This window comes from Emys orbicularis, chromosome 19 (assembly GCF_028017835.1).
Source record: "Emys orbicularis isolate rEmyOrb1 chromosome 19, rEmyOrb1.hap1, whole genome shotgun sequence".
NCBI classification, from domain to species: domain Eukaryota; kingdom Metazoa; phylum Chordata; order Testudines; family Emydidae; genus Emys; species Emys orbicularis.
This window is the reverse complement of record NC_088701.1, coordinates 6,781,005-6,852,176: the sequence shown is the minus strand read 5'-3', so window position 1 is coordinate 6,852,176 and position 71,172 is coordinate 6,781,005. Positions and strand designations below refer to the sequence as shown.

The window sequence follows — 71,172 nt, the reverse complement described above, 5'->3', positions numbered from 1 at the left end:
CCTGAGTGATTCACCTTAAATGCCCCTATTTAACTATTTTTGGTTCTTGGAGGATCTGTAATAATCTTCCCCCTTGGAGTTGCATGCAATTTCTGGCCCATAGTGATAAATAAGCTTAATATAAGGGAAAGTAAAATATCTCTAGGTTTTTCCAGAAGGAAGCACCTGGGCTAAATTGTCCAAACAATGAACTGTCTGACAGCAAAAAACAAGAGAAGGACTGAATCCATCCCCTGTATCAGCCCAGTGAGGTGTGAGCTCTCCCCTCACAGGCTCTCGGTTTGCCTCCCTGAGGTTGTAAATATGACAAAGTGGGAATTTTGGTAATATGTTTATGATTCTTATGCATGCCTCACTTTCCCTCTGTGCTTTGCATTGCTATGCATGGAACATAAAGGGTTAAAAAGCTGCTCTTGAGGCAGAGGGGGACATGAGGCATTGTGTCACATATCTGTCTGGAGTGGTATAGGTAGTTAAGAAACTGACCCATATCAATGGAGGATCTGGAAAGACAATGGGAACCACAGTGGCTGGGACATTCACATCTAGCAGTCAACAACAAGGAGATTTCCCCCACCTCCCTACAGGTAATCAGAACAAAGTCTCCAGCTAGAGAATGAAGAGGAAAGGTGTAAGGTGGCGGGGTTAAGAACTGGCCTTTGGAGAGACACTCACACACACTTAGGACTAGGGAGCCCAGGCCTAGGGTTGGCCAGGCTGAACTCTATCTTAACCTTTGCTTTTCTTTGTTAACCTAAAGACTTTCAGATTCTTTAGGCCAGGTGACTAATAAATTGTTACCTTGTTTTGGAAAGACTGCCTGTGTCACTGCAAATACTCTCTGAGAGCATTGTGCCCTGAAGGGGTGTAGTAATAAACCTCCCACAGGAGTCTGACTGGCTGTGTTCACTGCAGGGAGCAATGGAGGGAGACAGGGTTTGCTGGGGCCTGAAGGCCCAGTTTCAGAGTCTTGGAGGCTGCGGACCTGCCCTTGTGTAACTGTGAGGGTCTTTGGGGACTGTCACACTGAAGGGGTCACTCCCAAGGGACTGCTTACAGGCTGGGGCATAGACCAAACCCTATGGATCCGTGACAGTACTCAGAGGATGAAAACAAACGGTATACTTTCTATGCATATTCTGAACCTGCTGGTCTGCCTAGGGTATTTAGAAGCTTTTGCCAGGCTCCGTTGCTATCACCACAATACCACATGACATACACTTATTGGAATCTGCCAACTCTACCTGTTCCAGTTTTAGGTTTGTCTAGATTAGGAAACAAGGTTGGTATTAGCATGGGACCTCAACTTCTTTCTTAATCTAAGCAAACATTAGACAACCTTAGGCCGAAAGGATGCTGATAACTGAGGAACACACTCTGCAAGGGCAAAGAATGAGTGGTTGGCAGCATGTGAGCCACAATTTCTGTTATTTAATCTGTCTGTCTGGGGTTTACACTGCATGTATCATCATGGTGTCTGAGCACCTGTCTGGACAATGGCAGTGGTCCTTGTCCATAATCCCCTCCAGCCAGGACAGACCCTAGGAGATGGTATCACTGGCCCCAGTAAGAGCTCCCCCCAACCAGGGCTATCGCTGGAATGCATGTATTCGGCAGGTAGATCACTTCACTCCTTTGCATTTCTATTTATAGCTCTGTGTTCATGCTGGCTAAGGAGGAAAGAGATTAACTGAATACTCATAGTCTCCCAGGGAAAAACCTCCAACCACAATGTTTATCAACATGGGTCTGATTTCCCAGACAGGACTGATTCACTTTCTGGACTGTACCAGCTCCTTCCCACTTGACTAGCTGACCTGACACAGCTCACAATTGCTCCTTTGTTTGCTAGGAAAATGATCCTAAGGAAACTTCATGTGGATTCCCACTGCACTGCAGCAAGTGGGGGTTCTCTTCACCAAATGCAGCCCTAGATGCACATTCTACCCAGTGGGTTGGCCAGTTCCACCTGACATCTCTGACCCAGGGGTACTATTTTCAGGGTCAAGACGGACACATGACCAGAAGTAAAGGGTATCATGTGACCCCTCTAAGAACTCCTCCAATCACGATGGGTTTCACACACCCCCATAGGACCACCCCGAGAGGAGATTTGACCAATCTGGGGGTGTTCCGGGGTGGAGTGATCAGGCCGGAAGAGGGTCATGTGACCCCTCTAAAAACTCCACCCATTGCCCTCTACCAATCAGGATGGGTTTCAGCCACAGAGGACTTTCCCAAGAGTGGATTTGACCAATCGGGGGGGAAGGGAGTTCCGGGGCAGGATGACCCGCACAGAAGAGGATCGTGTGACCCCTCTAAGAGCTCCCCCTATTGCCCTCTACACATTGAAATGCAGCATCACCCCCAGAAGTCCCAGCACCGCATGGAAGAGGCCATTTTGTTCCAAGAATGCATGTTTTAGAAATCATGGAAACACTGAGAGGAAAGATGGAGTCCTTCACCACCTCTGTGAGAATTTAGGACTTTGTTTAAACCTCAAACGAGACAGGACTGAAAAAGTTCTAGCGGAGAAAGGAAAAGGGAGAAAAAAAGCAGCTACTGGTGAAATGGTTGGGGTGGGCCGATAAGTTTAACAGCTGGGTCAAAGCTTCTCAACTCTGTGACATTTAGAGGTGAATGAAAACAATTCCTTCTGCAAAGAGAGAGAGGAAGAGAGAGAGAAATGAGCGACGGCAGGTTTTACATTACTTTGCCCAGCAATGCCAGCTCTGGGTTTTTTCCCCGAAAACATCAGCTCGAACTTTACAATACAGCTAATTAAGCCCTTGGATCTCCCGGGTGCCTGGGAGGTGGGGTTAGTGGAAATACAATACCCGCACAGCTGGAACACTATCTAAGGATCATTGAAATAGGATAGAAAAGTTAGACTTAGACTAAAGTCATGCTCCAATAATGGGTATAGTGCAGAGATAATTGAAAGCAGCCTGTTTGCTGGAGCATGCTACTCTTTCTATATGGCAAAACTGCTTCACATTCCCAGTGAACTTTGCCCAATATTGTTTTTAAAAATGAGTACCTATTGGGAATTTCTTAGCACTCAGTGCTAGTACAAATCAAGCCATTTATTTGGGGACCTAGATGTGAACTCAATAGCCTAACCTAAGGCAATCTTTTTTTTTTTTTAAATCAAACTTGGCTTGTATTCATGTGTTACCTATTTCCATGGTGGCATCAGCAAGAGGCACATATGCAATGAAATTCACTGTACATAAAGTTGCCGTAAGAGTCTGAAGCTAATACTTGTTGCCTCACTGCACTTTGGGGGAGAGCTGATCAGTTAAAGAAAACACCTGCCTTTCCAGACATAATCCATTCTCCAAAATTCCTCTTCATCCAAATGAACGTCACCTCCTATTTCTTCTCCAGGTCCATATACATGACCCTGCACACCACAAGACTCATCAAATGGGAAAAAAGTCTCCAGGCTGTGGCAAAGTACACATAAAGGTTTTAGCTGACAGTTGATGGAACCAAGTAATCAACTCAACTTCAAACTACCATAATTTGAGCAAAGATAAAAACATGGTCCTCAGACTTTCCATCTCATTTAACTTCTCTTTGTTGCTAATGTTTCAAGCCACAGAGGCATGTGTTAGGTCAACAACTCAGAGCTACACCCCCAGATTTTCCAGAGCTCTGCTTCACGTTCTGGGGAAATAGAGGATCACAGGTAGGTTCAAGCCACCTTTCTCCTGACCCACCCAACCTCTTAAGCTGCCTGGGCCAAGTTCTAACTTTCTGTGCCAGGTAGCTACTCCCATGATGCTGCTGGCCAAGATTGCAAGAGCGCATCATGCTCCAGTCCCACCTCTCATACCTTTGCCATGCCCCCTCCTGGTCCTTAGCCTGCCCCAGAATGCCTCCTAGTATTTACAGGGGAATCTTCAGCTGCTGCTTTAAAGCAACGTTTAGTTCCTTTTTGCCTCTGAGCCAATGCAGTGGCTCAAAGGGGACATACAAGGAAATAAGGATCTGGGCCATCCAATTTCAACATTGTGAATATTTCTTTCACATCTGTCCTGCACACATGTATTTCTAAATATTAAAGACTGTTTCCGTGTGAGTTCCCAGATTTTTCTTAACAAATTTAAATGATACCTATTAAAGTAATCAATTTTATGAAGAGACTGATATCTACCGTACAGGGCAGATTTACACTATGGCCCCAATCCTGAAATCTTTTGAGTAGTAATTCCTTTCAAAGCCTAAATTGTGCCCTCAGTTACAGCCATGCTATTCCCACTGCATTCAGCGGAAGTTTAACATGTGTATCTGAGGGCAGAATCAGGCCTTATACTCAGTCTCCAATTTGTGCTTTCTGCTGAGCTGCACTCTGTGCGGGACGTGACAGGAAAGGAGAAAAGTATCTGTACGCCACCTTTCTATTCTCCCCATCCCCTGGGCTGCCATAAAGTAGAGCAGCCTTAAGGCAGCTCAGCTTACACTGGCTTGTAATAGTCACCACGTAGGAAGGATGGTCTAGTGGCTGATGCACTAGACTGAGACTCAGTTGTGCTCCAACACTACAGTGATGGTCAGCTGTATAAAACCCTAGGATAGATGGAACCTGGGATCAATTCCTGGCTTAACGCCAGACTTCCAGTGTGTGACCTTGAATAAATCATTTAATCTACCCTGTGCCTCAGTTCCCGCTCTGTAACATAGGAATAATGTTTCTCTACCTCATGGGGCCCTGTGAGGACAAAGTCCATTTCTGACTGTAAGCTGCTCAGATATTATGGGGATGAGGGCCAGATACTGTACATCAATAGGAGGAGTAGCCTGGGACTTGATATGAGAAGATAAGCAGCACTGAAATTCATGTTGTTTACTTTCCTCAAAAGGAAACCTTAGCACTTCAAAATGTCTTTTGGAAATACTCTTTAAGGAAGCACCACCAAAGAAACCAGGCAGCTTTTAGAAGCAAATGTAATCATGATATTAGCATTGCCATTGTCTACTGTCACAAAATGTAGTGGTGTGATATCACTCCAGACATTTACAGTCATCTCTACTGCTTGGTCCACTTCCTCATGCCTCAGTTTGTTGGTATAATTCACCATCCTACATGCAAGAAAAGTGCAGGACATACATGTTAATATGCAGTGTTGTCATAGCCGAGTTGGTCCCAGGATATTAGAAAGATAAGGGGCGTAAGGTAATATTTTTTATTTGACTAACTTTCAAGTTGCTTCCAACTTCCCACTTCCAAGCTGGTCCAATAAAAGCGATGATCTCACCCACCTTGTCTCTTTAATAAATGATAATAGACATATTCAGAGTTGTGGTTTGTGAGCTCAGAGGGCTGTATTCTCTGGCCCACCAAGTTCATTTTGCACCATGTAAGTAGCACTCAGTGAACTTAAACCAGCTGCAGCTTGATGTGAGAGAATTCTTTCTGTATAAGGGAATCACCGCAGGTATATGGCTGGTGATGGTAGTATAGCTGCCTCCCATGCCAGTGTAGATCCTGGAGCAGTGTTGTAATCTACATTGTTTTATATGTAAACTGCAGCTAATTACACCCATGTTCAAACTGTCTCTCTTTGGATTAATCGCTCCCTCTCATTATTTTAGTGCTGTGTTGTAAATCAGCGGTTCTCAACTGCGGGCCCACGGCCCACTGGACCCCGATCCCCCTGCTCTGTGGGGCAAGTCTTGAGCCCCCCCACATCCCGTGGAGCTCCCAAGCCCCCCACTCCTAGCCCCATAGGGCAGAATCCTGCCCGTGGCTGAAGCCCAGAGCCCCCCCCCCCCCAGTCTGAATCCTGGAGGGCCCTCCATCGCTGGGTCATGGAGTTTCTATAGCATGTTGGGGGGCGGGGCCTTCAAAAGAAAAAGATTGAGAACCTCATTGTAAATAACTCTAAAAAGTCCATCTGGGCACCACAAAATAGTTATTAGCACTTCTGTGATGTGCAGCAGCCAATCTCAATCTGCAACATCAATCAACATCTTGTCCCAGTGAGGTTAGATTTGGGATTTAATAGCATCTCTGATGAAATACAGCATTTCATGATCATGTCAGTAGACATTGTCAAGTGTATGCCACCCCCAACACAAGACAAGCTCTCAGAGATTTATTACTACTGTGACTTACTCCCCTTTTTCTTCCCAAAGCCACATACTGCAGAGCTCTCTCTGGGCTCAGGCTGTATTCTGACACAACAAAATGCCAACTGGAGCGGAGCCAGTTTGGAGGATACCAAGGGGTGCATGGAATGCAGGACAGACCCTTCAATCCTCATTCAGGTAAATTCCTTCTGACTTCTATTCCGCTTAACTAAGGACTGGACTGCAGCCATTAGCTCATAGGACTGGGTCCCTCTGCCCTTATTCACATTGAACAGATCTCCTGGAAGTTGTAAACAAGTTCCAGTCAGAACCAGTTTTCCTAAGGGGTTTCCCAGCAGGGGCTCCCTGCCTTTCCTAAGGGGTTTCCCAGGAGGAGCTTCCCGCCTTTTCTAAGGGGTTTCCTGGGCAAGCTTATAAAAGGCTGCCCTGGACACAGCCTCGGGGCTGTCCATCTGAGTGGCAGCCAGGGACGGTCATGGGTCACAGGTCTTATCTGCAGCCTCATCTGTAAAGAGAAGAGAGAGAAGGAGAAGAAACAACACTTACCTTTCTCATCATCCATCATGGTTCTCCTGTGCGTTCAGACAGTGTGTATTGAGCAGAAAGAACACTCAGTGCAGGAGACGAGGGGACTGAGTTAAACTGCAGATGTCAAGTTCACATACTTCCATTTTCAATGACTAATCTCTTAAGCCAGTGGGGATGGCCACGGTACAAAAGTATTTCTGTAGATCAGCATGTGATTATTTGTATTGCAATACTGCCTCATAGTCCCAGTCACAGACCAGGATCCCATTGTGCTAGAACCTGTACAAACATAGAACAAGATGGTCCTTAACTGTCATTAATCAACACACTAACAGCACAAACAGACAAGAGGATAATAAAGCAAGAAAAAAAAGCCCCCTTTGACCAGGTACCAGCATATAACTAATAGAATGCTACATATTTAGGGAACTTTCTCCCTGATTCAGGGTCTGATGTGACTAAGCCCCTGTTCCATACCATTGTGTAAACTGGGGACTTGTACAATTGCACAAGATGGAAAGTATACAGCGGCACACAGTTGAGGCCTACTCCATTTGTAGTACATAAACAGGAGGCTACTCTGCAAGAAGCTAAGGGCATGGTCAGCAGAGAGTTTGCCTGTCTCTGTGCTGGTGTTATGCACCCCTCACTGTCTACACCTGGCTCCCTAAAGTCGGGCCTTTCAAAAATGCAACATTGTGTAGGAGCACAGGTAATTGTAATAATGCTTGTCCGTCATAGGACAGACAAATAGGAGGGTGAAGGGATAGCTCAGTGGTTTGTGCATTGGCCTGCTAAACCCAGGGTTGTGAATTCAATCCTTGAGGGAGCCACTTAGGGATCTGGGGCAAAATCAGTACTTGGTCCTGCTAGTGAAGGCAGGGGGCTGGACTTGATGATCTTTCAAGGTCCCTTCCAGTTCTAGGAGATAGGATATCTCCATTTAAAAAAAAGATAACATAATTTATTAAAGGGATTTTAAGCAGGTTCTTGTATGGAAAAAAAAAATTAAAGATCCAGCACTCTATAGATGACTCTGCTTAGCTGTGAGCCTTATGGCTTAAAGCAGAATTCCAAGAACATTACTTTGCTTTTTGAAATAGTTTCTCAATAAATGACAACTCAAAATATCTGCTTCCACCTAGTGGTGTGGATTTGCATAACATGTGTTATTTATATTCCCTTTTTTAGGTATCTTTGCCTAAAGGATAGAATACATCTACTGAGACAATTCACACTTCTGCACAAAGCCACAACAGCACTAAGAATGTATATATTTGTTAGCAAATAGGATCATTAGGGAGAAGGAAAAGGATAATCTCAGCAAGAGGCTCTCTCTTTCTCCTTCACTTTATTCTATATAGGTTTTTATCCTGTTATAATCAATGCAGTATCTGAGCAGCTTCCCCTAGTACATTAATAATATGACTAACATCTGTCATGGTAATAACTTTTATTGGACTAACTTCTGTTGGTGAAAGAACTGCACAGAGTTCTTCTTCAGGTCCTTGAAAGATTATTTCTTTCACCAACAGAAGTTGGTCCAACAGAAGATATTACCTCAGCTAGGGTGACCAGATGTCCTAATTTTATAGGGACAGTCCAGATATTTGGGGTTTAGGTGCCCAGCAACCCCACCCCACCCCCATCACAATTTTTCATACTTACTATCTGGTCACCCTATACCTCACCCACCTTGTCTCTCTAATATCCTGGGAATGACATGGCTACAACACGGTTGCAAATAACATTTGTCATGTCCAGTTCATTCTCTCTCATCCTCTTCTCATGGGGAGAATTGTGTGTGCAGTTTTGTTTTGGTAGGGCTTTGATTTTTGGTTTGTTTGGGCGTGAGGTTATGTGTACAGATTGCTCTGTATTTATATTAGAGAAGCCAGGTTGAAGAAATGCACCTTGCACTGGGAAAGGTGGGAAGGTTTGTGATGGTCCTTAGTTCCTTTGGGAGTTTGTTCCACTGTCACAGACTGTCCCCTGAGAAAGCTCCACCACTAGAGGCCCTGATGCAGCAAGCCACCCCTATTCAGCAACGCATATGCTTAACAAGCTTTTGCTTGAATCCCATGAAAGTCAATGGGATGTAAGCACATGCTGAAAGTTAAACATGTGATTATGCAATGTAGTTGTAGCTGTGTCAGCCCTAGGATATTAGAGGGTATGTCTACACTACGAGAGTAGTTTGATTTTACTTAAATCGAATATGTGGAATCGATATTACAAAGTCGAACGTGTGTGTCCACACTAAGGACAGTAATTCGACTTTGTGAGTCCACACTAACGGGACAAGCGTCGACATTGGAAGCGGTGCACTGTGGGCAGCTATCCCACAGTTCCCGCAGTCCCCGCTGCCCATTGGAATTCTGGGTCGAGCCCCCAATGCCTTCTGGGGGAAAAAATGTGTCGAGGGTGGTTTTGGGTAACTGTCGTCATCCAACCGTCACTCCCGCCCTCCCTCCCTGAAAGCGCCGGCGGGAAATCAGTTTGCGCACTTTTCTAGTCAGTGACAGCGCGGACGCCACAGCACTGCGAGCATGGAGCCCGCTGCGACCATCGCTGCAGTTATGGCCGTTGTCAACACCTCGCACCTTATCATCCACCTTTCCCAGAGGCAGATGCTGAGAAATCGGGCGAGGAGGCTACGGCAGCGCGGTGAGGACCTGAAGTCTGAGAGTGGCACAGACCTGTCACAAAGCACGGGACCCCGCGCCGAGGACATCATGGTGGCAATGGGTCATGTTGATGTTGTGGAACGGCGATTCTGGGCCCGGGAAACAAGCACGGACTGGTGGGACCGCATAGTGCTGCAGGTCTGGGATGAATCACAGTGGCTGCGAAACTTTCGCATGCGGAAGGGGACTTTCCTGGAACTTTGTGAGTTGCTGTCCCCTGCCCTGAAGCGCAAGGACACCTGGATGCGTGCAGCCCTGAGTGTCCAGAAGCGAGTGGCCATAGCCCTCTGGAAGCTTGCAACGCCGGACAGCTACCGGTCAGTCGCGAACCACTTTGGCGTGGGCAAATCTACCGTGGGGGTTGTTGTGATGCAAGTAGCCAACGCAATCGTTGAGCTACTGCTCTCAAAGGTAGTGACCCTGGGAAACGTGGAGGTCATCATAGATGGCTTCGCCGCGATGGGATTCCCAAACTGCGGTGGGGCTATAGATGGAACTCACATCCCTATCCTGGGACCGGACCACCAGGCCAGCCAGTACATTAACCGAAAGGGCTACTTTTCAATGGTGCTGCAAGCACTGGTGGACCATAGGGGACGTTTTACAAACATCAACGTCGGATGGCCGGGCAAGGTTCATGACGCTCGTGTTTTCAGGAACTCTGGTCTGTTTAGACGGCTGCAGGAAGGTATTTACTTCCCGGACCACAAAATAACTCTTGGGGATGTGGAGATGCCTATAGTCATCCTCGGGGACCCAGCCTACCCGCTAATGCCCTGGCTCATGAAGCCCTATACAGGCGCCCTGGACACTGAAAAAGAACTCTTCAACTACCGGCTGAGCAAGTGCAGAATGGTGGTGGAGTGTGCTTTTGGACGTCTCAAGGGGAGATGGAGAAGCTTACTGACTCGCTCTGATCTCAGCGAAACCAATATCCCCATTGTTATTGCAGCTTGCTGTGTGCTCCACAATCTGTGTGAGAGCAAGGGGGAGACCTTTATGGCGGGGTGGGAGGTTGAGGCAAATAGCCTGGCTGCTGATTACGCCCAGCCAGACAGCCGGGCGATTAGAAGAGCCCAGCTGGATGCGCTGTGCATCCGGGAGGCTTTGAAAGCTAGGTTCCTGAGTGAGCAGGGTAACCTGTGACTATTAAGTTTGTTTACAGAGAAGCTGAACCTGGCCCCGTTTCTTTACCCAGTAAATGTTCACTATCCTCTCCAGTTACATACCCCGTTCACCCCGTTCCCCCCCTTCCAACACACGTTTAAAAATAAAATCACTTGAAATTTGTTAATGAACACCGTTTTCTTTATTACTGTTTTTGCGGTAAAGTGTTGAACCTGGGACGCAGACTGTGGTGGGGAGCGGGTGTAGTGTAGTGATGCAAAGGACGCTTCTAAACTCGAGGAATGACAGGCTCCGCACTGGTGGACTGGTTGTTTCAATGGAGCCTGCCACCCCTCCTGTTCGGGACTCTGTGTGTGGGGGCTATGTGACTTTGTGGCAGGGGGAGGACGGTTACAGATCCCCTGCTGCGTGGCTCTGTGATCCAGGATAAGGACCGCTGCATAAGATCTCTAACCGCCCTCCCCCGCCACAAAGTCACATAGTCCCTCCTTCCCCCCCCCACAGAACATGAAAACCACCTCCCAGACTGACCAGGGTAACTAGTGACTGCAATGTGTGTGTGCCCTGCTGCTGAACCTGCCCCCGCGTCTGTACCCTGGTAAAGGTGACTGTCCTGTCCAATTACCAACCTCCTTCCCCCCCTTCAAACAGACTCTCCTCTAAAAGAACATGATGGAAACAGTAATTAACAGAAACGTATTTTTTATTAGCAACTACACATGAAACTGGGGGATGAAACTGGGACGGGGGCTTGGGTGAGGCGGGAAGGAAAGGACTTATCAAATTTTGGGGAATGAGAGCCTTCTGGTACTTGAGCAGTCTGCAGGGGTGGAGTGAGAGTTTTCATGGACTCTGCCGCCCCTCCTTCTTGGGACTTTGGGTGAGGGGGGTATGGGACTTTGTGGTGGGGGAGGGCGGTTAGAGATAGACTGCAGCGGGGCTCTGTCCTCCTGCCTCCGGTCCTGCAGAACATCCACAAGGCGCCGGAGCGTGTCCGTTTGCTCCGTCATTAGTCCAAGCAGCGTTTGAGTCGCCTGCTGGTCTTCCTGCCGCCACCTCTCCTCCCGTTCCATGTGTGATTGGTGGATTTGGGACAAGTTCCCCCTCCACTGGGTCTGCTGGGCTGCCTGGGCTCGGGAGCAGCCCATAAGTTCCGAGAACATGTCGTCCCGTGTCCTCTTCTTCCTACGCCTAATCTGCGCTAGCCTCTGGGAGTGTGATGCCAGGGTAGGTCGGGAGACAGTCGCAGCTGTGGGATGGGAAAAAGGGAGTGAATTCCTCAGAAAGATAAATTTTTGGGTGAACAAAGAACATAGTCTTTCTCTGTGAACAAGACCATGCACAGCACCTATCACATGCGCACTCAGGACAAGGTCGAATTTTCGGCCTTCGCATTCAGTGCCTGGGGTCTTGCAGTGCAGATCAGACAAGCGGGACAGGACAGCGGAATTTGGGTAACAGGCTGACATGGTAAGCCGTAGACTTGTGGCTGCTTAAAACTTTAATAATAGCACTGGCCTCCTTTCACGTTCAAAGCAATGCCAGTCCCTGCTGCCAGCAATCCGGCAAGCATGAACTCTGCCCCTGTCCCACCCCCTCGCGGCTGTCCCAGGGAAAGATCCCTGTATGCTGCTCCTCTCCCGCCTCCACCGCATGGCTCTAAACCGCCGGTTACAGTTCTGTAAAGGAACAGGCAAGCAGTCCCAATACTAACATTCCCCTACCTAATTCAAAGCAGGTCACCATGAGCGACATCACTCTGATGAGGATTTCAGAGACAGAGAAAGAACGGATGCTTCGGGAAAGCCTGCAAAGACCAGGGCCGTATGCCGCCATGCTCTACAAGGCAATGATACCCGAGTACTTGATTGTCTCCTGGCGCGGAAACGTTTCCTACCACGGAGGACCCAATAAGGCCGCTCTCCCCAGGAACCTGATGCAAAGGCTTTCCAATTACCTCCAGGAGAGCTTCGTGGAGAGGTCCCAGGAGGATTTCTGCTCTATCCCCGGACATATAGACCGGATTTTACTGTAGCTGCACTGGCAGGGACTAAACAGTAGAGCGCCTAGGGCAAAACAATCATGCTAAACCGGACATTGTTAGATTTTTTTTTCAGTACTTGCACTGCCAAGGACTGAAACGTTAAGCGCCTAGGGCAAACTAATCATGAAAAACCCATTGTTAATATTGTTAATATTCCTGTTCTGTTAAAAATAAATGTTTACATGTTTAAAACACTTACTGACTGATCCTTCCCCTGATTCTGTGTCCGGGTTAACGCCTGGGGACGGTTGGTAGGGGATCTCTGTAAGGGTGATGAAGAGATCCTGGCTGTCGGGGAAATCAGCGTTGTAAGCGCTGTCGACTGCCTCGTCCTCCTCATCTCCTTCCTCATCTTCCCCGTCCGCTAACATGTCCGAGGAACCGGCCGTCGACAATATCCCATCCTCAGAGTCCACGGTCAGTGGTGGGGTAGTGGTGGCGGCCGCACCTAGGATGGAATGCAGTGCCTCGTAGAAACGGGATGTCTGGGGCTGGGATCCGGAGCATCCGTTTGCCTCTTTGGTCTTCTGGTAGCCTTGTCTCAGCTCCTTGATTTTCACGCGGCACTGCGTTGCATCCTGGCTGTATCCTCTCTCTGCCATGGCTTTAGAGATCTTCTCGTAGATCTTTGCATTCCGTCTTTTCGATCGCAGCTCGGAAAGCACGGACTCATCGCCCCACACAGCGATCAGATCCAAGACTTCCCGATCAGTCTATGCTGGGGCCCTCTTTCTATTCTGAGATTGCATGGCCATCTCTGCTGGAGAGCTCTGCATCGTTGCCAGTGCTGCTGAGCTCGCCACGATGTCCAAACAGGAAATGAGATTCAAACTGCCCAGACAGGAAAAGGAATTCAAATTTTCCCGGGGTTTTTCCTGTGTGGCTGGTCAGAGCATCCGAGCTCGGACTGCTGTCCAGAGCGTCAACAGAGTGGTGCACTGTGGGATAGCTCCCGGAGCTATTACCGTCGATTTCCATCCACACCTAGCCTAATTCGACATGGCCATGTCGAATTTAGCGCTACTCCCCTCGTTGGGGAGGAGTACAGAAGTCGAATTTAAGAGACCTCTATGTCGAACTAAATAGCTTCGTTGTGTGGACGGGTGCAGAGTTAATTCGATGTAACGCTGCTAAATTCGACATAAACTCCTAGTGTAGACCAGGCCAGAGAGACAAGGTGGGTGAAGTAATATCTTTTACTGGACCTCACACCCCCCTTGAGTGAGTCTCTCACCAACCTCCTGCTGGGCCTGCCACTGCCCCCAGGCTCCCCCAGCAGGGTGCCAGGAGCCCCCAGAGGTGCACTGAACTCTTTGCCTTGGGGTAACTTAGGAAAGAGCCCCAGATATACTGGGCCCTGGACATTGAGCACCTTGAAGAGAAGGGCTGAGACCTGGAACCTGGCTTGATATGTTCATGTTGCAGAAGTATGTACACAGGTGCACAGTGTCTGAAGGCAAACAACAAACAAAACTTCAATTACCACTGAATGAGGGGGTCTGTGGAAAAAAATTGTACAATTGTGCAATTAAAGACTGTGTCAAAATGCACGTGCACAGTACTCAGACTACCTGAATCCTGGCATTTCCTAACTTGCCATTGCTCAATTTTGCAAACTTACTAATCGTTATTTTAATGCAGATTTTTATATATTTGTTTGGCATCTAAATATATAAAAAATACAGACACTGATTCATATCATTTTAGTGCAAACATCCCCATTTCATTGTTTGTTTTTAAATAAAAAAGTACAGGACTAGGTTCTGGCAATTTCTATATTGAGCTGTAAAGAAAAATATTTTTAAGGGTTTTAAACTGTTGAAACAGAGGCACAGAGATTGTCTCACATAGGGAAGAGTGAGTGATGCAGTGCACACTTGCCCAAGCCAGCAGAGTTGCTGGACCCGAAGAGATTCCCCCTCTATTCCTGAGTCAACCTTTGCCAGAAGCAAGCAGACAGAAGGACAAAAGTAGCTCTCCATTTTAATAAAGGCTCTTGTAACTTCCTAGGTAAACTGTTCCCTTCCATTCTTTAGTTGACTATTACTCAGGCTCTGTTCTTACTGGCAAACTTGAATTCTGATTTTTCTACATCATGGCCAGTCTTTATCATCTCTCTTGTAAACTTGAATATGCCAATCCCTGAGAGGACATACTTTCTGGTTTTTTCCTGATTCGGCAATCAGAGCTCTGGGGATTGAGCTCCCATTTCAGATACTTTTAATGATGACCCCCAGTCCTTTATTTCATCTATCAGGATGTTCAAAGAGAGCAGCTACACGTCACTGAACACCATTGCTCTGACTTTGGATTCCCTTGTAGAATGTGTGGCACTGGGGTAGCTGTCTCAGCTGGATTCTTAATCCAGAGGAAAGACGCTCTGTCCTGTTAAATCAAGATCAGGAATGGCACATAGATTTGGGATAAAAAGTACATTTTACTTTTACTCTATTTTCTTATTTCTCAAAAGGAACAGTACAACAAAGATAAAAACATTGTGAATAAACAATATAGATATTGATGTATCTTGTATGAAATGGGACAGCTGCTCTTCTACTATAGGGATGGATGCCATATCAATAGATAAGATAAAAAGACAGGCCTAACTGAGAGACTGAACCCATATTAGGGCCAAATTCTGCTCCTCGGTTACATGAGTATGTCGCCCCCTGACTAGGGCCCAAATCTGTGTCAAGAAGAGTAAATCTGGTCCCGAGGGAGTATAGGACAACTTCCAATTGTTTTATTTTCTGTGTCTTCCAGCAGATGGTGGTACAAGTCAATAGTATTGTTCATGGTGTAGCTGTATTACATTTCCTTGTCTTTGGCTTGCTCGATGATAATTTTGTATTTGTTATCAGGGCCAAACCCTCACTAATGTAAGTCATATCATTTCATTAAAGTCAAGGAAACTTTGCCAATTTACCCCACCTGAGAATCTGATCTTTGCAGTTTAATACTAATTAACCCCCTTCTATATTTATAGGGAATCATGTTTCCTCAAATGGTTTTAAATCTGATGTCAAATCATTTCAAGTTTAAATGTGTTTAACAAAGATTAACTGGTTCAAGTTAACATACTTGGAGGCCCAGATATGTTAAAACTGTTTAAGAAGGGTGGTTGAGTCTAAACTATAAAGACAGTTCCAAATATGGACCACAATTCAGAAAAGCAGCCCTATTTATCATAGCATATGAATGATGTAAGCAAGTTCTTACAATTTGGATCTTAGATCATGGTCATGATTTAAAAAGTTAATTGACACAGCTGGACACCAAGAGACAGGGGAAGAGACTCTGAGTTACACAGTGGTTTCCTTGTAACTTCCTTACCTTTGTAAGGTATGGTGTCAGGGTTCCTTCCCCACTCTGAACTCTAGGGTACAGATGTGGGGACCCGCATGAAAGCCCCCTAAGCTTATTTCTACCAGCTTAGGTTAAAATCTGGTATGCTGCCACCACCAAGTGATTTAACAAGAAACAGGGAAAGGACCACTTAGAGTTCCTCTTCCCCCAAAATATCCCCCCAAGCTCTTACACCCCCTTTCCTGGGGAGGCTTGAGAATAATATCCTAACCAATTGGTTACAAAGTGATCAAAGACCCAAACCCCTGGGTCTTTGGACAATGGAAAAATCAGTCAGGTTCTTAAAAGAAGGATTTTATTAAAAAGAAAAGATAAAAATCATCTCTGTAAAATCAAGATGGAAAATAACTTTACAGGGTAATCAGATTCAAAGAGCCCAGAGGAACCCCCTCTAGCCTTAGTTTCAAAGTTACAGCAAAACAGGGATACCTCCCTCTAGCAAAGGTAACATTCGCAAGTTGACAAAAACAAAGCTAAACTAATACGCCTTGCCTGGCTATTACTTACAAGTTTGTAAATCTCTGACTCTTCCCTGCTGTAACACAAGAAACAATCTCCACCACAGTTCAATGGTCTACTCACTTGTTCAATGGTCTACTCACTTCAAACATTTCCTGGAACCAGTCTGCGGTTGGTTCTTCCTCCAGCAAAGTCTTCATTAGCTTGCCAAGGGCTTCCAAGGACCCTACATACAGTGACTGAAACCAGAAGAGAAGGAGTGAGGCTCAGCACAGATCATTTGTGTGTGTGGGCCGGGGAAAGCTAACCATAACCTTGCCAGGGAGGCCATGTGTGACTGCCAAGGACCCTACATACAGTGACTGAAACCAGAAGAGAAGGAGTGAGGCTCAGCACAGATCATTTGTGTGTGTGGGCCGGGGAAAGCTAACCATAACCTTGCCAGGGAGGCCATGTGTGACTGCCATCACCCAGTGCCTGCTGGGCAGAAATACAGTGGATGGTGCCAGAGGAGAATTGTTGTCACGTACCTGTATATGCAGAGCATCCTTTGCTGTCTCGCCTTCCTCTTTCGTCTTCTCCAAGGGAGGAAGGGGAAATAAACTTTTGAAACACTGATCAAGGAGTTCACGGTTTTCCTCCAAGGTCAAAGATGGTTTGAGTTTGCTGGCAGAAGAAAGATAGGGAGAAAAGTCATGCATTAGACTCAGTACCACCTCCAAGTACAAGAAATGGGTCCAATGACTAGAGAGTGCCCCAGTCTAGAACCCCAAATGCAAACAACCCTTCACTTTGCAGCTGAGCACCTCTTTGCACCTCTATTAAGTATTGGCTCATCTAGAAGTAAAGCTAAAGCTTCAAGTCCCCTTTTTAGAGAAACCCACAAGCTTCCTTCCCCCTGCCAGCTAGCCAGACACCTCCTTCCCCATCTGAACTCTCCTCCATTGTACTGCATGCCCCTCAACCTCCAATCTTGTGTCTTTCAAGCACAAACCTCCAAATGGACACATTCAAACCCTCAAGAACGAAAGTTCTGCTGGTGAGCAGCATGTGAGCCAAACCCTGCAGGCATCAGACTGCTCCCAACCTGACACTCATGAATTAACAAATAAGAAGTCATCACAGTGCCAGGAAATATGGCAGAAAATAGCCTACCTCAGATGTTCAATGGCAAGAATTGCCTTGTAGCGAACTGGAGATGCCAGGGAATCCAGTGGTTCCTTTTTAATGAAGTCCTGAAATGCATTAATAGGGACATAAAAAATGGGAAATGGATTTGAAAGGCAGAGAGGTCTTCCTCTCACACCCTGAAATAGGGCCATATGCCAGACCTGTAATAAACAGACACCGGGCTCAGCAGGCTCTCTGCCTCTGAAATGGACCGTAGGGCCATCTGCAGGCTATACGGAGGACAGAAAGATAACTCACCAGACACAAGCCATTCCTTCCAGTTACAGCCCACAATATGTCAGCGTCTCTGCCGAGCTCAGAGTGGACCCAGCATTCGGGGTGCCATGCAGGTAGCTCATGAGACTGCAGTAGTACAGTCACAGCCAATGGATAAAATAACATCTCCCTGGAAAACCAGTCTTATTACATTACAACAAACTCCTTTGTACTTCAGTCCTCAAAGCTTCTAATCACTCACCAGCATGTAGCCAAGGAGCTCCTGTTTGTAAGAGAATTCGAACTCCTGGGAGTCTCTGGTCTCCAAGATGGCACAGCTAATCTCCGTGACATTCTGGATGAGGGTTAATTTTAGGTACATGTCCTACATAATCCAGAAGGAGAAACAAGAGGATGTGGATGACAAACTGAGAGAAGAACCAGAGTCCAGAAGATAAAGATCAGGAATTAAATCTAGCCTCAGGAGAGGAGAGAGGTGTCCACAGACCCCAGAAGGCAGAGGACCCCAGTTCTGCACCCACCTCAGAAGAAAAGAAAACCCAGGTTCATCAAATAAATCCAGGTCCACTTACACCAGAGCAGCCAGGACTCCTGCTTGATGTAGCAAGGAAATCAAGCTCTGTGCAATTTAAACAAGCAACTTGTGTATAGAAAATGCAAGAGCTGAAGGCAGATTATTTAGAATGTACCTTGTTCGTAACAGTGATGCCCAGCACCTGAAAAACAAAATGCAAAACAGCTCTTAGCAATGTATATAGTCCCCCATAACACACATCCTCAAAATGTCCTGGCTGGTGAATATGGAGCAGAGAGAAATCACTATTGTTAAATCTTCCAAAAGGCAGGAAATGTATCCAGAGGGGGTGTTTTGGAGAGGTCACATGACTGGAGTACTATCATGGATGGATATAAACTGTTCAGGAAGGACAGGCAGGGCAGAAAAGGTGGGGGAGTTGCGTTGTATGTAAGAGAGCAGTATGACTGCTCAGAGCTCCGGTATGAAACTGCAGAAAAACCTGAGTGTCTCTGGATAAAGTTGAGAAGTGTGAGCAACAAGGGTGATGTCGTGGTCGGAGTCTGCTATAGACCACCAGACCAGGGGGATGAGGTGGACGAGGCTTTCTTCTGGCAACTAGCAGAAGTTGCTAGATCGCAGGCCCTGGTTCTCATGGGAGACTTTAATCACCCTGATATCTGCTGGGAGAGCAATACAGCGGTGCACAGACAATCCAGGAAGTTTTTGGAAAGTGTAGGGGACAATTTCCTGGTGCAAGTGCTGGAGGAACCAACTAGGGGCAGAGCTTTTCTTGATCTGCTGCTCACAAACAGGGAAGAATTAGTAGGGGAAGCAAAAGTGGATGGGAACCTGGGAGGCAGTGACCATGAGATGGTCGAGTTCAGGATCCTGACACAAGGAAGAAAGGAGAGCAGCAGAATACGGACCCTGGACTTCAGAAAAGCAGACTTTGACTCCCTCAGGGAACAGATGGGCAGGATCCCCTGGGAGAATAACATGAAGGGCAAAGGGGTCCAGGAGAGCTGGCTGTATTTTAAAGAATCCTTATTGTGGTTGCAGGAACAAACCATCCTGATGTGTAGAAAGAATAGTAAATATGGCAGGCGACCAGCTTGGCTAAACAGTGAAATCCTTGCTGAGCTTAAACGCAAAAAAGAAGCTTACAAGAAGTGGAAGATTGGACAAATGACCAGGGAGGAGTATAAAAATATTGCTCAGGCATGCAGGAGTGAAATCAGGAAGGCCAAATCACACTTGGAGTTGCAGCTAGCAAGAGATGTTAAGAGTAACAAGAAGGGTTTCTTCAGGTATGTTAGCAACAAGAAGAAAGTCAAGGAAAGTGTGGGCCCCTTACTGAATGAGGGAGGCAACCTAGTGACCGAGGATGTGGAAAAAGCTAATGTACTCAATGATTTTTTTGCCTCTGTCTTCACAAACAAGGTCAGCTCCCAGACTGCTGCACTGGGCAGCACAATATGAGGAGAAGGTGATCAGCCCTCTGTGGAGAAAGAAGTGGTTTGGGACTATTTAGAAAAACTGGATGTGCACAAGTCCATGGGGCCGGATGCGCTGCATCCGAGGGTGCTAAAGGAGTTGGCAGATGAGATTGCAGAGCCATTAGCCATTATTTTTGAAAACTCATGGCGATCGGGGGAGGTCCCGGATGACTGAAAAAAGGCTAATGTAGTGCCCATCTTTAAAAAAGGGAAGAAGGAGGATCCGGGGAACTACAGGCCAGTCAGCCTCACCTCAGTCCCTGGAAAAATCATGGAGCAGGTCCTCAAGGAATCAATTATGAAACACTTAGAGGAGAGGAAAGTGATCAGGAACAGTCAGCATGGATTCACCAAGGGGAAGTCGTGCCTGACTAACCTAATTGCCTTCTATGATGAGATAACTGGCTCTGTGGATGAGGGGACAGCAGTGGATGTGTTATTCCTTGACTTTAGCAAAGCTTTTGATACGGTCTCCCACAGTATTCTTGCTGCCAAGTTAAAGAAGTATGGGCTGGATGAATGGACTGTAAGGTGGATAGAAAGCTGGCTAGATCGTTGGGCTCAACGGGTAGTGATCAATGGCTCCATGTCTAGTTAGCAGCCAGTTTCAAGCGGAGTGCCCCAAGGGTCGGTCCTGGGGCCGGTTTTGTTTAATATCTTTATTAATGATCTGGAGGATGGTGTGGACTGCACTCTCAGCAAGTTTGCCGATGACACTAAACTAGGAGGCGTGGTAGATACACTAGAGGGTAGGGATCGGATACAGAGGGACCTAGACAAATTAGAGGATTGGGCCAAAAGAAACCTGATCAGGTTCAACAAGGACAAGTGCAGAGTCCTGCACTTAGGACGGAAGAATCCCATGCACAGCTACAGACTAGGGACCGAATGGCTAGGTAGCAGTTCTGCAGAAAAGGACCTAGGGGTCACAGTGGACGAGAAGCTGGATATGAGTCAACAGTGTGCTCTTGTTGCCAAGAAGGCTAACGGCATTTTGGGCTGTATAAGTAGGGGCATTGCCAGCAGATCGAGGGACGTGATCGTTCCCCTTTATTCGACATTGGTGAGGCCTCATCTGGAGTACTGTGTCCAGTTTTGGGCCCCACACTACAAGAAGGATGTGGAAAAATTGGAAAGAGTCCAGCGGAGGGCAACAAAAATGATTAGGGGTCTGGAGCGCATGACTTATGAGGAGAGGCTGAGGGAACTGGGATTGTTTAGTCTGCAGAAGAGAAGAATGAGGGGGGATTTGATAGCAGCCTTCAACTACCTGAAGGGGGGTTCCAAAGAGGATGGAATTCGGCTGTTCTCAATGGTGGCAGATGACAGAACAAGGAGCAATGGTCTCAAGTTGCAGTGGGGGAGGTCTAGGTTGGAAATTAGGAAACACTATTTCACTAGGAGGGTGGTGAAGCACTGGAATGCGTTACCTAGGGAGGTGGTGGAGTCTCCTTCCTTGGAGGTTTTTAAGGCCCGGCTTGACAAAGCCCTGGCTGGGATGATTTAGTTGGGAATTGGTCCTGCTTGGAGCAGGGGGTTGGACTAGATGACCTCCTGAGGTCCCTTCCAACCCTGATATTCTATGATTCTATATAATCAAAGGGTGTCATGTAAAGACTTTACTGGATACCTGTGCCACACGGATCATCATAATCATTGCACAGTGACTGGATGGATAATATATAAGGCATTATGGTTGTATACTGAAATTTATGCTTTTAAGGTCTGTGAGTTGGGGCTGGTCACCAGAAAGTGATAAACAAGTTTTTTTCAGGCAGGAGATGCTTATCTGCCTGAATGGCTGTATGTAGATGAGTAATTATTCACAGTGGATGCTAATCAATAGAGCAGCATTCTAATCAAGTGATTGCAAAGTCTCCAGAGGAGATTCGATACAAGAAAAAACAAACAAACAATAGGGGGTACCCTGTTTACAAGTGAAGACAATGGATGCTTGGAACTATATCTGGAGGTCCAGAGGTATCCTGCATCAGGTATCCTTCACCTATTGGACGAACTGCCAGCTGGCTTGTCTTATGAATGGAGGATCACATTTGGTCTGGGTGTTTCATGCTGGGAGAGAGATTTGGGGGAGCTATCCTTTGTGAGACAGGGGAATGTTTGGTTATCTAAGTTTAAGCTCTAGAAGTATGTTATGATTTTATTTTTATGTAACCATTTGTTTACATTAATTTTACTTGCTGCTTCTCAAATCTCTGATCTTTGTGAATTAAACTCTACTTGTTTTCACTATAAATGTATCTAAGTGAAGCATAGTTGTTTTCACTCTAAACGTATCTAAGTGTGTTAAATGGAGCGGTGATGCTGAGGTGACACAGGTGACATGGTGTGTAGCAAACCTATGAATTCTGTGAGTGTCCAGGGAACAGGGGCTGGACATTCTGGGGTTGCACAGAGGGCTCGGCGGTTGGAGTGTACCGATTGCTTATCTGTAGAAGGACAGTGGAGCTGGATGGGGTGAGAAGGGTGTGCTTGTTTCCTGTGGCTGGCAGAGTCAGGAGCTGACACCTGGCAGGCACAGAGAAGGCTTCCTCCTGCTAAGGGCAGGTGGTAGTGAGGTACCTCACAACCCTGGCTACCGTCGGGAGGTGTCATAAAGGGTCCACAGCACTTCAGAGAAGGTTCCTGGTCCTTCATAGTCCAGGGCCCTTTGTTCAAAATTTATTAGACCCATTCTCCATCCACTATAAAATCACTCCTCAATGGTCAGATTTCTTGGCTCCATCTCATTCTCCAATTCACTGTCTATCTGGGTTTGGAGACTGAGAGGAATCATCAGGCAAAGGTTAAAGAACAACAGGCAGAGGAAGTCTGGGTTGTTGATGTTTATAGTTCTCAATAGGGAAATAATCTTCCCATGACACCTGAATATTGGAAAGTTTACAACAGAGAACAAGGAAGAAAAAAAAACACCAAACAAACAAACAAACCAACCAACCCCACAACCACCCCCAAATTCTTGCAATTAACCATCTGCTTTACCTCTTGTTTTACACTCAGTTCCTAAGAACATCTCTGGAGACAATAGACAACAGTGTCTGGAGCAGCCAGATAAGCCTTGAGTTGAGCCAGCAGATGGCTGGCTATGCCAGCCCTTCCAAAGAGAAGGTTTGTTATCTGTTAAGGCTTAGTTTCTAGTTAATTTCCCTTGAAATTCTGATTGGGGGGCTGCATAAGGCTTCTCTCAAGGCTTCATTACTTTATATTTTATTCTGCATATAAAATTTGTTTTTACTTATTCCCTGCTCTCTTGCCCCCCGCCCGCCCTTCCAATATTTGCTTGGACAGGCTGCTTGTCTGTACTGCATTGTTGGTTCTCTGGCTGGGCTAGATGATGGGATGTTTCTGCAGTATGGGTGCTTGGACTTGGCTATCTTGTTCCTTCCTGAGTGTTGCTGAGCTGGGTCTGTACTGACAGGCACGTTGTGTTACTGATATCTCAGGGCTGGTCTCTTTCTTTCAGAGTTTCCTGTATAAGGTGCTAGGAACGTCCTTAGCAGTTTGTCAGGACCTGGTCCACGTTAAATCACAGACTCATAAATTGCTGACAACAAATTATATGGAAGCCCCTGAGAGAGAGGTGAGGACTCTGTCCTTCTCCCCACTTTACCAAGTAATCCCTGAATGCTCCCTGTGGGGCTCAGCTCTGAGTTGGCCTGGGACAGATGCCATTTTGCTTCATATCCTCTTCATTGCTATTTCACTCAGCCCCCGCTGCCCAGGTGTCTCAGGCCTCACTGGCACTTTACAGCACTTCAGGTGAAAGGAATGGACTCGTGGGGTCTATCAGGCACCTGGTTAGATCCTAACCAGTATTTTTCTTGGGTGACAGGGAGTCATTTCCATCCTCGCATTCTCTGCTGAGAGCCACTTGGACCTCACCTTGAACGCACTTCAGGAGTTTGGGGCTGCAATGAGCAAGGTTAAGATTTCTGGGCTCATCGACCGTCTGAAGGTAAAGGAGCCAGGGGGTTCTCTCAAACGTCCTCTCCCTCTAAAGCAGGGGCAGCAACCCTGTGGTAGTGTCTGCTCTGGTCAGCTAGCATTGTCCCCCAATGTATGCGTTCTGCGTGATGCCTGCAGTTAAGCAGAGAGGAGCACAATCTGGAGCTGGGGTTCTCTCAAATGATTTTTATTGTCTGATGTCTCATGGCATGAGCACCCCTCCCATGCACAATGTGTGGGAACTACATCAGTTGCTTGCATGGAAAAGCATTTAAGGTATTTTTAGATATTTTTTTAATCCCGGTTAGTAGCTGGAAATGAGGAGGTGTTGCAAGCAACATGTGGCTAACCAACCTGCTGTAGGTAGACCACCAGTGGTCTACGGATGACAATTATGGAACCTCTGATTTAGAGCAGTGGTTCTCAACCTTTCCAGATTAGCGTACCCCTTTCAGGAGTCTGATTTGTCTTGTGTACCCCAAATTTCACCTCACTTAAAAACTGCTTCCTTACAAAATCAGGCATAAAATTATTTAAAAGTGTCACAGCACATTATTACTGAAAAATTGCTTATTTTCTCATTTTTACCATATAATTATAAAATAAATCAACTGGAATATAAATATTGTACTTGCATTTCAGTGTGTAGTATATAGAGTAGTATAAAGAAGCCATTGTATGAAATTTTAGTTAGTAACTTTGCAAGTGCTTTCTTTGTAGCCTGCTGTAAAACTAGGCAAATATCTAGATGAGTTGATATACCCCCTGGAAGACCTCTGCAGACCCTCAGGGGTACACAAGTACCCCTGGTTGAAAACCACTGATCTAGAGGATAGAGCAGGAGACTAGGCCTCTGGGCTTCCATTGCTGGCTCTGCCATTTACTCACTGTGCAGCCTTAGGCAAGACATTTAGCGCCTGATCTTGTACCCACCAGTGTCAACGACTAAGCTCCCGTGTACTTCACTGCTGTAGGTTCAGCATTTTAGGCTCTCTGTGTCAGAGTGACCCGTGGGAATGATGGAGATACTAATAACTCCCTACCTCACACAGTTATTATATTGCTTAAATACTGTTTGCAAGTGGTTTGAGATCTTCGGCTGAAAAGAGCTTTGCAAGTGCAAGCTGCCATTGCTACTGTGAGCAATTCCTCGGTCAGCAGCAGATCAGAATTCCAAGGCAAAACGAATCACAAGAACTTCTCTAGTGACGTTTCCGATTGTCTAGGACTACCACCATGGGAAAAGAGGCAAGACTCGCAGCACCCTGATGCTGACATACAGCAACGTGGCTGTCCATGCTCAAAAAAGAGCAGCTTCTCTCCCGAGTAGAGGCAGACATCACAGGGAACATCCTTCACCATTACAGAGCCAGTTGTCGGGTAAGAGCTTTTGCGTGATAAGTGTTAGGGGCATTACCCTGAAGTTATAGCATTGCCTCTGAGTTTATAGAGAGAGGGCTTGTATTATCTAAAACTCTCCTTTGAGCAATAATTTGTCACATAACTCAAATTTAAAACTGTAATGGACGGAGCGTGAGCTGTCACATGTTGTATCATTTTTGTTGCTCTTCTTTGTATTTTCTCTAGTTTCTCTATATTCTTCTGAAATTCTGTAGATCACAGCTACACAGTAATTCAGATGCAGTCAGACTCAGGCTATTCAGAATAACACTCTAACTCCTCTAATATGTATGTGTATCTAGCTCTATCTTTTGCTACCCAAGAGAGACTACTGCTAGCTTGTATTTAGTTGATTTGCTGTCACTCTGTTTCTTGGACGCATTACTTCCCTTACCTCTTATCTGTCTTCTTGTTTGTCTGTGTGCTTGTTATTTCTGTTCCCTAGGTGTCTGACTGCTGGCACTCTCATCTCCGTGCAACCTCTCCACGTCACTTTGCCATTCAATTCTGCCCTGTCTGACTGAGACTCTCATTTAGGCATTGTCAAAAACAGTTGAACCAAACTGATATCTTCCAGTAGTTCACAAATGCAAATATTACATAGGATGGCCCCTGATATTGACCTAGATCAGATCCAGGGAATCCTGGTAATCCTATGCACTCCTGTGGCCTCTGCCACTGGGCACCCAAAGGACCCGGGGTCACATTCTCAACTCCCATTGAAGTCAGCGAGAGGTTAGTAACTCTCAGCACTTTGCTGTTTCAGGCCCAAATTTTGAACAGCAGCCAGGAAATATCAGAAACCTCACAAGAGAACCTAATTTTATTTGATTTTTTAGCCCAAAGAATTTCAAATGAGGCTGGATCTGGAATGGGAAATTCTAGAGTGTAATCCAACCCCAAATGGAACTCCAAACCTTCTGGGGCTTATTTGTCACTAGGTCCTTTCCTTTCATTTTCAGCGCTCGCCATAAAAATGTTCCTTGTCTGGATTTACACGCGGCTGTAAAGAGCTCTTTCTGACCAGAAAGGCTTCTCCATGAGATACAGTCACCAAACCTTGTCTTGTCTCTTTTCCTTTTTGGGTTTCTCAGAGCAAATTTTCTTTTGAGTGGCAAATAGAAAAAAAGAATCCTTTAGATGTCCCCCAGTGATGCATTAGCACCATTAGCATGCTGGTTTTCTGGTTAAGTTTTGTGTTGTTCCCAGTGGTAATACAGAGTTATTTATAACTAGAGCTGGTTGAACAATAGTAAGTCCATTTCACAAAACAAGTGGGATTTTTCACCACACAAATGAAAAGTGAAAGAAACAAAAATATTTTGCTTTTCAAAATCAAAAATGACCATTATTCAATTCTTTGTTTTCCCCCTTTCCTTCCCTTTATCCCTCGTCCCCATGCCTTTTCCCCCTCTTCCACTTTGTGACTGAAAAAGCCAGAGGGGGGAGGAGACAAACAGGAAAGCAACTGGGAAAAAAACCCCAAAAAATCAACTTCAGTTTAAAAAAACTAAACATTTTCTATTTGGGTTGGGGTTGTTTTATTTTTTGTAAAAAAAAAAAAAAAAAAAAACACCTGAAAAATTTGAAAATAAAAAAGGCCATTTTTCACTGAACAAAAGTTGCAAATGAAATGGTTTGACCAGCTCTGCTGATAATGAATAATTTATCATTAATTTTCCCCCCAGCTGGTACATTTGGAGGGGGGAGGGAGGGCTGTGACAATACATCTGAAAGCCATCTTGTACCTGAAGCAGCATGTGCTCCCACCGTTCATGGTCCAGGGAATTCTCTGTGTTTCCTATAAAGCAGGAGGCAAAACAATAATGTCACCTAGGTTAGCAAGAAGAGTCGTCCCAAGTATCTCCTTTGCATAGGGTGACCAGACAGCAAATGTGAAACATCAGGACAGGGGGTGGGGGGCTAATAGGAGTCTATATAAGAAAAAGACCCCAAAATTGGGACTATCCTTATAAAATCGGGACATCTGGTCACCCTACCTTTGCAATCTGTCCTTCTAAAACCCCTGGTCTGCCAAGCTGTAACATACCTGGGCTTTCAAGGCTAAATGGGACCTACGCCAACGTTCTTTGTTGGACCAACAAAAAGTATCAAAAAGTGCCTGCTGGCATTTTTATTCAGGGTCAGTCAACCCACCAGGAGTGAGATGCTGAGCACTCCCAATTCCTGTTGACTTTAATGGGAGCTGAGGGTGCTGAGCACCTCACAAAACGGTTCAGCACATCAGAGGACTGGGTTTAATGTGAATACAAACTTTTCCTGCATAATAAGAGATTCTGGACTTGATACTAACTTGATGTAAATCGGTGTAGCTTCACTGAAGTCAATGGAATTATACTGATTTACATCAGCTGAGAATCTGGCCCTGTTTCTGAATGTCCAGCTCTAACCTACCCTTCTTTAATGTCGGTACAATGTTGTACTGGGGACTCTGTACAGCAACAACAACTAGGGAAGATACAGCTCATTTCTTAAATCTTTTTTTGAATATCAAACCCACTTGAACATTGTGGGGTCCGATGTTCATCAGAAACATATCGGGTTTGTGCTCCACGTATGAAGCCTTCTTGAACTGCGGATCAATAATGGCAAATCAACAGTGCCCAGACATGGATGCACCCATTGCCTGTGTTAAGTGGGCTTCCTGAGAGCCCTTTAGACATTTCCATGAAAACCCCCTTTGCTGAGCTTCTCAAATAAGCACAACTGTGATTCCCTATCTCGGCATTTCCAGTTCCCTCACATAACAAGCCAAGAGAGCCGAGACGAGCACCCTAGTGCCCAAAGCACAAAGATTGCTACGAGTAACAATATGAAGTTTACATTAAAAAATTGCAGCCGTGCTCCTGTGTACAGGCAGTGGCAGCCAGAGGCAGAGCTGAGTGGGAGTTTTACGCCAGAAAATGCGGAATTGTAGACAAAACTTTTCAAGGACGGATTGGTTTTAATGAAAGGTTTCTCAGGCCCAGCGTTTTGGGCACTCACCTCTGCTGTGGAAGACCGAGGTTCAAGGTCCTGCTCTGACTCACTCCAATAGAATGGGAATAAATTTGAAACCCTCCAATTCTTTCACAAAACACAATCAGTTTCCAGCCCAATCGCACTCATTACCTGATCCCCTTTGGAAGCAGATTCACACACATGGAAGGAGTTTCCCTGCAATAAGGAAGGTGTGCACATAGCCACATTTAGATGGAAGTATTCTGCTTCTGGCAATCCCCCCGCTGCTAGCGCACTGCATTCTGCACACTGGGGTCGGCCTGGCTGTTCACCTCTCCTGCCCCGGCCTCAGAAATGGCTAGATTATCGATTCAGACAGGACCACTGGGAGCACCTCATCTGACCTGCGTAACACAGGCCACAGGACTTCCCTGAATCAACTCCTGTTGGAATTGGAGCAGATCGTTTAGAAAAACCTCCCATCTCGATTTAAACAGCGTCAGTGATGAAGAATCCACCACGGTGCTTGGTGAATTGTTCCAATGGCTAATTACACCCCGGTTAAAAATCTGCCCTTTTCCCCAGTCTGAATGTTTCTAGTTTCAGCTTCCAGCCACTGGCTCTCCTTAGACCTTTGTCTGCTAGCGGGACTAGCTCATTATCACAGTTATTCCCCTAGGTACTTGAAGACAGGGATCACGGCACCCCTTAACCTTCACTTTAAGAAGCTCCTTGCGTCTCAGCATAAGGCAGGTTTCCCCCCCGTCCCCCGCATTTAATCGTTCTCATGGCAACTCTCTGCCCCTCTCCATTTTTTCACCTTCCTTCTCGAATTGTGGGCACCACCTGGCCATGGCATTCCAGCAGCTGTCGCCCCCCCCGCCCCCGCCAGACACAGCGATAAAATAACCTCTTCGCTGCTTGCGATGCCCGTTTATCAATCAACCAGACGGCACCTCCCCATTTAAGTGCGGACACTCGTCCCTTTGGGCTTCCAACTCCAGGCAAGTTCAGGTACCACTAATGGCAGCCGCCCACCCCCCGCCACATCCCTGAAGTCCTTGGGCCTCCGGGGAGAGGAACAGCTCCGGGCTCATCACAGCAATGACAACTGTCCCCTAGAGCCAAACAGCCCACACGCCAGTCTAATTTTATTTTTTAAACAAAACTTTATTGGTAATTGTTTCAAATATGTTTACAAGAAAGCACACTGTTAAAGAGGAAGTGGAGGCTGGGGGGGGGTGTGTGTTTTGTTTTTTCCAGTGAAACAAGGTTTGTCGGAGGACACAGACGTGTTTCCTGGGGCGGAGCGGATGATATCCCCACCCTCTAGATGGGAGTTTCAAGCTTCTTTGTGGGAAAGGGGGATTTTGGGGGGAGGGCCACTGGCCCTAGAACTCAGCAAACTCCTTGGCGCACTCCTCAGTGACCGAGATCCGGATCTCCTCTTCCTCGTAGTCGTCGAAGTTACTCGTGTCGCCGGGGCCTTCGCACTTTGGTACAAAGGGAGCTTCCACCTGCAAAGGGAGGGGAGAGGGAGGTTGGGGACAAGGTGACGAATCAACATTTGTATACCCTCCCCCACTCCTGGGTCTGCTAGGGGCGCACGATCAGGCCCCAACTTTGTAACAAGGCAGGCAAGGATCAGCTCCCCCCGCCGAATCCAGCCAGAAACCCTCACACTTTGCAATCATGGAAGGGGGAGCCCATGACCCCGCTTGGGAGCCCAGGATCAGGGCCCCCAGCACTCTTAAGGGATATAGGATCGGGCCCCTTAACAACCAGGTGAGGGACGCAGAATCAGCGCCCTCTCAAGCCCCCTTTTATCTCACCCCCTCCTCTCACTTTGCAATCAGGGAAGGGCAGGGGGTCATGAGCCCCTTGGATCCCTGTAAGTGCCCCCACTTGCATCATCAGTAGGATTTTAATCAGGACCTTCAGCACAGCCCTCTCCCATCTGAGCTAGAGGAATAATGCCATTAGCTGGCAGCAGCAGTAGTAGGCTGTTATCCTCAGCGGGTGGGGACAGGACCATACTTTTGCCACCATGTTACAAACAGGTGACTGAGGGCTCCCTACTTTAAAGCAATGCTGGGTGAGCATATCTCCCCCTAGTGGTGGGACCCAGCCACAACACCCTGCTACAGAGTCTCAGTAATCAATGTGCTCCTAGAGGCCTGGGCACTGATGATCCCAGGTTCAATTCCTGCTGATGGAGGCTGCATGCATGTGGAAGTTACCCAGGCTCTCCTCTGCCTGCCGCCACTGCCCTCCTACCTTCCTCTGGTAGATGGCAATCCAGTTGGTGGTAGCAAACCACTTGTGGTTCTTGATGTCATTGACCCCATTCTTGAGGTTGCCAAAGCGTTTGGTGAGGTCCAACTGCAGCAGGTTCCGGAGCAGGTCCCTCAGCTCCGAGCTGAAATGACCCGGTAACCAGACCTGGGGTGTAGAGGAGAGACAGAGGTCTGGCTTTTACCTGCCCTGCCCTGCCCTCGTGGCTAGATTCACAGATACACCTAATAATGTACAGCCCCTAGCACGGGGGGTGGGGGGTCCTGGGCTATGCCTGGGTGCTGAGACACTACCATAATACACCTAGTAATGTACAGCCCCTAGCACAGGGTGTCCTGGGCTATGCCTGGGGCGCCTAGGCACTACCATAATACACCTAATATGTACATCACCTAGCACAATGGGGTCCTGACCCATGACTGGGGCTTGTAGGCACTATCGTAAAACACCTAATAATAAATAACAAGCCCTTTAAAACCACTCCAGGACAATGAGTAGACAAGAAGTGGGGTGGGGGGGGGGCTGAGAACTGACACAGGAGCTGAAATGCTTATTTAGCAGCAGCCCCCCCCCCCCCCCCCCCCCCAGCTCTTATTGAGCATTTTTCCTCCACAGATCTCAAAGCAGGGATACCGCCTCAGTATCCTCATTTTACATAAGGGGAAACCGAGGCACAGGGAGACGTGACTTGCCCACGGTCACTCAGCAGGCTGGTAGGAGAACCGGGAACAGAACGCAGGCCTGTTAAGTTCCCCACTAGCTTTAAAGCTGACCGTGTCCAACACGAGTGCTTGGAGATCCTTGGCGAAAAGGCGCTGGGGTGGGCAGAGGAATATTATGGGCTCTTGGTTACTATGGCGATGAGTGCTCTACCAGTGCCTGGAGATGACTGATGTGTTTAAGGAATGTTTAGTCTTGCAGTGTAGCAGGGTTGTGGAGGGTTTTGCAATTCAAAACAGTGTATAAGAAAACCAAAGGCACCTGTTCCAGGAGTCCCCATGAGAGTTACAGGGTGGTGGGGTGGGGGATGGAGTCCATGAGTTGGAGAACAGGGTTACGTGGCAAGGGAGGGTCTATGTGTTGGGGTGCAGGGCGAATGGGGTACATGACAGGGAGGATGCCCACGTGTTGGGGATTGGGGGAGCATGGGAGGGAATGAGCATGTCGGCGGCGCAGCATGTGAGCATCTCTCTGATCGGATGCTGAGACTTGGCACCCCCCTTTACCTGGCGAACCCCCTTTCCCCCTCCCCCCAAAATCACACAAGTGTCCCCTCCCCCAGCCCAAATACCTTGCCAGAGACGATTTTCTCATACATCCGAATGGGCTGGTCCGCGAAGAACGGGGGGTAACCAGCCGCCATCTCGTAGATGAGGATGCCCAGGGCCCACCAGTCCACAGCCTTGTTATAACCCTGTCCAGGGAAAGCAGGCCAGGGTCACGCTCCGAACATTTGGGGGGTAAACCACATGGTGGCCAGGGATCAGCTAGAGATCAGGCAGCGGAGAGGCCCTCCCCAGCTCACCTTGCTGAGGATGATCTCGGGGGCCAGGTATTCTGGGGTCCCACACAGAGTCCAGGTTCGGTCTTCCACCCGCTTGGCAAAACCAAAATCCGTCACCTGGAGCCAAAACACAGAGAGGGGAGAAGCTGGATCAGCCCGGGAGCTGTGACAGCAGGAGGGGAAGGGGAGGGAGCAGATGATTGATGTATTCTGTCCGTGTTACATTTCTGGGGGTGTCTTGGCTTTGGGAAGGGGATGGCAGCAGAGAGAGACCTGGGCACGGAGGAGATCACTGCAGGGAGCCAGGAGCCAGCGCTGGGATGGGGAAGGGAAGGAGTGGGGGAGGGGCGGCAGCATCACCTTGACGTAGCCCTGCTGGTCTATCAGGAGATTCTCTGGCTTCAGGTTTCAGTAGATGAGATCCAGCGAGTGCAGATACTCAAAGGTCAGGACGATCTGAGCAGCGTAGAACCGGGCGTGAGGTTCACTGCAATGAGGTGGGAGGAGAACGTGGGCATCCCAGGCCAGATCCGCCCCCTCTCAGCCAGCCCAGCACCCTCGGCCCCCTGCAACCCTCACCTTCACCTTCCTTATAGATCCCCAGGCAAGATGCCCCAACCCTTCTAGGCCTGGTGGCCCCATCTGCCCAAGCCAGACCACTAGCCCTAGCACACACATCCCACCCCCATTGCTAGACCCCTGACTCCATCCAGCCTGGCAACCCAGGACAAGCCCCTCCCAGACCAGCATCCCCCTCCTAGCCCCAACACACACACCCATGGACCCCCAGCTCCTTCCAGCCTGACTCCATCTAGCCCTGGCATCCCTGCCACTGACTGTGGCTAATGCTGGCAGAAGACTTCAGCAGCCCTCCCCATGGGGAATCCCTTCCTGACCAGCCCAGCTGGGGATCAGGTCATGCCCTGCAGCATGAGGATCAAAGCCAGCGTCGCTGCAGATGCTGCTAGTGGATAAAAGGTCTAGTTCTCTACTGAACTAAATCCCAAATTCACAGTTCTGGAAACTGAGGCACAGAGTGCTTCCCCCCCCCCTTCCCACAAGAAGTGAATGGTAGAGGCAGGAATAGGACCCAGGAGTCCCGACTCCCAGTCCCTCTCCTCTAAGTGCTAGATCCCACTGTCCTCCCTGAGCCAGGGAGACAACCCAGGAGTCTAACTGCCACCCAGCTCTAACCATTAGGGACACCGTCCCCAACATTGGCTCCCGTGGCAACGCTCACCTGAACCTCCCGATCCGCCGTAGGTGGGAGAACATCTCCCCTCCCGGGATGTATTCCATTACCATGTACAGATTGGAGTTATCCTAGAAGGAAATGCAGTAGCAATGGAGTGCAAAGGACAGAGCCACTCTGACCCCCCGTCAGCGCCTGCGACACCAGGATGAAAGTGCTCCCCACACCCCTGCTCCTTTATTAGCCCCATCCCTTTCCGGGCGCTAACCCCACACGTCTCCAGGGAGCCTGATGCACTGGCCGGGCTTCCACATAGCACACAATGCAGTGCACCCGCTGTCTGGGAGATAACAGCCTACTACTGCCGCCAGCTGCTGCTATTACTCCTTTAGCTCAAGGGCCAGAGGGGCTGCGCTGTGGTGCCGAAGGTCCCAGGCACACACCTGCAGTGGGAGTTGCTGCACAGACGCGGCTGGGGAAGAGACTCACTAATGAGAGGGCACGAGCTTTATTTGCTTGGAGTATTTAGTGCTAGAGCCCTAGAAAATCCAACCCCTCCCCACACCTCTGGTCTAGGGGCAGGGACAGGCAGGCCCAAGAGGGATTTCCAGCTGTGACGTCTACGATCAAAGGGGAAACCCAACCTGCTGCCAGGTTGGACACCCCAAAGGAGCAGAAGCAGGAAGTGAAACTTCTCAAAAGCAGAGTGTGAAATTGACCAGGCTGGCTTCATCCTCCCTTGCGGCTGCAAAGTCAAAGAACAGCCTCCGAAGTAACTCCGCTGAGCCCAACAAAGCCATTCCACTAGTGAGACCCTACCCGGCTCAGTGGTGAGAACATGAGCACTAAGCACCCGCGCACACGCCAGCGGAGACCACTGCCCCTGCCCTCGAGCCCAGGGTGAATTTCCAGCTAGCCCTGGAGAGAGGGTCCAGGTGGGGCATGGGCTGAGCACCCCGTGCTGTACGGTTGGAGACCTTTTTCTGCAGCCAGATTAGGAGAGCAGGAGCCAAGAAGCAGAAAGTCACATCCTCACATTCCATCTAAATTATATCAGAACAATGTCATACCGGGCTGGTAAGAAGGCTCCTGTCCTCATAGTGTCCAGCATCACCAGGCAAAGAAACAGATCTTAGGATGCTCAAAGGAATCACTTAGTAGCAGTGTGGGTGTGAAATCTCTACGTCTTGATTGTTTTCCCTTGCTGGTCCCCACTTCTCTATTGTTTATCTGTCTGCTTCTTTGATTGTTTCTGTTACATAACTAATTTTGCCAGTTGTACATCAGCGAAGGTGGTGGTGTACAACTGGGTAAAGAATTGTTTCACACTATGTTCGGATTGGTCAGAGAACTATTTTGTAATACTTCAGTAAAATGATTGGTTAAGGTAGAGCTAAGCAGGACTCAAGAATCACTATATAAATTGGGGTCCAAAAGGAAGTTCTTGGGAACCAACTCCGGGACACAGCCCAGCATCAGCGCTGCCAGACCTCAACACCCTGCCAATGACACCATGCAGAACCTGGAGTCCCAGGACGAGCTGATCCTAACTGGCCAGCAGGGAAAGTTCGTCTGCCTTATTGGGAGCGATGGGCATTGTACGAGTAGCGTGTGTATTCTGTTCTGGTAACTGTGATGAAGTGGGGGGTTTTCTTGGGTTTTTCAATGATTTGCATGTAGAGGGGGTGGGACTCAGTTTCCCTGGGTGTTACTGGTTTAACGAGGTGATGGGAGAGGGAGTTTGTTGTTACAGAGGACCAGCGACAGAACTTGGAACCCCAGCCTATAGCCTGGAGAATGGATACCCCAGCGACTGGTGACCAGGAGGCCCAGCTCGGGAGTCACAGCTGGTTCTGGCCAGTGGGGAGACAATGGGCTGTGAAGAGAGGACCCCGGTGACCTGAACAGGTGGTTCCAGCCAGAGGACAGCTGAGAGGAGAGGAGGCCCAGGGGACCCTGTTTACCAGGACAGAAGACAAATGACAGAGGCGGGACTTGGGGGACGTGGTATCAGATGCCCAGCTGGGAAGAAGGGGGGCTCGGGTCTGGAGAGAGCAGGCAGAGCCCACCTGGATGCAGGCAAGACTTGGATGTGCTGTGCTGAGGGAGGGCAGGCCTGAGGGCCCTGAGAGTTTCCTATGCTGTGTTCAGACGCTCAATAAACCCTCCTATTTTACGCTGGCTGAGAGTCAGTCCGGTCTAGAGAACAGGGTTGCATTATTCCCTCTGGGAGTGGAGGCCCTGGGGGACCAGAGCGAGTGGACTCCCTCAGGCGGCCCACGGCGAGAGACAGGTGTGCTAAGGTTCAGAGAGGTGCGGTTCCAGGGGCTGGAGGAGCTTAACGCCCGAGAGAGACTGGACCCCCGAGAAGGGCTGTCACACTGAAGGGGATTCCCCCAGGGACTGCACGGGACCAAGAGTGGGCACGACCTGTGAGTCCGTGACAGTAACTGTTAATAAACAGAGGTTAAGGATATTTCTGTGTGAGACTCTTTCACTGGGAAAAGACCCTGCAAACCCACAGAGTTTGAGGTGATGCCCTGAGCCCATGAAGGGTGAGGCTAGGTGCCTAAATTAAGAGGGTTACGCCTTGAGCCCCAGGAGCAGGGTAAAGGTGGGTGCCCTAGAGCGTAAGGGGAACGAAGCCTGAACGCTGCTGTCTCTAAGGGGACGAAGGGAGCTCAGCCCATCCTTGGTCTCCCTGCTCAGGCAGTTCTGGTCTGCGTGACATGGGCCTTCCTGACCCTCTACCAACTAAACAGCCCCCAACACCCTAGTGGTACCTTGATGGGGCCCAGTCAGCCCGTACCAGGCCAGATTCCTAGCTCAGCGGGGTAAATCCAGAGCAGTCACATTGATTTCAACAAAGTTCTCCCACATTTACACCTGCGGATTCAACCGCGAGGGATTTATTTTACGCTGGCGTAGGAGAATCGATTGGCTCAGCGAGACAGCCTGTTTAACAGCAGCCGCTGGCCCCACTGCTACTGTGTCCCCCGAGAGCTACACGGCACGGAGCAGGGGTGACATTTCCATTGTAGCAGCTTCTGCAGACAAGGGACCAGAAATCAAAGCTATTTAACCCGAGAACGATGAGGGGCCTCAAGAAAACGACTCTGCCAGCACTGCCTGTCGCTAACACGCCCATCACCCTAGCCTCCGGGCTCCCGCAGGGGCTGCGATTTATCCTGCAGCCTCCTCTGAGCTGACGACTCTTCGTCGCTACAACCCATTAACCTCAGGCTGACAGACAGGAGACAGGTCTCCCTTCAGAGCCAGCCCCTCTTTAATCAGGCCAGCCACAGGGGGTGCTGTGGAGCTCAAAGGCACAACCATCTTTGCTCTCCCCCCTACACACAGGGTGTAGCTCACAGGTTCAGAGAAGAGGGTCCAAGCCCCATCGCCGAGGCCTGAATTTTAGCTTTCACAGAAACTCCATCGTGATGGTTTCAAAGTCTCCACAAAGCCAACTGTGCATGAAGTTAGGACTTCCTCTGAGATTCCCCCGCAAGCCAGACCTCATGCCGGAGGGCCAGCACAAGGGAACTGGAAACTGAAACTGACTAGAAACAAAAGCAAAAAACTGACCAGGTTTTTAGGAGTATCACTGTTCAAAACCAGAACAGAAGAGACTGAAAAAGGGGAATGATCCAATTTGATTTTTCTTCATCCCAAACCTGATCCCAGACGTCACGCCAGGAATGCTTATTCTCAGGATACAAGAGACGCAGACTGTACCCTTCGACCCCTTCAGCACAGCTTTGGTTTTAAATAGGAAACTAAACGAGGGGATTGTGGGAGTCGGGGTGGGGGGAGGGGAGACACACAGCGCAGGGCTGGGCTGGCTGGTAAGCAAAGGACACCTACCTTGAATGAATACTCCAGCTTGATGAGTAATGGAAAGTTGACGGCCTGGAGGATCCGTTTTTCGTTGAGGGTATGCTCAATTTGTTTGAGCTTCACTACCTGGGAGAGAAAAGGAAATTGCAACATCAGATCTTCCTCTGCTGGTGCAGCACCCCCTGCGCCTCCCACGCACTCCCCTCTCCTGCATCCCCATGCAGGGTTCAGCCCCAAATCCCTCCCCCGCACTGGAGATTCCACGGCCCCAGGGCAGATCTCCGCAGCAGCCCCCGGCATCTCACCTTCTTTTTATCCAGGATCTTCATGGCATAGTGATTCCCGGTCTCTTTGTGTTTCACCAGCATCACCCTCCCAAGTAAGCCCGGGCCCAGGGTCTTGATTCGATCAAACTGATCCAAACTGGCCGTGTTCTGGAAGGGGGGAAAACAAACCTGATGTGGGGCCAGGTCGTGGGGGCATCAGGAGGAACCTGCCTGGGATAGTAGTATTTGCACTGCAAGACTGGACGGGTCTTTAATGACCATGAGGGGGTCAGAGCTTCGGTTTTTATAGCTCACCAGAAAGGCAGCCCCTCCAGGGCCAGCACTGACTGTGACAGGAGAGCGCCTCTTACTGAACCCCCCACTCTCTGCAGCACAGCACCCCCTAGCACAGCATTGGGGTTGTTCTTGAGAACACTGATATGAAGTACATGTCAGATTTCACCACGAGAGGGCTCCAAAGGAAACCGCTACATTTTGAATGAGACACAGACAAGGGATTCCTTGCTCCTTGGGCAGAACCAAAATCCAGTTCCAGACAGGCGACCCGCCCAGCTCCATTCAGTGGGGGTTGGTGGCTTAGAGGTGGGAGAGGGGCTGGGAGTCAGGACTCCTGGGTTCTAGCTCTCGGTCTGTGCGGAGGGGGAGTGAAGTGTAGTGGTCAGAGGGTAGGAGACTAGGAGTCAAAAGATCGCTTCCTACTTCTGCCACCAACTTCCTATACCTTTGACCAAGTCCCTTTCCCCTCTGGGCCTCAGTTTCCCCATGTGTGCCATGGAGTTAATGACACAGGGTGTGCGGGAGGACTAGCAAAGTGACAGTGCTGCAGAACCACCCCAGGCGGGATTTCCAGTGGGGACAGACCCAGGGCTGACCCCAAAAGCTTTTCTGGCACGTACAAACTGGGGCACTGCGCTCAAGTGCAGGCAGCAAATGGAGGTCCTTTGAACAGGGTCCTGTTAACAGTCCCCCGAGAGCCAAGCTGGAGCTGGGCCGGACGACCACACTGGGGCCTTGGGAGGAGGATGGGGGAGGGGGAGACAGGCTGGATCACAAGAAGTCCCACATGGCTAGTATCTCCCCTCCCCCCCCCCCCCCCCCCCCCAGCAGAGAGGAGTTGAACCTACAGATTTCTTGGCCCTCCAGTTACCAGAGGGCAGATTGGGGGAGGGGGGGAGGGGGGAAAAGAGGAACATGGTCCACTCAGTCCCGCCCCCCAGGAGCAAAAATAACCCCAGACCCTCAGCGGAGGATGTGTGGCAAGGTGGCTCAGTGATGGGGAAAGAGATCCAGGGGGTAATTGCAGAGTAATCAGCCTGGGGCTACAGAGACCTTGATTGGGGGGGTGAGGGGTGATCTGGGTTGGGGACACAGTACCTGGGAGGGGTTCTCCCATTTCTTGAGGAAGTCGTCTTTGGCTTTGGCTCCTCCACTGTAAGGGAAACAGAAAGGGAGCAGCGTGAGGAGTCAGGAGGGGTGGGGCACCCAGCCTGGTGGACAGAGCTCCCCTTTCAGCCCTTCCCGCCCCCCGCTCAGCAAAGAGGCATGCAGTAACAAAGGGGGCGGGGATTTTAAGTGCATCAGCGGAATGGCAGTGCCTGATTGGCTACAAACGGCGGCTCAGCTGGGGATTGGCTAGAGAGAGGTCCATGTGGAGGCGTTCCCGAAACACCCCCACCCCCAGGCCTGCCCCTGGACACACCGAACAGCCCCGTCAGGGAGAGCTAATGCAGCCCCCAGCGCCTACCAAAGGGGCGCACTTGTGCCTCTACCCCCCCACTGAACATGCCACTCGGGGGTGCCTGTTCCACGCCCCGCAACACACAACCTGCACCCCACAAGGACAACCCTCCAGTCAAATGACGTTAAGAGGGTGGATCACGTTGCCCTAATGGGAGGATACGGGTGTGACAGTGTACCCCATAAGGCTTTATGGGGGGGTGTGCTTATAAATGTATGTCTGACATAACTGGAATATGTTTTATGCTGCCGGTGCCATGTAACATATCTCTGTAAAGGTTATGGTCTACTATATCTATTCATCCTATTTGTACACATATATCATTTTCTACTTGAGGTTAAGAATATGGGCTGTATACTTGCTTGGTTTCTAAGTAACCTTTGAGAGGCATTGGGTCAGTTTCTTTAGGAAGGAATTCGCAAGGTTAAGTACCCGATCAGGAAGTACTTGGGGAACAACGCATCTTGGAATGCTCCAATCCACATAAGAAGTCTTCCTGGAGACATACAAGCTACCATGTGGACAATGGCTTCGGCCTGTAAAGACTGAGTCATGCAGGGACATGTTTAGGGTTACCATTCGTCCGGATTCCCCCGGACATGTCCGGCTTTTAGAGTTAAAAATAGCGTCCGGGGGGAATTTGTAAATGTCCGGACTTCCTCCCCCCATGCAGAGCGCGCACGGCTGACAGGGCAGCCGGCCGGATGGTGCCACTTACATGGGGCTCTGACAGCCAGAGAGAGCCCCTCCTCCACTTCCCCCTCCTCTCCCCTGCAGCTGAGAGCACTCCCTCCCTCCCTCCCTGCATTTGCAGATCACCAGCCGGCCGTTCGCACCGGCAGTCTGGAGCTCCTCCCCCTGCTCCTCCTCCCCAGCACGCTGGTCTAAGCGGCAGGGTAAGGGGGCCAGGGGGTCGGAGAAGGGGCAGGGAGGTTCTGGAGGGGGCAGTCAAGAGACAGGGAGCTGGGGGGGGTCGGGAGTTCGGGGTGGGGGCTTTCTGTGGGGGTGTGGATAAGGTTTTGGGCAGTCAGGGTACAGGTAGGGGGTAGGGTCCGGGGGGGCAGTTAGGGTGGGGGGGTCTCAGGAGGGGTGGTCAGGGGACAAGGAACAGGGAGGCTTAGGTAGGGGGTGGGGTTCTGGAGGGCAGTTAAGAGCAGGGGTCCCAGGAGGGGTGGTCAGGGGACAAGGAGGAGGGGGGGTTGGGAGTTCTGGGGGGGGGCTGTCAGGGGGCAGGGGTGGGGAGAGGGATCGGAGCAGTCAGGGGACAGGGAGCAGAGGGGTTTAGATGGGTCGGGAGTTCTGGGGGGGGCTGTCAGGGGGTGGGGAGTGGTTGGATGGGGCGTGGGAGTCCCAGGGGTCTGTCTGGGGGTGTGGATAAGGGTTGGGGCAGTCAAGGGACAGGTAGGGGGTAGGGTCCTAGGGGGCCAGTTAGGATGGGGGGAGGGTCTCAAGAGGGGGCAGTCAGGGGACAAGAGGCAGGGAGGCTTAGGTAGTTTGATTAGACATAGATATGCGCATTTTATTTTATTTTGCTTGGTGACTTACTTTGTTCTGTTACTACTTGGAACCACTTAAATCCTATTCTCTGTATTTAATAAAATCACTTTTTCCCTTATCAATTAACTCAGAGTATGTATTGATACCTGGGGGAGCAAACAACTGTGCATATCTCTCTATCAGTGTTATAGAGGGCAAACAATTGATGAGTTTACCCTGTATAAGCTTTATCCAGGGTAAAACAGAATTATTTGGGTTTAGACCCCATTGGGAGTTGGGCATCTGAGTGCTAAAGACAAGCACACTTCTGTGAGCTGTTTTCAGGTAAACCCGCAGCTTTGGGGCAGGTAATTCAGACCCTGGGTCTGTGTTGGAGCAGACGGGAGTGTCTGGCTCAGCAAGACAGGGTGCTGGAGTCCTGAGCTGGCAGGGAAAACAGGAATAGAAGTAGTCTTGGTACATTAGGTGGCAGCTGCCAAGGGGGTTTCTGTGATCCAATCCCTCACAACGGGATCTACTACTGCTGCCAGCAAAGGGGGGTGAAGGGGGAGGAGATTCCCCCTTAGCTGAAGGGCAGAGGCCTGTGTGTAGCCTTCTCTCAACCATGCAGGCAACACGCACCAATGACACCAACAGCCCACAAGGGGGTGCCACCCCCCCCCCCGCCCCCCGTGAAAGTCGCAAACCACAGTTGGGCTTTGTCCACAAAGGTGTTAAAACAACCAGCTGCAGCCTCCACAGCAGCAGCCCAGGAACACTAAGTGCCCAGCTCTCTGGCATCCAACCAGATGATCCTTCCTTCGCCAGCCGGGCGCCCTGTCCTTGCTACCAGATCCCAGAACCAGGGGAGGGGGAGGGGGATTGGAGCAATCTGCAGCATCTGGAGGGATATTTGGTACCGAGAGCCCCTTATATCTTCGCTGCCTCCTGCTGCTCCCAACAGAGACAAGTCCCGCAGCTCTTAATAGTGCAAGAGATGACCATGGGATTTGAATGGCTGCAGCAGCAAGGCCAAGCACAGAGCAGCAGCAGGGAGTGGCTTTGAACCCAGAGCTCACCCCTGCCCCCACCATCACAGGCAAGTCTCCCCAACACCGGAGGTGTATAAAGTTAATTGCCTCCCCTGGGGATCACTGGTGCTCAGATGCCAGGGAGGGAACAAGTTAAAAGCCTAGATCCAGATCTGGGTGCTCTGGTTCTTGGGGTCACGGATGCACAACCCAGGAATCAACTCCCTGCCGCCCCACTCTCACCACTACAACCCACTCCCGTCCCAGAGCTGGGGAGAGAACCCCAGGGCCCTAGCTCCCAGCCCCCCACTTGAATCACTAAATAGCAACACTTCTGTGGAAACCCGGCACCACCATGCTCCAGTCCTGTCCCTGCCTTAATGAAAGGGCTGAGAAATAGGCCAGGCGAGGGCCTGAAATGCACCAGCGAAGCAGGACAACATCCTACAGACATGACTGATTCACTGCCGGAGGGAAGGTGACCAAGATTACGGAGATTCCCCTGGTCCCACAGGATAGGGCAGGGCAGCCCTGAAAGGGTTCCGGGGACCAGCTATTTGCTGGCTAACTACAGCCGCCCACACCCCCTTCGCCCTCTCGTCCCCACACCCCATCTCCCGTGGAGCCCCACAGAGGGGGGCTGAATTCACATCTGCTTCCCCCAGCCACGCGCAGGAACCGCGGCTCAAGTCTGTCTGACCGACTTTCACTTTGTCTCCTACTCTCTCCGGATTATTTATAGAAACAGGCTGGCTCACCAGCCACTGTCTCCCGCCATCAAGCCCAGCACCGGGGGGTGGGGGGGGATCCTTGCATGGACACGGGAGAGATAAGACAATTTCCTGCACTATCCAGGCCATACCTTACAGAACTAAGTTTAAGGAGCTTAGGAGTTCATTGCATTACAAAGGCAGGCGGTTATGTATTATTGTGGGACTGTATGCGACGTCTACAACGGAAACCCAGGGAAGGGTTATGGGCTTTGAGGGACCATCTGAAACTATGGGGCCTTTTAAAGTTAAGTACGTTTCCCAGGAAATCTCTAGGGGGAGGGGTATGCAAATGTAACGCCTCTGGTTATGCAAAACCTCAGCCGCTGGAAGCTGCTCCCCAAGGAGAAACCCACTGCCTGTGAGTTACCAGGCTGGAAGCGGGGTGATCTCTGGAAAGCTTATTAGCAGGCGTGTTGGTTCTTTGCTGGGTTTTAAGAGGGTTTCCCTGCAATGCTTTTACCTTCAGAATCCGTGTGCTTGCTAACAGCTGTGTGGTACCTTATACCTGTGGGAGACTTGGCTGTTTGTAGCCTCTGAGGAAGGAGGGCAAAGCAGGCCGGCTGAGGGGGTCTGACTTGCTGGGGAACTCACAGTGTAGGCAGGGAACTGTGCAGCCTGGAAATCCCCCGGGCAGGGAGGAGAGAGACGCAGGTCTCCGCCCAGGAGAGGTGATGACTGGGAGCCAGAAGCCTAAAGTGGTTTCTCTGGCTGGGCCATGAGGGGCAAATACAGGGGCAGTTGCCCTGACCTGCGACACCCCTCCCCCACTGTTCTTCCCTAGCAGCATCCACACCAGATCAATGCCTTGGGAGGGGAGATCAGCCATTCTGCCTTCTTCTGGAGGTCAAGGAAGACTTGTGAGGCTCTGCTAATCAGTTACATGAACTGGGGGCAGCCCCAGACAGTGATGGAGGAATCTTCTCTGCACCACCAGCCTCTAATTCACTTGGTCCCTTTTTGGGCCTCTCATATCTTAGAGTCTCCTTCTTTCTCTTCAAGGCCCTGGGCCCAGGACCCCTAGAGCCAAAAGCTCTGGGATGGGGATTGTGGCTGACAGCCCCACTCCTCCAGTCCCATGGCACTTTCTACCACCCAAGTGAAGCTCGTCTGTGAGAGAGACAGAACTGCTTTGGGGGCCCGTCCAAGACGGTGGAACTGCCTGCCACAGGATCTAAGGATCATCTTGAACTTTCCCATCTCCTGCTCCTAGTGCTATGTGCCCTCCTCTGACCAGCCTTCTCCACTATAAACACAGCCCAGCACAGGAATATAAAAACACACCGTGACCTGCCACCACAGGGTACGAGTGACGGAAGTCGTCCATATCCTATGGGGCAGAACAGGGCCCGGGGCGGGGGCCACCCAGGATCTGAGCCCTCTGGGATTCCATAGACGGGCGTGGGCAGGCCAGGGGAGCCAATGGGGGGTGGGGTAAGGGCTTGGCCCCATGAGGGCTGGAGGGCCGAGGCCAGGGGATCTGCCCCTGCACAGGGCTGGGAGGACGACAGATTTAAAGCACAGGAAAATCAGAGTGATACGAGGGGGAAAGCAGACATCCCTTGGAAGCCACACAAATCTCATGGGCTGCAGTTCGGGGCAGGGGCAGCATGTGGCGTCAAAAAATCCTTTCCCCTCCCTCCAGACGGTGTATTTGTGTTTGTCCTACTGATGGACGGGCCATTGTTGTCAGAGAGACGGCAGCAGCAATCTCACGTGTTGCGGGTTTGCCAGAGGGCGATCGCTGCTTTCTGCCTCAGGAAGATCCGTGCCAGGCTGGCATTCTTCCCCTGCCTTTCAACCAAACTCCCTCCAAGAACCGAGCGTTTCACCCAAGCCGGCCGATTTCTCTCACTAGCATCCACCTACCCCTCATGTTTTATTTAACCAGATCTTTCGCGTCATAGAGGGAGGCAGGTGCAATGGTTAGAGCACTAGCCTGGGACTTGGGAGATCCTGGCTCAATTCCCTGCTCTGCCCCAGACTAACCTTGGGCAAGTCACTTAGTCTGTGCTTCAGTTTCTCCATGCTACAAAGGGGGATGATAGCACTTCCTTGCCTCACCGGGAGAGTTGGAGGATAAATATATTACCAGTTGTGAGGTGCTCGGATACTATAATAACCGGAGCCAGATAAGGACGTTAGACAGAAAGATAACGCACTTCCTTATTGTCCAGACATTTTTATCCCCTCATTTCTTCTTCGACAGCATTAAAGAAAAAGCAGCTCAGCAGCTCTTAGTCATTTTAAGATCATTAATTTTATCTCCCTGTCCATCAACGAGACTTAATGCACCTCTGCTACGTACCTATTTTACTCCTGAGGTCTGCAAAAGCCCCGTTTTCCCTTAACCCTTTTTGTGATTTTCTGCTCCGGCTGCCTCTCCAGAGATCTCCTCAACCTTTCCTCATCACTCAAGAGTCAGAGTTGAACCCTGGTGTGATTCCATTCTGCCTCCCTGAAATACCCACCACAATTCAACTGGGGTTCCTTCATCTTCACTTCCTGTCCTAAATTCCTAGGCCCACTCCCTCCCATCCCCTGTTACACTGTAGCTGCTCCAGGGGACCCAGGTCAGCAGCTCACAGCGATGAAGCGAGTGGGTGCAGGGGGAAGGTGCAGTGCAGGCAAAGGGGAGGGGTCGCCGGTTTGATCCCTCCTGGGACTCACTCAGGCATGTCCCGAGAGGTCAGAGGCCCTGGTGGCTCAGTTTGCCCAATGCCAGCAACCGCCTCAAGGCTCACACAGACCCTGATTCATCCCAGCAGAGCCAGAGTAGGGTGGGCAACCGTTTACATACTAATCCCGCACCACACCCAGGGGGCAGATTGTCCAATTGCCACCCCAGGCAGAGCGACTCCCAGCTCAGCCGCACCCTCAGGCAGCCAAAGGGGAGGAGACAAGCACCCACTGCCCTTGCACTGTTGCTCAATGCAAGCATCTTTGATCTATGCCCAATATGGCCCAGTTTGCCCAGCTGAAAGCAACTGCTCCAAGATGGGGAGAGCTTGGATACATGCTCAGGGCTGGTCTTCACTGCACGGTTAACTCAGGTGCAGCCTGTAACTCGAGTCGCCTCCAATCCACCCACAAGTCGGCTGGCCCGAGAGAGGCTATGGGCTACAGAGCGAGTTAGCCCAACTCATCAGCTGCTAAGACAACTGCTCTGTAGCGTAGACACAGGCCAACCTCCCTCCAGTGCCACTAGTCCACCAACGGCGTCCCACGATTCCCCCTTCCCCTCCAGGTGGCCAGAGGGGACAGACGAGTTCTCCCTCAAGTCACTGGGAAAATCCATCCAGCGGCTCAGTTTACTGCAGCTCTAAGAGCCACGGGAGGTGCTCCCAGGAGTCCTCGCGACGCACATGAGCGGGGATGCAGAAGCTCGTGTGTTCGACTGCAGCGGGGCCGCTCGCACTCGAGCTTTGCCAAATGAACACTGTCGCAGAGACAGTCCCTCGACGGGTCTGAGCCCGAGCACCCTCCCCATCCCGCCAACACACAGCCGAGCAGTGAGCCCAGCGGGTTTTCCATTACATACAGATGCCCCATCGAGAGCTGCGGAAGGTCCCCATTTAACCCCAGAACAGGGACGATGCAAGCAGCGCAGACCTCCCCACACCCCAGCCTCCTCCAACATGCATCAAACCCTGTAAGGATTGCAGACCAGCTCCCCTCGAGGGCCCCAAGGCCTCCCCACATGTACCCAGAACACACTTCACTAGGAAAGAAGCTTCCACCACACACCCTGCTCAATCCTTAACAAAAGGCTCGGATGATCCTAGAAATTAGAGTCACTTTGTCCCAGTTCTTTCCCCGCATCTGAGCTCCTTGCAAGAGGGGGTGGGGGGAAGAAGGTGATCTGGTGCAAACCAGTTTTGTTTAACTGCAGCAACCATTCCCCCTTTGCTTACGTGCGCTACTTCGTGGTACACCCGAGCAAGATAGGGTAAAAGCATCCTGGGCGCAACCAGGCAGCCATTCCGGAAGTGCCAAAGGCGATCAGGATGTAAAATGCACCCAGCAACACTCCAAGAACGTTTTTTAGCTTTGGTGTTATCTCCTGGGTCTTGGCAAGATTTATAAGGGAAGCTAGTGGAGGTTGCTGCATTAAAACATAATTATATGCAGCCTGAGGGGTAGAAAGGGCCGCAGTTTTGTCTGTTGAATTAGCCAAAGTATTTCCACATATAACTTTATTATGCGGGGTTTGGTGAGCTGTACATTTAACAACAGTGATAGCTTTGGGCAATAAAAGGGCATTCAAAAGAGCAGATACATACAAACTGTTCTTAATAGGGGAACCGATGGATGTAAGGAAACCCCTGTACTTTTAAAGTAAACGATAATTATGTACCACCCCAAAAGCATAGCGAGAATTTGTATAAATAGTAACAGCTTGATTTTGAGCTAAAATACAGGCTTGAGTTAAGACTATAAGTTCAGCAACCTGGGCTGAAAACACAGAAGGGAGCCTGGAGCCTCAGACCCCAAGATGTCCCGCACGGAGCTGTGCCTGGCACCAGCCCTCAGGCCAGGGGCCATTGATTGAAGCTGGTAGCCAGATCACAAACTAGATCCTCCGCTGGCATCAGGCTTTCATCTCTGTTGACTCTAATGGAGTGGTGCCGATTGACAGCAGGTGATGCCAATGGGAATCTGGGCCCGGGCTATCTGAGAGCCAGGTCTGACTGCCGGGTAGCTCCAGATCTGCAAATCCAACCCAACAGCCATGGGGCTGCACACTCAGGGTGAACAGCTCAGTGGCGTTTTCAGCTGGCGCTCCAGCCATCCAGAGAGGCAAAGCAGCTGACGCTGGTCTGCCAGCTGTGCTGCAAAATCCTGCCACCAGGGGAGCGAGGAAGCAGCAAGGGCCCTGCAAGGGCTTTCAGGCTTTTGCTGCCGCAGTCCTGGGCCCTGGCAGCTGTCTGGGGCTTGGGCCCTGTGGTCCTGTGTCTCACCAGAAGGGTGCTCTCCCCCGCCCCCCGCGCTTAGGAGTTCAGGCTCCCTGGCTCATTTGAGCCTGTGTGTGACTAACCAGGCCGCAGCCAAGGGAGCTAATGTGAGTTGCTTCATCAGAGGCTAGGGTGGCCCATCTTCTGGGAGCCAGAATGAACTGCAGCAAGGGGGCCCCTGAGGCAGCAGAATGGGGGGCAGCGGATAAGAGTTCAATTGCTACCAGTAAGGTCCCCTAGGGGAGAAAGGCTTCTGTGTCCCATTCCCGCCCCCCGCCAGACGGGCGCCCCCTAGAGGAGAAATGCTCCGTGCTCTATTCCCCACCCCTCTGAGCCAGCCTTGCTTAGCTGCGCTCCCCCTGGATGGACCCAGGATTACTTTGCCCGGACCCTGAGCCCCGGGTTGTCGGGGGGGGGGGGGGGGATGGAAGCACCCCATGACCTCCCCCATCCCCTAAAGAGGTGACCAAGCCTCCATCACTGCCGCTCTGCAGCGCCACCAAAGCCAGCAGCAAGCGGGGACATGGGCCCAGCTTCCCCGTGCAGGAAGTGGGGTGATGGGGACTAGCTCAGCCCCTCGGCAGGGCTGGCTGTTTGCTTGGGGAGGGCTGGAGGGGAGCTAGAAAGCACAGAAAGCACAGAATGGGGGAGCACAGAATGACCACAGAGCTGGTTGGGCTAGAATTTCCCAGACCAACATTTTGAATTTTTTTCTGAACCTGAATCAGGACAAAAAGCTAAAAATTGCAAAATTTTTCACAAACTGAAAAGCTGAAAATAACTTTGATAACTTTGAAACGTTTCACTTCGGTTAGGACCTTTTAAATTAAAAAAAAATAATATACAACAACATAAGTTTAGAAACAAAAAGCCACTTGGGCTGAAAGATCAAAATGGGACGTTTTGCCATTTTCAAAACTTTTTTTGTCATGGGTATTTTTTGGGGGGGTGGGCGGTGGGTGTTGAGCCCAACATGGCCGCGTGGGAAGTTTCCATTTTCATGAATCAGTATTTTCTGACAGAAAAAACATGCTGGTGAAATCTTGCCAACCAGCTGGAGATAAAACCCAGCAGCTGATCAGCCATGCCCTTACTCCACCGTGACCAGGAGAATGGCCAAGGGACTTTGGCTGTCTTCAGATCACTGAGCCCCTAGTGGCAAATCTTGGCACCGAGTTCAAAGCAGCGTTTTGCATGAGAAAGTAAAGAAGGGACTTCACTCACCAGCGAGATGCCCAGGCTCCACACATCCGCTCAGATATCGTAGTCTGGTTTGGTGGGATCAGGAGGGTCTATCCTTTCAGGCTGGAAAAGAAAAGTCAGTACACACTCAGTCCAATGGCGCTCACCTGGAGGCTAGGATCTTACATTATAGCACATGCCTATTACAGACTGAGATTATGAAATCATGCCACTCTCTATTGATATGCAGCCAGCTCTGGGGTGGAGCGAGGCAGCTGCATAACAGCCACACAGCAATGCTGCAATGTAGCCCGGGAAGTGAATCTATCTACAGATTTCTAATGTGCAAATCAATGAAGTCAATAGGACTCATTTAACCAGTTTAAAGTTTAGGCTAATGGGGGGAATTACCTGGCTGAAATTAGGCCATGCACACTGGGGCAAGCAGAGGGGGCCAGATCCCCAGCTGGTATAAATGGGCCATAGAGTCATTAAAGGCAGATCCATGGCTCGCCTAAATCAGCACAGATCCCCTGAAATCACCAAAGCTGTATCCATTCACACCAGCTGAGGATCCTTTAGATCTTGGCTCACTTATGTCATCTCAAGCAGGACAGCACCCCCTAGAGCCACCCTGGAGAGCTGCTTCAGCTGGCCATTCTTCAGAGGTCTCCCATCCCAATACCGACCAAGCCTCACCCTACACAGCAGGCAAGATTAAAGGGGATCCCATCCCAAGGTACCACCCATCCCTGGGGCTCAGGCACCCACAGCTGCCAATTAGCGCACAGACAGCCTGAGGCCCAGCAGCACCCTCTCCAAGCCTGAGGGGGTTATGTCAGAGCACGGCCCAGCCCTCACCGCCATGTACGCCGTGCAGCCCGCATTCCGGGTCTTGGCCTTCGAGTCCACCAGCCTCCCGCTGATCCCGAAGTCACACAGCTTGATCTGCCCCCTCTCGTCTAGCAGAATGTTGGAGGGTTTGACGTCTCGGTGGATGATGCCATGCTTCTCCTTCAGGTAGTAGAGCGCCTTGACAATCTGAAAGGACACGGCCACCCCATGCTGATCGAGATGGCGTCTCCCAGAGTCAGCCCACCTCACCCACCTGCCCCCCAGGCTCACCACAGGAGGATCAGCAAAAGGAGGGGCCAGCTAGAAAAGCCAAAGAGATCCCAGGCTCGATATGCAGCAGGGAGGGCTCAGCCCCTTTGTACACAGCTCTGCAGAGAGCACACCTGGCACCGAGAGCTCAGTTCTAGGCCCATCAATCCCAGAATTCCTGTCCTGGAGGAGGAAGGAGCCAGCTGATGAGATTGAATTGCAGGACCAAGGCCCCAGGCGTGCACGGGGTGCTGTGCAGAGATCAGTGGGAACAAGCCCCTGAGGCGAGAGATCTCGCCCTCCGGGAGCTCCTTTCCCAGCACAGACCCTGTCTGCGCAAAGCCAACCCGGCGGTGCATCGGGTCCCTCCCAGTTGCTCACGTGGGAGAAAGGTTTGGCAGGTGCCCATCACGCTGCATCCAGCCCCACTTGCCCTTCCCCCACCTCGCTCCACCAGAACTCACCGCCACCGTCATCTTCCCCAGGATCCTCTCGGGGATGGGCCCCTGGATGCGTTTCTTGAGTTTCTCCGCACATGTGCCCATCAGCTCCATGGCAATGAAGACGTCTGTCTGTGTGGGAGGGAAACCAAGGCCAGGTTACCAGGGGGCGCGACGTGCGGAAAGGAGGTGGCGGCTTTGGGTAACGTCGCACCGCACATGGGGGCGGCAGCGGAAATCGAACCCGGGACCTCTCCACAAGCACAAGCCTCAGCTGCCTGAACTGGACGACCCAGCTCTGACAGCTCAAGGCTGTAGCCAGGGCGCGCAGCCACAAGGGGGAGATGGAGAGCTGCAGCGTGAGCGTAGGGGGCTCTTACATTGGTGATGAAGGTCCCGAAGCACTGGACAATGTAGGGGCAGTCGTGGCTTTTCAGCACCACATCCAGGTCCATCAGGATCCTCTTGTTCTCCTCCTTGTTACCTGAGCGGCGCATTTGCTGTGGGGACCAGACAACAGGTGGGGATTACAGAGCGGCTCTATGGGCTGAGAGCCGACTGCAGGGGTGAACAGTGACATCTGCTCTGCCCTGCCACGCAGAGGACCGTAGAACCCTTTGTTAATTAACACGGATGATTTCCCACCCACGTAGGGCAACGTTATCTCCAGTTCGGAGGTGGAGAAACTGGGGCACAGACATGGGGCATGACTTGCTCAGTCACACGGAGGCAGTGGAGTCCTGGCTTCAAGGCCCCCCTCTTCCAACCTCTAGACACCACTCCCCAATGAGAGGCAAGAACAGAACCCAGAAGGCCAGCCCTGGCCCCCCAAGCTCTAACTACCAGACCCCACCCCTCTCCCAGAGTTGGAAATAGGACCCAGGAGTCCTGACGTGTAGCACCGCCCTGCTCTGACCACTAGACACCACTCCCCTTTCAAAGCTGGGAATAGAGCCCAGGAGTCCTGACCCTCAGTTCTCTGCTCTCCCCATTCAACAACACCCCCTCCCTTCCTGATGGAACTATTCACCCCTTGCTCGGTCTGTTCTTAAGGCCCTGCCCCCGATGCTCACCTTCACGGCTACGATGTGTCCTGTTTTCTTGAACCGCATCTTCCACACCTGACCGCACGTCCCACTGCCGATCTCGCCTAGGTTCTCCAGGTCATTGATCTCTGCTTGGTACCGCTGCACCGAGACACATACACACAGGGTTACAAAGCCATCTGAACCTTTTTTTTTTTTAAACTGTATTTTACCCTCAGACACCACATCAGGGTATTCTCTAGGCAGCATGGTCCAGCCAGGCAGTGTGGTGCAGTGGACAGCAGATGGACTGGCACTTGGGAGACCTAGGTTCTATTCCTGGCTCTGCCACTGACCTACTGGGTAATCTTGGGCCTGTCACTTACCCTCTACATGCTTCTGTTTCACCTCCCACCGTTGGCTGTTTAGATGATAAACTCTTCAGGGCAGTGACTGTCCCTCACTATGTGTATGAACAGAAACCAACACAATGAGGCCCCTTTTTGGATGAGGGCATGTAGGTACCACTGGAATATAAAGAATACCTTAAAAATTGTCGTCTGGTAAATAAGCTCATTTCTTTCTTTGTCACTAATGCTACCGGAGCTTATAACAAGTGAGATGATTTTTAAAGTCCAATTTACTTGTCACTATTTATGCTGATTGTTTTCATATTTAACTCAACCTGAGCAATGAAAAGGCAACTACAGCCTGTGTCACTCACAGATTCTCAGCCTTGGGTTGCAGACACTCCATGTTTAGACATGAGAGTCCCCACTGCAATTTTAAGCCAAACACTGTGCTGTTTTTATAAAACTGAATTAGAAACCAAATCAGTTTTCTTTATTCCTTCAGACTCTCCCTCGTTACTGTGCCAGCTCAATCCACTAGCATGGCTGTCGTCCAGAACCAATCTGGACAATTGTTCTGGATACTAACTAACCCTTCAGTGGACAGATCAGCATTCTAGCAGGGTTCTAGAATTCCCAGGATATGAAGCCTTCTTGAACTGCGGATCAATAATGGCAAATCAACAGTGCCCAGACATGGATGCACCCACTGCCTGTGTTAAGTGGGCTTCCTGAGAGCCCTTTAGACATTTCCATGAAAACCCCCTTTGCTGAGCTTCTCAAATAAGCACAACTGTGATTCCCTATCTCAGCATTTCCAGTTCCCTCACATAACAAGCCAAGAGAGCTGAGACGAGCACCAACTGGCCAGCACCAGGGCCTGAGCTTAGCAGCCTGCCCACCCTCGCAGTTGGTGGGTTGTTTCTTTTGGGGCAACCGAATGGTGAGAGCAAGGAGGAAGTGAGCAGCTAAGACAAGCACAGATTTCACTAAAGGATTTGGTCCTTTCTCCAAGCAGGATAAAAGCCCCAATAGGGTGCTTCTCATCTATACTCATTGGGACCCAAATGCAAGACTGCTTCCTACAGTACATTCTCCAAGACTCTGTCCAACCTAGTGTAAATGTCAAGGGGACGTCTACCATGTTTCCTTGGTGAGATCGCTGCACAGGCTAGTACACTGGTTCTCAACCAGGGTTTCGTGTACCCCTGGAGGTACGCAGAGGTCTTCCAGGGGGTACATCAGCTCATCTAGATATCTGCCTAGGTTTACAACAGGCTACATAAAAAGCACTAGCAAAGTCAGTACAAACTAAAATTTCATACAATGACTTGTTTATACTGCACTATGACAGGTTTCAGAGTAGCAGCCGTGTTAGTCTGTATCCGCAAAAAGAACAGGAGTACTTGTGGCACCTTAGAGACTAACAAATTTATTAGAGCATAAGCTTTCGTGGGCTACAACCCACTTCTTCGGATGCATATAGAGTGAAACATATATTGAGGAGATATATATACACACATACAGAGAGCATGAACAGGTGGGAGTTGTCTTACTTAATTGGCCTCTCAGAGTTGGTAAGAGAAAAAAAACTTTTGAAGTGATAATCAAGATGGCTCAGTACAGACAGTTTGATAAGAAGCAAGTGTGAAAATACTTACAAGGGGAGATAGATTCAATGTTTGTAATGGCTCAGCCATTCCCAATCTTTATTTAATCCTGAGTTGATTGTATCTAGTTTGCATATCAATTCCAGCTCAGCAGTCTCTCGTTGGAGTCTGTTTTTGAAGTTTTTCTGTTTTAAGATAGCCACCCGCAGGTCTGTCATAGAATGGCCAGACAGGTTAAAGTGTTCTCCCACTGGTTTTTGAGTATTATGATTCCTGATGTCAGATTTGTGTCCATTAATTCTTTTGCGTAGAGACTGTCCGGTTTGGCCAATGTACATGGCAGAGGGGCATTGCTGGCACATGATGGCATATATCACATTGGTAGATGTGCAGGTGAACGAGCCCCTGATGGTATGGCTGATGTGATTAGGCCCTATGATGATGTCACTTGAATAGATATGTGGACAGAGTTGGCATCGGGCTTTGTTACAAGGATAGGTTCCTGGGTCAGTGTTTTTGTTCAGTGATGTGTGGTTGCTGGTGAGTATTTGCTTTAGGTTGGGGGGTTGTCTGTAAGCGAGGACAGGTCTGTCTCCCAAGATCTGTGAGAGTAAAGGATCATCTTTCAGGATAGGTTGTAGATCTCTGATGATGCGCTGGAGAGGTTTTAGTTGGGGGCTGAAGGTGACAGCTAGTGGTGTTCTGTTATTTTCTTTGTTGGGCCTGTCTTGTAGGAGGTGACTTCTGGGTACTCGTCTGGCTCTGTCAATCTGTTTTTTCACTTCAGCAGGTGGGTATTGTAGTTTTAAGAATGCTTGATAGAGATCTTGTAGGTGCTTGTCTCTATCTGAGGGATTGGAGCAAATGCGGTTATATCTTAGAGCTTGGCTGTAGACAAATCAGACTCCTGAAATGGGTACAATAGTCTGGAAGGGTTGAGAGCCATTGGGCTAGTAGATCTCACAGGCAGGAAGTCTTCCCTTAACATTCAGTCTATTCCTTCAAGTCATGTCCTGTTGAAGCATCCTAAATAATTCTTCTTCTTGGTACCTACACCCCTCAAGTCCTTATAGACTCACGAGCCCACCCCTTAACTGTGGTCTTGCAAAAAATGAGCAGTACTTTCTACTGAGTATTCTGACTTCTATAGATGTCAAAAGGCTTGACAAAAAGGATTATTTTCATCCTCATTTTACAGCTGGGGCAACTGAAGTATGGAGAAATGACTTGCCCAGCGTAACACAATAAACCAGGTTTAGAACCCAGGAGTCCTCAACTGTTGGAGCCTAGGCCTAAGCGTCTAGACATCAGTGCCCCCGTTAAATGAGATGATATCTAAGATGAACACCTATCACCTCACCACAGCATGGATCTTTTTATACAAGAGCTGAACTGGCCCTGGTTCAACTTGAGTTGGATGGAACCATTTTTGACCAAATGAACTTTCATCAAAGCTGAAACATTTTGCAGAGATGTATTGGTTTTGACAATCACCTGGAAGATTTTTTGGTCCAAGACTTACTTGAAAGACAGAGACCCTCACACTCTATAGCCGGATGGCTAGAGCACCGGCCTGGGAAACCCAGGTTCAAGTCCTCACTCTGCCTGATTTAGAATGATAGGGGATGAAGAACTGCACTGTATCAGGTAGAGCAGGAACTAGAACACGGGTCTCCCACATTCCAGCCCAGTGCCCTAACCACCAAGCTACATAGCATGAGACACCCACATGCTTCTCCCCCGCCCCTCCACCTATGTGGGCCCAAAAACCTCCCTGAACAGAAAACCGCAACTTTTGATCCAAAACCAGACATAGCAACAATTTCATGTTCACAAAAACGTTGGAAAGGCTTTGCTTGTGTTCCAACATGGAACGAAAATAAATTTCAAAAGATGCCACAACACGGAATCATCGTCCTCCTGACACTACAGCCATCTACACTCCAACCTATGCTGACTGCCGACAGCGAGCATGACGTTCCAAGGTAACAAGTGTCTTCAGTTGCCATGGAAGCAATGGGAATCCAGGATGCTCACCGCCTTTCTCTGTCTCACAGTCACTAAGAGAAAGCGTTAAAATCTCTCCCTCAAACACAGTCCATATTTAGTGCATACAGATCAGCCTTTGAAAAGTCTACTTGCCCTTGCCAAGTAGATAGTTGATTTTTCATCATCATCATGGTAAAGCTGAGCAAGTAGATTGGGTTACTAGACAGTAAATTCCTATGATGATTTTCTGAGGCTGGTATCGATCAGCTTAAAATTAATTTATTCGTCTTTTGGCTTAAAACAAAACTCACTCAGGATAGCACCCAGCCAATGGACAGTTTCAAGGTGGTAACTACACAACTAATTGGGGAGATGAGACACCAATTCTGTGCCGTGGAGGAAAAGAAGCGAAGCAGCTGCTAAGAGCCTGCTTGACGAGTAACTTTTGAAAACTCATCACCTTGCAATCACTCTCCAGAAATTATTGCCTGATAGGTAACTGGGCCAGCAGCAGAATCTAGTACTCCCAAGGCTTGTTGTGAGCATATAATTATATGATCATGTAACCATCATTTAATTACACAATCCTCTTTCTAATAATTTAAAAAGCTCTCATCACAATATCTGAGCTGCTCACACTCATTAAGCGACTTTACCCTCATAGAAGCCCTGTCAAGTTGGGTGGTATTAGTCACATATTACAGATGGGAGACTGAGGCACTGGGTAGATTAAGTGACTCAAGGTCTGTGCCTAAGGCAGTAATTGAACTCAGGTCTCCCAAGTCCTAGTCCACTGCCTTATTCGCTATTAGAACATGCTTCCTACCCTCATTCCTTCACACGAGGCTTCAGAGGTAAAACCACTGTTCTTCCTCTCTAGCTGACTAGCCTGAACCCAAGACAGAAAGGACACACCAACATTTCCACATCTAACTATCTCACACGATTATGCAACTGATTGACAATTGCCTTTTGGTAGCCACAAGTGTGCCACAAGTCAGTTTGCACACACACACACACACACACACACACACACACACACATTTGCCACATGCTGCATGCCTGGCTGAGGTGCCAGATGACAGGATAAGAGGAGACTGGCATTTCCACCCAAATCACTGCATGCTCAGAACATTAAAAATCAGACTCTATCCCACCCATAAAGATCATCTAACTTATTCCCACACCCACCAATTCAGAGTCTTGCACACATACCCTCACCTAAGGCCTCAGTAGATGACCACCCCAAAAGCACTTTCATCATTAATGTTGACAGGTCACATATGCTGAACCCCTCATCCTGTCTCCAAACAAATGGGATGCCACATACCAGGCAACCTGATCAACTCAACTCTCTCCTCACTCACCCTGCAGAGCCAATGGTCTCTCCCTTCTCCTCCTCGTATAGGCCTGGTGGTAAGGGGCAACCCCGATTCTTGTCATCTCTACCTGAACATCCCTCTCCCACATACACAGCAAGCAGCAACCCCTGCTGTACTGTACCCCATGCCTCTTGAGGAGGTCCTTATTCACCTCACCATTCCCTCTTCTCCCAGAATATGGAGAGACTCCCGATCATCCTTCCACCCCTCATCCCCCCCAACCCGATTGTGATTCCAGTCCCACCTATTCTCCTCCTTCCATTACAAACAAAACTGTCACAAAGAGTGGGGTCCCCTCTGCTGGTCCCACACCCTTCTCCCCTCCATCATGGCCCACTGTGCTGCCCAACTCCAAAAAACAACCTCTTCAGCCCGGATCCCTCCTTTTCCCTAGAACAGTCCCTTCCCCCCCACCCCAACTGCAGGCCCACCTCCCTCAGATTCCCATCCCCGACCCCACCCAGGGCCCTCCCTATCCCCCTTCTACAACCCCCCAACTCCTCCCCCCAGAGACTCACCTTGCCCCCTTTCCCCGCACAGATCACTGTGGCCAGTGGCTACTCTCTCACCCCCACCCCCCACCTGTCATCCCAAAGGCCTCTCACAGCCCTTACTCACAGGCCTCAATCCCCTCCCCCTCACTCCCTAAATCCCGCCCCTCCCTACCTAACCCCCTTTAGACCCCTCCCCTCCAGAGCCCCAGTCTCCAAGCGCCCCCTCCCACGGGGCCCGCTACCCCCACCCTTAGACCTCAGACTCCTCACCTCGCGCTCCCGTCATCCCGAGGTCCCTCCCCCTCCCAGAGCTCAGACCCCTCCCCTGCCAACCTCGCCCCCCTCAGGCCCCGCCCCGGGGCCCCGTCATTCCCCCAGGGCCCCTCCTCTCGCGGCCCCCCCTTACTGGGCCGGGCCCGGGCTGGGCTGATCTCCAGCTTCAGGTCGATCTTCCGCCGGGCCTCCCGGTTCTCCTGCTTCAGCTTCTGCTCCAGCGAGGACACCGCCATCTTTCCCCCGGAGCCAGCGCCGCCTCGCAGCCAGAATACACAAACACGCGCTGCGCAGGCGCGGCATGAGCCCGCCGAGCCGCCGTACCTCCTGGCGAGCCGCGCTGTGCAGGCGCGGGATTGAACCAGCTGCGCCGCCGTAATCCCGCCACACACCCACCACCTACGAGGGGCGTTTGTACGCATGCGTCCGCGCCCAGCTCTCCGACAGTGCCCCCTGCCCGTTGAGGCGAGGCCCTCGGACTGAAAAGGGACCGCATGCGCCGTGATGATCACGCAGCGTCACCTGCTGGCAAAGTTCTCGCACTGCAGGAGCCGCTAAAATGTAATACACATGCGCATAGCGTCCATGGCCCCCAACGGCTATAACCCTTCGAAGACTCCGCTGCGCATACTGGTGCCCTCTTGTGTGTGTTCGTGGGTATTTCAGCCTGCTCAGCCTGTCTCGGGCAACTCTTAATGCGCATGCGCTCCCAGCTAGCTGGTTGGAGACTCCAGGGCCTGGGTTTTAGGGAGACCCTCCACCTCTACCCACCCCCCAACGGGAATCCTGCCCCAGCATGGGGAACCTGCCTCTGCCCCAACACTCCCTAGTCTAGCAGTTGTGCCTCCTCCTAACACCCATCTGGTCTGGGAGTCCTGGGGACTCCCCGTCCGTCCCCAGGCTGCTGACTCCTGGGGAACCCCTGGGAAAATCCCCCCCCCATTCAGGGGCCACCCAGCTCCTCTGAGTCAGGGAGCTGGGCTCCAAATAAACCTCGTGTCCCGCCAGCAGAATGGCGAGAGAGAGCGACAGTGCACTCACAGCCTTGCACAGGGCCCCAAAGCCAGGGCCCGGCTGGAGCAGACCAGGCTCAGAGGGGCTGGGGCCTAGTAAACCTTGGGCTAGAGCAGGCTGAGCTGCACCAGACTGGGGATGTGCTCACCCCCGGGGGGCACTATGGTGCTTTCATCCGACAGAGAGACGGCCGTGATTGCAGAAGGGGGTGGATGGTGGAAGAAATGGATCCAAAACTCACAGCAGGATAGGAATGAGGCATCTGCTCTGAGCGGGACGGCCCACCCAGCTGCCTGATGCTTCCAGTGCACCCACGTGTGGGCCCGGCGGCATCTGATTGCGCGAGTTAAAAATGTGGCATCTCCGTCAAAGGAGCCACAGAAAGTTCTAGCTGGGGCTGGTTGTCCCATCAAGAGCCAGATTTTCAGAAGAACTCGGGGCCAGATTTCACTGCTCCCTCACCCAAAATGGATTTCCCCCCACCCCCCTTGTGGGGCTCACCCCCCCCCCCCCCGCATAGGGGCCAATTCTCCCCTGGAGCCTACTCAACCCCCAAAACTGGGGGCCCAGATTCTCCCTGCCCCAGTCCGTCCCCACCCCGCTCAGTGCCCAGCAGCTCCCATCGTGGCACGTGACAGCCAGCTTTTCAAATGAGCTCAAAACACCCGGTGCTTGAAAATCTGACCTTGCATCCGCAAGCCCCTGATCCTGCACTGAGTTTTGTGGGACTGGATCCTGGTGCAGGATTCAGGCCTGGGCTGCTCGCCTCACTCGGAGGAGAGCTCCAAAAATGCACTAAAACAGGGGTTCTCACAACCAATTTTTGGGTGGCCTCAGAGTGCGCCCACTAACTCTTGCTGGTGGCTGCACTTACACTTTTTCCTAAAATTATTTATTTTCCCCAAAGTTAATTAAGTAATATGCACATATATACATCCAAATCATTGTCATTTATTTATGTAAGGTTTTGGGGTTTTTTGCAGACTCAATAATAAAAACATGCACAGTTATCTCTACTCTTTACTGGACCTAACAGACTAGAAACACAAATAAGGTGCTTTGCACGTTCTTGTCTTTTTTATTATTGTTTCTTGTGCTTGTTTTGGTAAAAGTGATTGTATAACAATTCTGAAGTAAATTTAAAAATGCTTTTACATAATAGAATTCCAAATAATAATTAAAAACATATCTGGATGGCTTGGGGTCTGGGGAGGAGAAGAGAGGGGAAGGGAGGCATGGCCGCGACTGGCCCAGGGCTCCTCCGGGCAGGTGGCGGGGATCGGGGCAGGGCTTTGGCCAGTCCAGAGCTCCCAACAAGGGGGCGGGGGCACTCTGGGCTTCGGCCAGCCCGGGGCTCCTCCAGGCAGGTGGGGGGCGGGGGGGTCTCAGGGCTTTGGCCATCCCGGGGCTCCTCCGGCCTCTCGCCTCCTCACTCCACCCCCGCTTGCCTCTTGCCTCCTTACCTCACCCCCGCTCACCTCCTCACCCCACCCCCGCTCGCTTCTCGCCTCCGCACCCCACCCCTGCTCACCTCCCGCTTCCTCACTCCACTGCCGCTCGCCTCCTGCTACCTCACTCAATCCCCTCTCGCCGATCGCCTCCTCACCCCACCCCCGCTCGCCTCCCACCTCGTCTCTCGCCTTCTCACACACAACCCCGGTGCTTCCCGCCACCTCACTTCACCTCCGGTCGCCTCCCGCCTCCTCACACACACCCCCAGCTGGCCTCCTGCCTCCATACTCCACCCCCACTCGCCTCCCACCACCTCACTCCACCCCCGCTCGCCTCCCACCTCCTCACCCCACCCCCGCTCACCTCCCACCTCGTCTCTCGCCTTCTCACACACAACCCCGCTTGCTTCCCGCCACCTCACTTCACCTCCGGTCGCTTCCCGCCTCCTCACACACACCCCCAGCTGGCCTCCTGCCTCCATACTCCACCCCCACTCGCCTCCCACCACCTCACTCCACCCCCGCTCACCTCCCACCTCCTCACCCCACCCCCGCTCACCTCCCACCTCGTCTCTCGCCTTCTCACACACAACCCCGCTTGCTTCCCGCCACCTCACTTCACCTCCGGTCGCTTCCCGCCTCCTCACACACACCCCCAGCTGGCCTCCTGCCTCCATACTCCACCCCCACTCGCCTCCCACCACCTCACTCCACCCCCGCTCACCTCCCACCTCCTCACCCCACCCCCGCTCACCTCCCACCTCGTCTCTCGCCTTCTCACACACAACCCCGCTTGCTTCCCGCCACCTCACTTCACCTCCGGTCGCTTCCCGCCTCCTCACACACACCCCCAGCTGGCCTCCTGCCTCCATACTCCACCCCCACTCGCCTCCCACCACCTCACTCCACCCCCGCTCACCTCCCACCACCTCACTCCACCCCCGCTCACCTCCCGCCTCCTCACTCCAACCCCGCTCGCCTCCTCACTCCACCCCCTCTTGCCTCCTTACCTCACCCCCGCTCGCCTCCTCACCCCACCCCGCTCGCTTCTCGCCTCCGCACCCCACCCCTGCTCACCTCCCGCTTCCTCACTCCACTGCCGCTCGCCTCCTGCTACCTCACTCAATCCCCTCTCGCCGATCGCCTCCTCACCCCACCCCCGCTCGCCTCCCACCTCCTCACCCCACCCCTGCTCACCTCCCACCTCGTCTCTCGCCTTCTCACACACAACCCCGCTTGCTTCCCGCCACCTCACTTCACCTCCGGTCGCCTCCCGCCTCCTCACACACACCCCCAGCTGGCCTCCTGCCTCCATACTCCACCCCCACTCGCCTCCCACCACCTCACTCCACCCCCGCTCACCTCCCGCCTCCTCACTCCAACCCCGCTCGCTTCCCGCCATCTCACTCCACCCCCACTCGCCTCCTCACTCCACTCCTGCTGGCCTCCCGCTTCCTCACCCCACCCCCGCTCGCCTCCCGCCACCTCACACCACCCCCGCTCACCTCCTCACTCCACCCCCGGTTGCCTCCCACCTCACACCACCGCCGCTCACCTCCCACTTACTCACTCCACCCCTGGTCGCCTCCCCCCACCTCACTCCACTCCCACTCACTGCTCGCCTCCCACCACCTCACTCCACCCCCGCTCGCCTCCCGCCACCTCACTCCATCCCCCGCTCGTCTTCTGCCACATTTCTCCACCCCCTGCTCACCTCCTCACTCCACCCCCGCCCGCCGCTCACCTCCTCACCCTGCTTTCCCCCCCCCCCGCCACCTCTCTCCACTCCCGCTTGCCTTCTCACCCTACCCCCGCTCGCCTCCTGCCTCCTCACTTCCCCGCTGGCAGCCAGACCCCCACCCGCTCTCCTCACCCTGCTGCTGGCTGGCCGCTCACCTCCTTACTCCTCCACCAGGGCTCCCCCGCCACTCGCCTCTTCACACACCCCCGCCCGCTGCCGTCTTCTCACCCCCTCCTTGCCGCCTCACCTGCTCCTTAAGCATTGTGTGTCCCACCTGTGTCTCCAGAGAGGCAGCACACGCAGGAGCAACAGGACGGAAGGGGAGGGACTGATGCTGCACAGGAAACTGTCGTGGCCCCAGGGAAACCCCCTGGTGGCCGCATGCGGTCACGGTGGCTGCATTGGAGAAACTGTGCACTAAAACATGACTCGTTTTATTTTTAGGTTGGCTTAGAGATTCCCTCACTTGTCTTCATCCCCCTCCCCCTTGCACTTTAAACGTGTGCCTTGTGAGGCTCTAAGCTCTTGCTGCTCCCTAATGAGCCAGTGGAACTCACTGCCACAAGAACTCACTAAAGCCAAGAACAAAGCAGGTTTGGGTGTCTCCACGGGTAACAGAAACATCCAGAGTTAGAATAGCAAATTTTACAACACAGTGGAGTTTAGGGACAGATTTGCTGCTACAGGGCCTGGACTGTTGGGGGCTAGGAGGAATCTTTCCCCGGGATCAGGTTACTCCATTGCTGTCTACTGGGGGGGCTCCTTCCACCTTCTTCTGAAGCTGCTGCTGTCGGCCACTGTAGGAGTCGGGGCTAGATGGGCCCCCTGCTGCAATCCAGTCTGGCTATTCCTGTGTTTCATGTGAGGATTTCGAGGGGCTGATGTCCACACTGATTAATGGAGCCCCCTCTGGCCCAGTGTCCCATGGTGTAAGAGGAGGAAAGGAGCTTATCTGTGCTGACTTGAGTCATATCCTCATTGCTGCCTCATATCCAGGGGGGAAGCACTGGGTATTTTGGGGAAGGTGTCATTCCTCCTCTAGGCCACAGGGTGGCCCTGTAGCCTCTCCACAGCAGATCTCCTGGCTTTGCAGGTGTAACAGGCTATGGATCCTCAGGACAGCTGATCTTCCAGCCGCTGTGGCTTCCCTGTCCCTCCTCCTAAGCCCCATTGTCCAGGGAGGCACCATGGAGCTGGGCTGTGCAGGGAGTGCCCATCCCCCCAGCCTGGGCTGCCCCCCTTCAGTTGCCACCCCAGATTCAGCTGCACCTAAGCCCCTTTGTGAGCAAGGAGCATGGGCCAGGGTTACCCTACTTGGGTGGGAGCTAGATTTTGGTCTGTGGTTATGACACAGCAGATGCTGTACTTGATACAGATGCAGCCACCTGGACAAGGGGGCTCCATGACCGGCAAGTTCTCCGGAGACCCAGTGCCTGGGCTCGGTCGACTTGCTGCTGCTAACCAAGATCTCCTCCCTATGCCCTGGAGCTACAGACAAGCCACATAACAGGCTCCCCAGCTGTCCACATGCCAGGCAGGGACGTTTCTGGAGCAGCCGAAGGCCTCACAGGGATGGAGCAGAGATGGGCGTGGCGAGCATCTGCTTCACGTGAGATGGCAGGGTCTCGAAGAGGGCATTATCCACGCTCAGCCCGGTCTCCTTAAGCAGGGGGCAGCAGCCTAGCTCAAGCGGGAGTGACTCCAAGGGGTTCCCTGTCAGCTCCAGCCTGGAGAGTAGCATCAACCTCCTGATCTCAGCCGGCACAGTGGTCAAAGCGTTGTCCGCCAGCTGCAAAGAAGTTAGCTCCAGGCAGGCAAAGAGCTGGCTGGGCAGTGCCCTGATCCTGTTGCCAGTGATGGAGAGTTGCTGCAGCATCCCCAGCTGGCCAATCTCTGCAGGGAGGAGGCAAAGGAGGTTGTGGCTGAGGTCCAGATGCCTGAGTCTCTTCAGAGCAAACAAGGCCTGGGGCAGGGACTCCAGCTCGTTATGGGATAGCACCAGCTCCTCCAGGCTGCCTGCTGCCCCAATGGAAGCGGGCAGGGTGGCGATGCGGTTGTGCCACAGCTTCAGGCAGGTGAGCTGTGCCAGATGCTGGAAGCCAGCCCCCTTCTCAAGGCTGCGGATGCCATTGGAGCGCAGATCCAGCCTCCGCAGGCCAGTTAAGCGCCAGACTGTTGGTGGGATCCTCTTCAGCTGGCAGCAGAGCAGCTCCAGCTGCTGGAGGCTGCTCATCTTCTTCAGGATCCCCAGTGCCTCCAGCTTGGTCCCGTCGTTCTGGATACAGAGCTGGCGGAGGTGGGTGGACATAGAGCAAGGAAGCTTGGTCAGCTTGGTCTGGAGCAGCAAAATCTCCAGGCTCCGGAGCTCCCGGAGGGACTCCAGGACCAGCACATTGGAGCAGAGGTGGCTGGAGAGGTGCAGCCGGCGCAGGTTCTTCAAGGAGTAAAGCCAGGAGGGGATCTCGGTAACGTCAGTGAACTGGACGTGCAGCCCCCTGAGCCGTTCCTGCAGAAAGGACAAGGCCATGGGCTCCATCGTGGCTGGGCAGTGAGACAGCTGCAGCTCAGACAGTGCTCCCATCTGGGCCACCTTGGCGGAGAGCTTCACCTCCGCCATGCATTCCAGCCGCAGCACCTCCAAGTCCGCCATCTGATAGACAGCCTGGGGCAGGGCTGGAAGGGCACAGAGCCTCAGCTCCAGCCGGCCCCAGGCGTCCCTCCCCACCTGCCGCCGCAGCTCCTCATAGACCCCACGGTGCTCCTGTCTGATCTCCAGCAGCTGGCTCTCGCTGACGGTGGAGAGGAAGATGGCAATCCTCTTGGAGCAGAGCGGGTCATACTGGTCAGCCATGTGCAGCAGGAAGGCCAAGTCATTGTGGACATTGGGGATGGCCCTGAAGCTGCTCTCCTCGCTGGCCCGCCCGAAGGAGTACTCCCTGAGCGGCCTCCGGAGCAGCCAGTAGAGTGTGTAGACCCCCACCAGCCCACTGAGCAGCACCAGGGCCAGGTAGCTCAGCAGCAGCTTCTGCAGGATGTAGGCCAGGCTGTGGGTGCAGGAGAAGGTGGCGTGGCCAGCAAGGTCCCCCAGGCCTGGCCGGCACACGTGCCTGAAAGCAATGGTGCCAGCAGAACTGGTGGCATAGCCCAGCACGGCCAAGAGCTTTGCCACCTTGAACACTGTCTGCCCCACGTAGACCCAGTAGAGGAGGCTGGCGGCTTCAGTGTGCACCCGGAAGGTGCGGATCTTCTCGAAGAGCGTCTTGGCCTGCTCCCCGTCCTTCCGGTCCAGGATGGTGGCACTGGAGAAGGAGGATGCCTGCTCCGTCTGGGAGCCAGCCCTAGCCTGAGAGATCTGGGCAGAGCAGGGTTTCATCCGGCCAAGCTTGCCTTCCAAGGGCTGGCAGGCTGTCTCCGAGAGAGCCTTGGTTGTCCAGGGTGACTGGAAGCACTTCCGGAGGATGGAGAGGAACAGCTCGATCCTGGAGAAGGTCTTGGGGTATATGAATCAGAAGTTACAGACCATCAAGAGCAGCGCATGCAGGAGGGCCAGGTACGGGGAGTACTTGGAGTGCCATGGCAGCGCCTGGTGGTAGCAGACCTGGCCAATGTACAGGTACTGCTGGTAGTCAAGGTTGGTTGGGTGTCCGCTGTTGGCAGCAGGAAGTTCCCTCCTGGTGCCGACCGGAGTAGCGTCGTGTTCTGGGCCATCCAGAGGCCCTAAGGCAGGTCAGGTCTGGGAGCCAGGGACCCACTTGCAGCCATGCTGGTCCTGCCGACAGGCAGGCACACCACCTGATCCGTGGAGATTAGCAGGGTCCCCGCGATGATGGAGATGGCCAACATTGCCAGGACCAAGTAGTCTGTGAAGACGTCCCACCAGGGCTTCAGAGTACTGAACGGGGCCCGGCCATCACTCAGGGAGGCCACTTTCGTCAGGGAAAACATGGCTGGTGGGAGGGAAAGAATAAGGGTCAGTGGCTTAGAGGTGTTCTGAGCCTGGGTTGGTCCTTGGAAGATCCTGGCTCTGCCACAGACTCCCCCTGGGACCTTGGTCACATCACTTCATCTCCCTGTGCCTCAGTTTCTCCATCTGTAGAATGGGATAACGATCCTTCCTTTGCCTATTTAGTCTGTGAGCTCTTTGGAACAGGGACTGTCTCTGACTGTGTGTCTGTGCAGAGCCTGGCACAACGGGGCCATGATCTCAGCTGGGACAGGGACCGTCTCTGACTGTGTGTCTGTGCAGCGCCTGGCACAACGGGGCCATGATCTCAGCTGGGACAGGGACTGTCTCTGACTGTGTGTCTGTGCAGTGCCTGGCACAACGGGGCCATGATCTCAGCTGGGACAGGGACTGTCTCTGACTGTGTGTCTGTGCAGCGCCTGGCACAACGGGGCCATGATCTCAGCTGGGACAGGGACTGTCTCTGACTGTGTGTCTGTGCAGTGCCTGGCACAATGGAGCCTCTAAGTGCTGCCATAATACACCTAATAGAGAAATAGCTGATGGCATAGAAAGCCTTGAATGTGGAGGTTCAAAGTAGTGAAGAGACATGAGGGGTGTGTGCTGGGCTTTCCCCAGGGTCCCCTGCCTTTGTGCCACCCCCCAGATGGGGGCAGCCAGAGGCTGGACGACATGCTGCTTCCATGTTTGTTCAGTGATGAGGTTCCACCCTTCTCCTCTTGCCTCTGTCTTCTAGGAGACACTTCAGGGCCTGTCAGTCAAAGAAGCTGAGAACCAGAACTCAGCTGGGGCCCTGTGATGAAGTGGGAATTTTTTGCTGCGTGTGCCTCAGTTTCCCTCCATACTTTACATCACTAACCAGTGGGGAAAAGGGCCAGCACCAGAGCCCTGAGACGTGTGTCTCTCCTTGCTGTCTGGGGTGGACTGAATGGCTCATTGAAGGACTGGCTAGAAACCAACCCATATCAGTGGCAAATACAAAAAGACAGTGGGAACTCCAGCAGCCAGCATGTCCACAGCTAGCAAGCAGCGGGGAGTTCCCCACGTCTTCACTTGCCAGTCCAAGGCCCCAGCTCAAGAACAAAGGGAAAGGGGTCAGGTTGCGGGGCAAGTGCTGTAGCCAGGGCTCTCACCTGGGTCGGACAGAGAGAGAGCCTGAAATGGAGCCCACGGCCGCTTGGCTGGGTGGGGCGCTGGCTTGGCGAGGTGGCTATGTCTTAACCTTTGCTTCTCTGTGCTCACCTAAGGACTTCCCGTGCTGTGTTCCAGCTGAGTAATAGCCCCGACTGTTTGTAAAGGCTGCGTGGTGTCACTGCAAATCCTTCCCAGGGTGCCCTGGACCCTGAGGAGTGGGCAAGTCTCTGGCCTGGCGTATGTCCCAGTTGGACTCTCCGGGCAAAGCTCCTGGGGTGAAGCAGGAGGGCTGGAGCCCAGGGGCTCAGTCTCGGAGACGGGGAGGCCGTGTGGGCTAACCTAAAGGAAGAGTGGGACCCCTTGGGGGCTCTGACACACTGAAGGGGTCCTCCAAGGCCCTGTTTAAAAGCTGGGCGTAGCAGTGCCAGCCTGCAGTCCTGCCGGCCACCCACTCCTGGGGTTGGTAGATTCAGAGCTCTAGACCAGGTGATCCCCTTAATAACCATCTTGAATGTGCTTCTGTGACAATTTAAATAGATAGATTTAAATTTAAAGGCTCCTGTGTCCCATTCCCACTCCCCACCAGACGGGCACCCCCTAGAGGAGAAAGGCTCCGTGCTCTATTCCCCACCCCTCCGAGCCAGCCTTGCTTAGCTGCGCCCCCTCTGGATGGACCCAGGGTTACTTCACCCAGACCCTGAGCCCCGGGTTATTGGGGGGGGCATGGAAGCACCCCATGACCTCCCCCATCCCCTAAAGGGGCAACCAAGCCTCCACCACTGCTGCTCTGCAGCGCCACCAAAGCCAGCAGAAAGCGGGGACATGGGCCCAGCTCCCCCGTGTGGGAAGTGGGGTGATGGGGACCAGCTCAGCCCCCTCGGCAGGGCTGGTTGTTTGCTTGGGGGGGAGCTGGAGGTGGAGCTAGAACAGCAGGCTGCGTGTGAACACAAGGAGAAGTTCATTAGCGAGGAAGCATCATATCATTAAGCTCTTCCATTTGTTGGGATAATTAAAAGTAAGAAATACAAAATGGAGTCTGTGACACATGACTTCAGGATTCAATCCTTGTTTACCTCAGGGACACTGACTCAGAACTAGCCCCAACTGGTTAGAACTGGATTTTCCCACCTTTGGGCTCCGGACATTCCATCTGTTTTCCCGCCCAAATCTCTGAAGGTTCTATTACCTCAGATTTACCTCAGACGTGTTTGGCATGGCCATTTGGAACAGTCCACTTTTCCCCACCTTGACATCAATGACTCCTGTGCAAATGAGGCTGCTTTCCATCTGAGCGGCAGCCTGTGCGCGAGGGCTTCTCTTCCATTTTGCATTTGTGGTTTTCTTCCCCTTCCCTATTAATTGTATTTTTATCCCTAATCCATATCCCTTTGTTTTTACCTCACTTACCTGTCTCCTCTTCATTTTACACCACACCATACCTGGGGTATTGGTCCACTGGGTGATCAGATACCAGAGTGGGCCGTATCTGCATTTCTGAGTAAAAAGGGTATCCATTTTCTTTCCCTCTACCACACCTGGTTTATTGTAAGGGTTACCTTTTCCCCCCTTTGAGGCAACATTTGTGGCGACCGTGGCAGGACCCACGTGGGATTAGCTACCCCATTTGGGTCCTACGAGCTAGCTGTCTGGGTTTATTTTAGATTTCAGTGAACAGTGACTACGGTCCGTTTGACTTGGGGTGGGAGTATTGGGTGGGTCTGGTATATCTGTTGTTCTCTGTTCCCCTTCCCCCCTCCCCCCCGCCCTTGGTCTGAGACGGTGGGATTTATCCTACCAATTAAAAATCCTGCTACTGGTGACAAGGGCTGCGGAGACGCCTGGGCCCTCACCAGAGAAGCAGGTAGTGAATGCTAGTGGGCCCTACGCTAGCAGCGTCACTAGTGCCGGTACGTTAAAGGCAGGCATGGGGTGGTATCGAGATACCACCTTTCTTTTCCGGCAAGCAGTAATTAGTAGGGACGGTTGCGGCTGGGAGCATTTCTGCCCATTTTGTAGGTGGCCCTGCGCCCGTCTGAAGGATTTGCGGCCTGTGATAAAGACAAGAGTACCGTATCCCGCCCATTTTGAAACCACCTCTGTCATTCCCTCTGTCATACCCCAGAGTGGTAATCCGCTTCCTTTGGGGTCCCTACCTGTCTTCCCTTAATTTTTCATTACGGTTCGGTAAGCAACTGTTAGGTGCCATGGATTGCGTATTCAGTCTTCAGGGGTGGACAAAGCAGACTAATAAACATTCGTTGGAGTACGCGATTGAGTTATTTGGAAAGAATAAGAACCCATGGGGAATGGGGTCGTTTGCAGGCACAGACTCCTTGGAAAAATTCTCTACCTTGTGGGCGCGGTATTCCATCAGTAAACCAGCCCCGAACAAGAAGGCCCGTAAGTGTGCCTTGATCTACGGCTTGGCCATGGTCAGCCAAGTGTTAAATGTTCAAGTGCAGCTGCTGAAAAAGCAGGCTGATACCGCACTTGCATCTAAGCAGCAGCTTGAAGCAAGCAGCAAAACGCAAGCTGCTGAGAAGTACGCAGCAGAAGCTGCAGTTACCAACTTAAAGCTGCAGGCCTCCCAACTAGAACAGCAGCTAAGGAGCCTGCATGCAAAGACTCCTGCTGCTGAAGCAGCAGCCGAGGTGAAAGCCAAGGAGCTGCAAGAGTCACAAGCAGCCATTCGACAGCTACTAAAGGAGGCCCAAAAGGTTAAAGAAGGGCCTATTAATCATTCGGCATGTCAATGCCAAATTGAGCAGCTGCAAGGGCAATTGCAATTGTCTGGTTAATGCTATTGAGTCAAACCCGCTGGCAGCTTTTACCAGTACCACCTCTGATGGGTCAGATCTCAAACTGTAACCCACCACCAGAATATTCTGAAGGAGGAGGGAAGAAGCCTTCAGCCCCCTATGAACAAGGAGAAAGTGACTCTCTACCTTATGCTCCTTTAGCCCCTATTGTAACTACAGTCACCAGGTATGATGGACAAGGGCCCCCAGTGATTAAACATGAGAGCAAAGCCTTAACCCCAACAGATAAGAGCCGTGGGCAAGCAGATGGGCCCATGTAATAAAGACACTGTTCTAAATTGGCTAGCTAAAATATCCATCACTCCTAATTTAACCCAGGAAGATATGGTATCCCTGCTAAGGGAATGCATGCCCACTGATGATTTTAGCTTGTTGCCATATCATGCTATTACTGATGTACAAGATAATCCAGCTAATTTGTATTTGTCTGTGTTAAAAGTGTATTATCCTTATGAGAATGTTATTGGTAAAGCATTTCCCGAAAGACAGGCCCCGGATGAATGGCCTGAAAGGTATTTCTTAAGAAAGAAATTATTGTATTGGTTATCTGCTTTAGGAAACAACGTAGATGGTGTGATAAACTATGATACGCCTGAACTACGGGATATGTATATTCAGGGCCTAGCGTCTTCCCAAAGATGAGGCAGGATCAGCTCTGCTTACACATGGAGAAACTGAGACGAAGGTGAAGTGACTTGCCTACATTTGGAAGAGAACTCAGGAACCGGGGCTCCTTGTCCCCCCTGCTCTGTCCCACTAGATCAAGAACTGGGGATAGAACCCAGGAGTCCTGAATTTCCCCCCGGCATTCAGCACTGCTCACCACAGCTGAGAAATGGCTACTGCCTTCCCTGATGCTGCCGTGCTCCCCGCGGAGCCCCCTGCATCACGCCAGGTTCTTCTCCTTGGCGTCTCCACAAGGCTGGCAGGGTCCTTCCCGTGGCAAACAAGCTTTTGGCAGACGCATCATAATGTGAACCCGGGAGGCATCTACCATTTGGCCATGTCTTTCTGCCCGGAGCAGCTTACCCCGCTGAGTGCCTTGTGCTGGTTGCAGGCCTTAGCCTGTAGGGGGTGCTTTGGGATCAGAAACTTGCAAATGGGGAAATTTGCTGGAGCCTCAGCGTTGGCACAGTGGAACTTTCACCCCCCGATCGCCCATAGAGCGATGCCCAGGGAGCTGATCTCCGAGCATGTGTGTGCTCCTGCCATCGGCTGGCTCCCACCGAGAGATTCCCCGGGGAGACAGGCATTTCCTCTTGCAAGTTAATTATTAAATGTGCCTGGGACAGGGCCGGCGCCACCCTTACATATTTTGATTTTAAAAAGACACCTGTCCAAGGTTCTAGGCCGTACTACACCATCAACACTACAGCTTCAAACCCGGCAGGGTTACGTGATCGGTCCAGCCGGAACTGAGCCCGCAGCCGCCGCCCAGGGCTCCCTTCTGCCCTTTCATCTAGGAAGCAAACCCCCAGCCCTCTCCCTGCTGGGACTGCCACTGGTCCAGGTTTCCTCCTTTTTTGAAGTAGCTGTCCTGGGAAATCAGTCCAGTATGCAGGGCCAGCTGGCCAGTTTTATGGGCTCAGGGTCATACCGGGTGTGTCCCATTTCTTGTACCTCGGAGGTGGTCACCCCACTCCCCAGACCCTCTCATCTGGGTGGGGGGCGGGATCTCTCAATTTCCCATATGTTCACTGGGGCGGGGGTGGGGAGCACGTTCCACAGTCTTGGTGACATAGAAGAGAACTCCCTGCCAGCCATCCTCTTCCTGTAGTTTGGGTACACTACTGCCGGCAGCTGGAACAGTATGGAGTGGGGGAGGACTGCAAAGGAAGGCTGGTTCCAGGCCATGGAGGGCTTTATAGGCCATAAGCAACACTGTAAACATCAGCTGGAGATCTTAGGAGCTTAGATGCTGGGGCAGAACTGGCACGAAGTAACTCTAATTTCAAGGATCATCCGAGCCTTTCGTTAAGGGTTGACCAGGGTGTGTCGGGCCCCGTGGGTCATAAAGCCAGCCCTGTGTGCGCGTCGCTAGGACTCCTGGGAG

General features: G+C 51.4%; 1 protein-coding gene and 2 pseudogenes across 1 annotated transcript; all 3 read right to left on the bottom strand.

Moving 5' to 3' along the window:
* Positions 1–30,258: 30,258 nt before the first annotated feature.
* Positions 30,259–48,424, bottom strand: LOC135892016 (cAMP-dependent protein kinase catalytic subunit alpha-like; annotated as a pseudogene).
* LOC135891964 (dual specificity mitogen-activated protein kinase kinase 7) lies at positions 48,348–57,232 on the bottom strand. Its single transcript, XM_065419648.1, has 6 exons — positions 57,140–57,232; positions 50,947–51,060; positions 50,254–50,373; positions 49,898–50,005; positions 49,191–49,370; positions 48,348–48,452 (listed from the first exon to the last, which is right to left on the bottom strand). Exons 1-6 carry the CDS (start codon positions 57,230–57,232, stop codon positions 48,402–48,404), a joined length of 666 nt encoding a protein of 221 aa, XP_065275720.1. The 3' UTR covers positions 48,348–48,401.
* Positions 57,233–62,766: 5,534 nt separating this feature from the next.
* On the bottom strand, positions 62,767–65,147 carry LOC135891970 (volume-regulated anion channel subunit LRRC8D-like; annotated as a pseudogene).
* Between the last annotated feature and the right edge of the window lie 6,025 nt (positions 65,148–71,172).

Bases quoted from the DNA above. Each gene is read 5' to 3' on its own strand.
- LOC135891964 (XM_065419648.1), bottom strand. From the start codon at position 57,232: ATGGCGGTGTCCTCGCTGGAGCAGAAGCTGAAGCAGGAGAACCGGGAG. The intron at 51,061-57,139 runs GCCCGGCCCAGT...GTCTCGGTGCAG, and splicing joins TGGAGATCAGCCCAGCCCGG to CGGTACCAAGCAGAGATCAA. The intron at 50,374-50,946 runs GTGAGCATCGGG...TGGTCCCCACAG, and splicing joins GACACATCGTAGCCGTGAAG to CAAATGCGCCGCTCAGGTAA.